This window comes from Pinus tabuliformis, chromosome 8, assembly GCF_031772625.1.
Source record: "Pinus tabuliformis cultivar Carrire ecotype Pingquan chromosome 8, CPIR1, whole genome shotgun sequence".
Taxonomy (NCBI): Eukaryota; Viridiplantae; Streptophyta; class Pinopsida; order Pinales; family Pinaceae; genus Pinus; species Pinus tabuliformis.
In genome coordinates this window covers 632,682,238-632,754,326 of record NC_142294.1, presented here as the reverse complement: position 1 = coordinate 632,754,326, position 72,089 = coordinate 632,682,238, and the positions used below count along the sequence as shown (strand labels likewise).

Here is a 72,089-nt window from a genome sequence, read left to right as displayed (position 1 = left end):
TACAAAATTTACAAAAAAAAAATACCACATCTGGATTCCTTGCGAAAAAAATACCAAAATTAAAAAAAAAATCGGTTGAATCAGAGTCCGGATGAGGGAGATATCGCTGATTTAAAATCAGCAATGTTGTAGATTTTTTTCTGACGACAATTGTTAGACGAAGAATCTCCTATACTTTTTTTCAGTTTTTATGTAGAATTTCAAAACAATGATTACAGACCTGACTTCCTCTCGAAAAATCACCCAATTTCAAAAACAAAATGGGTCGAATCGAAGTTCGGATGTGGGAGATATCGCTGATTTAAAATCAACTATTTTTTCAGAACTTTTGTGATGGTGGAACAGTTGCAGTGCGAATCTAAGATTTCAAAGTGTCCAGATAAGGATTTCCAACACATGGGAAGATGGAGAATGATCCTTCTGTTTCCAAAAACAGGTTATAATAAATATTATGAGTTATATTGACTGAGTTATGTCCATTTTAATTATGGAGCAACATTTGGAGTGGGTTCCTGTTGGAGACGTGCCCTCCCACCCCACTTTAGTAGGCACTTGCTTCACATTCATCAGTTTCATCATCACAACATTTGAATTGGGTTATTTGGAGACGTGTCGTCCCACCCCGGGTGAAGTAGGCACTTGCTAATTCATTAACAACCAACATCATGGTTATGGGTCAATTGCACAAAGTTCATGTCATCGAAGTCCATTCGCTATGCTGCACACTGTTAGTATCCCAGTTGGTCACAAGCATTACAGGGTATCTCTATCCTCGAATATTCATTTTTCATGGTTATGAGTCATGCACAAACCCACACTTCATTGAAGTCCATTTGCTAAGCTGCACATTGTCAATATCACAATTGGTCACAAGCATTACAGGGTATCTCTGTCCTTGAATATTTGTTCATCATGGTTATGGGTCATCCAAAAGCCCACATTTCATTGAAGTCCATTTGCTAGGCCGCACACTGTCAGTATCACAATTGGTCACAAGCATTACAAGGTATCTCTATCCTTGGATCTTCGTTCATCATGGTTATGTGTTAACCACATAAAACCCTTCTCTTTAGTGATTCTTCATATTCAACAAAGGCTTCGCAGGAGGGAACTTCACACAATGGGGACCATTCCTTCTTAAGGAGGGAGGAATGATTCGAATGGAAAATGGCATCAACCGATGGTATTCATCCACCCATGGCATTTACGCATAGTATTGTAAGTGGAATCCACCCATGGTATTCATTCGCTCAAGGTATTTTCCCACGGTATTGTGACATCCACCCATGGTATTCATTCACCCATGGAATTGTGACAGCCACCCATGGTATTCATTCACCCATGGAATTGACCCGTGGTATTGTAACTTAAAAATACCATAAGTAACAAGTTGCATTTTGTAAAAGGACAGATGGTCTGCCACAATGTAGCCTTTATAGTTATTATTGGTTTTAATAAAAAGTTTCTTTGTGGTTTTATTTGATGTGTGTTCTGTCATTTTCTTTCTAGCATTGCAATTCTTCAGATCTTTGGGGCCTCCCTCATAAGATCCATTTCAATCTTTTAGACCTTGGGGGGCTCGCCCCAAGATCTAATCATTGACTAATCTAAGAATGTTGTGAGAGGCAAAGTGGAAGATGTTGTGTAACAAGGAGTAATCTCTTTGTCATAAATTCCAAAGTTACAATCATGGAGTTTAATGATATTCTATTACTCATACTCAGGTTAATATTGTAAATGGCTCAATTAAAGTAGTGGACGAAAGGGAATTCACTTAATGTAGGGGAAAAGTGGAGATTCAACATTGCCTTGAGTGACTCTTATTATAGATTATTGTTATATGAGGAAATCACTTTACCTCCAATATTTATAGATTTCCATTTAATTAATTTGTTTTATTAGTTATGCATGAAATGTGTAATTAAAGTTTTTAGAGCAAAAAGTTTGTGTATAAAGCAATTTTTTGAAAGTGACAAGGAATTGAAAATATGAATAAAAATTTGTTTTAAATCTTATTTTCTTCTCTTATGGTTTCATATGTTTTTATTATTTATTTTTTATTTAATTTATGCTATTGATTTTTATTTATCAAAATAAAAAACATTTAATTTTATAAAAGTTTACAAACCAAATTAAGATTATATACACCCATATATTTCTATGAATTCTAATTAATTATAAGCATTTGGTAAGAGAATATGCAATTTGTTATGAGAAGTAAATTTGATTATTAAATTAGATACCCTCCCAACTATAATTTATTTTTAATAAGATTTTTTTAATAAAGAAACTTTGATAGTAAGAATATTCTTTTTTAATATTGTAATTCACTTGTTTCTAATCTCTTTCATAGATGAAGTGATTTGATAAAATTTCACAATAATATATTTTAAATTTTATGTCACTTTATATCGATGATAACGATTTAAATATTTACTTATAATAATGTATTTTAAATTTATAATTTTTGTGTATTAATGAAACTGATTTAGATAATCATTCTCAATAATAACTATTAAATTTGTGTAAGAATTTGAAATTTATGATGTTTAATTTTTTTAATAATTTTTGGGTTATAAGACTTTTCAATTTGTTCACATTATAAAACTTTCTTTAACATTTGTAATACATATTTAAAATTCCAATTATATTTGTAATGCATATTTAAAATTCCAATTATAGTTTATTATGGTAATACATATTTAAAATTCCAATTATATTTGTAATGCGTATTTAAAATTCCAATTATAATATATTAAAATGAAAAATTATGATTTTAATAGATTGATCATTATAAATAATGACTTAAGCACATCCATATCAATAACCTGCACAAGTTGATACCAGTAGTCTATAAGTGAAAACGTGAAATATCTATGCCTGCACCAATAATGATTATGATCACCACAACCCTTACACTAATGTTTCTACTGCACATGACACAACAGGATATGGGAAACAACAAAAGGAACCAAACAATTTTTGGAAATGGAATGGCCACTATAGCAATGCAGGTGTATAAGAAAAAGTAACATGTGGTAGCATAGCAACTCCTTTTGCAATGATATAAATATTATTTAATTATAATTATCTTTGTGTAAGCTCACTCGTTATTTTACTTCATTAATGTTTATTATTTCAAGTTTATAAGATAAATAGTCTAATAAGTTTAAGTTTTTATTGGTTTATATTTTAAAATTGGTTCATATCATGGCCATACTTTACCAACATAGCAAGATTTCCTATTTAGTATTCAAAATTTATACTAAAATAAATATATGTATTATATATTGCATGAAAAATAATACAATTTGAGAAGAAATAAAATTTCATATAATTAAACACAATTTTTATAAATAAAATTTTTATATTTAGAAAATTATTATATATATATATATATTTTTAAATATCATCTTCAATTTATTGTATAAGTATTTTTGGTCATTCTTCCAACTAAACAAATTGTTATTTTTACAGGTTTACATTGTCATTAATAGATCATGAACTACATAATTAACTTAAAGCCACCCTAAAAAATTATCACTAAATTAATTGAATGTTATTTTTTAATGTTAATCACTTATCACTAAATTAATTAAGAGATTAGTTAAACACATTTTTCCCAAATAATTACACATTATTCTTTAACCACCTAATTATAACCGCCTAATTATTACACATTTTTTTAGTTGAAATTTATATTAGAAATATCACCTCATTTGTGACCTTTCATTTTATTATCAATATAGTCCAGTCTCATTATCAGTATAGTCAAATCTCATCACTGATTTGAATACTAACTGCATTAAGATGTATTTTCACAACTACAAAGGAATTTGAACCTGATGTATAGTTTCCTTCCAACCTTGTTATTTGTAATATTGTGATTTATAATTATTTATTATTATTTATCTTTGGGATTATTTCATACGAATTATTTATATCTTTTATGTTGTTATTAGAGTTCTAATGAATTTCTTTATTGTTTTGTTAAAAGGTGATGTAGGAGAATCCGGGCACCTTTCATCAAAATCAGAATTCAACGCTGTGAAAGAGGAAACGTGGAGAATCTTTGTAAACCGAGGTAAATTCTGATTAAACAAAACTAAATTGATGGAATTGATAAGGCATGATTGAATATAATTATCTACCATGTATGCGAATAGAGAGATTTAGGGGTTTGATTGAGTGATTTTAGGCGATTTATAGAGGAAATCATGGATCTTAGATGATGCATGCTTTTGTAATTTTCTATATAAAGAGTCTATGTTGTGTGATAGAGAGAGAGAGAGAGAAGACACAATGTAGTCAGAGGGGCAATTTGTGAGTTCAGGCTGTGATGCCTTAGCCTGTAATCGAGCTCTGTATGAGTTCAAGCCGTGATGCCTTAGCCTGTAATTGAGCTATGTATGTATATGAAATATACGTGTTATTGTATATCTATGTGTTATCTGAGTTTTGTGTGTCTGTGTCTTTATATATACATTCTTTCCTGTAAAATTGTTAAATATGTGTGTACGAGTGTAAAGGACGAAGTTGTTATGAACTTTGCCTTAAACACCGTATGGAAGAGTTAAATGTGTGTTGAACGCGAATTCCATCAATAAGCGAACAATAACCGTTGGATTAGAGAACTGATCAACGAAGGAGAAGAGTTCCAATCGCAACTAGAGTCGATTGATCAACACAATGAGAACGGTCAGATCATCTAGATCAATGGGTAATATTGGCAGAACAGATCTAACGGTCGTCGCGTGGCAACAGGAATTGAAGTCTAACTCTAAAAACAGACCCGAGAAAATCATTAAAACAAGTTTAAGGTCCAGAAAGATCAAAGCATCTGTTTAATGGCGATTGGATGCATATCGCATGCCAACAAGTGCAGTCATTAATTCCAAAAACGAATGCAATAAGGTTTTATACAACGGGTTTAAAACCTCGTTGAGTTCCGACCATTGAGACCATTCGTTGGATGAGTGATCGGACGGAAATCACGCTTGAAAGTGCACGCAAGTTAACATTTCTGGTGCACACGATATGTTATCAAAGAGGCTTTAACTTTATTTGGGTTCCAGTCTTAAACATCAAAGTCATGCCGACATTGCTCAATAAAGTTATATTGGGGTTGTGGGTTTTTTTTTGGTTGTAATTAACCAGTGTGCTTGCTTCCAATGTATACGTAGACCCATAACTGAAAGGTCCAGTGTCGTAAATTATATAAAATGCAGCTTTGCTCTATTAAAACAACTTTGTTGTCATAAAAAAAAAATGAATGAAAAATTAAAAAACGAAAATCATTACACTAAAAACCATTTATAATAAGTTTTTTGAGCGATATATTTAAAATGAAATTATGTCTAAAATATTTAAAACTAGCATGTGCACCAGATGTTGCAAAGAAAACGCCGTAAGGCATAAAGTGCAGAAATCCATTATCCCTGTAGTGTGTGCATTATTCAACAAGGTGGATCTCTCTAAATTTGTTGCAAACATTTGTGTTGTTGCATTGCTAATTTATTTAGAATCTACTACTACCTCCTCTTCTTGGAATATTAAATTTCTTATCACCCCATGATGACAATCCCTCTAATTATTGGCATCACAATTTTTTCCACTTTAGTGGCTTTACCTTCAACCTAAAGAAACATGAATTTGAGTCACTCAATTAAAAAGAAATTGCTAAATTGCTATTTATCAGGTTTTCAGTAAAAACAATTAATAACTCATATTTACAACACTTTAAATATTTACAACCTTTTAAGTCTTGTATTTATAACTCATATTTATAACCCTTTAAAATGAAACTAACTATCTATATTTTATTAATAATAAAAAGAATCTTCTTTATAAAACTGACACTCACATGCTACTCCTATATATTTATCTTATATTTAATATTCAGTGTCCATCAATTGAAAAGAGAATATGTAGGCATAACTTTTCTATACACAAATCTACTAAAAATATATTCCTTACAAATTTCATGGTCCGGCTTGTGCCATGTACAATTAAATTTGTCATGTTTCCTATCATGTATGTAGTCAAACCCAAATTATATAACATGTAGACGATTTCAAATATCATTTCTCTCGTATTTTCAGCATGCGGGTATCCATATCCAAAAATGGTCAGAATCATAATGGAAAAATAGATTGCAGTAATATAGAGAATCCAAAGGCTTTGTTTCATAAAATATGGAAATGCAGCACCAATCCATGTCCTACTTGGATCATGATATCTAGCAGCAAGCAGATATGAAAGGCATCCAGTATAGTGAACTGCAAAATGAAATTATTGATGTTAACTTACACAAACAAGCTTAAAACAACATGTCCAGAAATAGTTGAGTCGGATATTCTTCTCTGGTCTTGAGAATCGAGTACTGATCTGGAGTGTTGAGAACAGGGCACTGAAATAATTGAGTTGGAAGCATTTTTTCTTGGAAAGTTTCGTGCCTAAAATCTCCCAAGTATTGGAAGAGTCAAAGTATTTGATACCAATGATTAAAATTTGATATGAATAGCATTTCCTCTTTTTCCTAATTAACAATGTTGTTCTCATTCTGGAGGCGATCAAAAAATACCTGTGTATTTCTCAAAAGAAAACCCTCTTTCAAACTATATTGTTGTGTCTTCTCCAAATCAAAATCTTCTTTCAAACTAGATTGCTTAGCAGAATCAAGAAAAGATAGTAACATGTTTGAATTAAGAACAAATAATAGTTGTCCACTCAAAACTACCCATTCCTTTGAAGTCCAAGTTCAAAACTATTTGGTCCTTTGAAGTCCAACAGAACATGGAAGATATGACCATAACCCCTTCCTCCCTCCAAGTTACTAAGAACACTGCCACAGGTGCCACAACCCATTAGAATCATAAGAAATAAGCACTTTATCTACCTCAAATCCAAAGGCATTTGATGGGAGCAAGCAAATACCCATCCTTGGGAGCAAGCTATCCAGTCGATGCAAATTTTGAACACAATGCATAACTTAGATCCGATAGTATTTGAAGCATATCCTTAACAGAATGTAGTTCAACAAATGCGAACTTCAATATGAACATGTTGCAAACTTGTCAAAAATATAGTACAGGGGGGCAAGATCCAAGAATCTTCTTTAGTCAGGCAAATAAGCTACCATATTTACTGCACTTTATACTGCTTGCAATTGCACGACTTCCTTAGTTGACATGGTTGTATGAACTGGTTGCAAACTTGTCAATAACATAATACAGCGGGAAAAGAACCAAGACTCTTCTTTAATCATGCAAATAAGCTACCATATTTTCTGCACTTTATATTGTTTGCAATTACATGACTTCCCTAGCTGACATGGTTTTCAGAGTTTCTTTCCTGAGAATCATCAATCCATATCAGATGCATTCACAATCAAAGCCCCTTGCGAATTTGGGTATAGAATTTGTGCCATCTACCCTTAAACCTAAATTTATGTGTTACCAATAATAAAAATATACGCATGAACTAACCCCTCGGGGATCGTTTTTCCAAGCAATACTTTGCAGGGAAACCTATTGGATGCTTGTCCACTTTGGTGGATAGTGTCCCTAGTGAGCCTTACCCAGGAGGAACTGAATAATACGCCTGTGGGCATGAAATTAGCCAAGTGCCCAGCAACATCTCCAACAACTAGTTCAATTAATCCCTGGCGTTCTATCAAAAAATCCTAATCTCCCAGGGATAAACCATTTGGGGTAGAAAAACTAAGCCATCAAACATCTCATTCACCATATTTTTCTTGGATATACAATGGATCCAATGATCCAATATAGCATCATCCATAATCATCCACTTAGCCTTCACTTCCCTTTCGTCATGAGTTGTCAACTGCTATAGATCTATAACCAGAGTCACAATATCCTTGAGATTATTCTCTTCTAGTACAAATGTAACCCTCACCTTTCACCATAATAAATTTGAGGCACCATCCAATCTGTCTTCACACCTGAGGCTAGCTGCACAAACTCCCTAATCTAAAAAATAGTTTGAATTTCTTTTGATAGACTGATTGCTATTCCTTTCTCCATCCAATCTGTCCTCACACCTGAGGTTGTCTGCACAAACTCCCAAATCTAAAAAATAATTTGAATTCCTCTGATTTCTATACCTTTCTCCCTACGTTGCAAATTCCTAAGAATCACAATCACATAAATAACTTTGATACCATGTTGAAATTGGATTGAGGAAATAGGCGGTTCAGTTTTGTTTTACTGTGGGTATTTTTTATAACCTCTTGACTACAAAATGGTTTTAAAATATGTTGCAATTCTTTCAATTGGCTAAAGAGAATGCTCACCATTCTTCATGTATATTGTAAGTAATTTAATTGCATTTTTTCACAATACGTATGAGCAGAGATAAGTATCTCCATTCCCTTTGTTATAGTTTTCTATAATAAATTAGGAAAATAAAACTCTATGCTCAATTATATTGAGATATTTGTGTGATCATATAAAATTCATGTTAAGAGTACCAAGAAGACCGATGCATCCATATGAGTCCACCTGTTCTGGACTCTATTCTCTAACATGAAATCTAGAATCTCTTCTCTATACATACTCGTTAAATACGTGTAGCGGAATTTTCCCATTTTCCCTAAGATCATGAATTGCAATGTAGTAGAATTTGCTCATTTTTTCTAAGATCATGAATTGCAATGCGACACTCAAGGTGCAGGCATCAACAAACTGTTGATACAAAACCTCATGCTACTCTACGAGTCTAGTTAAGATTGTTAGCTGGAAACTCAAGTTGGATAACCATGCACATACTTATATATAAGCAATCAAGGATCTTGGATTTATAAATTAGTTTTAACTAGTTTAGATATTCATACCTCTGTAGATCCTCCAAATGCAGAATTGTGGGGGTGTAGGATATTGCAACCTTATGGATGGACGGGATTTGTCAAATCCTTTGGCCTAAGAAAATCAAATATAGTTTGAACTATTGAATTCTCCAATAGGTTTAGATCAGCTAGCCTTATCCCATAAAAATATCTGGATGCAGCCTAGGGCTCCTGTAGAAATCACTGGAACTTGATGGTTCATTCAATAAATCCTAATGAAAATAAACATGTGCATAAAATCTACTTCGTAATAAAATTGAAACACTCTTTGACTTATCATTTATTTTTGAATGCAACATTGATTATGAGCATTATGAATTGTAATGCTGGGACTGCCCAAGAGTCTGGAATGTAGAAGGAGACAAGTTTACAGTAAAGAAACCAACTGACTTAGTTTTGTGATTTCAAAGTAATGTATGTGCTACTAATGCCTGGGGTAAAACAAACAAGTCATTTGGAATGAGACATGTCATTTCTGTACTTCAAATTTTCCAATGTGACTAAAACATATAGTGAAACAAATGGTTGTTCCAAATTTATTTGTAAATGAAATGCAAACATTCTAATATTCATGCTTATTATGTAATGAATCTCCTAACAAGAAGATACTAAGAGCATGAATAATCACTTTCCTTTAAAAAAAATTAGCTTGCCTGCTCTATTTTACCCTTGTCTTTGTCTGCTAGTATGTCCTGCAAAATGAAACAAAATTTCAATGTTATTCTAGCGCCACATCAACATTTACAACTCTTTGTTGCAGTTCTTTGTTTGAAGACACATTCAGCAAAAGAAATAAAGTGAACCACCTAAAATTTCTGAAATTTTGGACTCTGTAACGTTTAGAAAGATACCTACCACAGCACCAGACACTAACACATAAAAATCTGTGGGTGCTTCATTCATTAAAATGACATCTTCCTTTGGGGGGAAGTAATTTGCCTTCATCTCTAAAACCTTCCAAGCATCAAGCGACTATTAGGTTATTTTTTCCTCAAAGTTGTTGTATTGAAGCCCACTAGCAAAGACAAAAAATAGGGTCTCTTACCATAATTGGACAATACTTACCAGCTGGAAAAGAAAATCATGTGACACTCCTTGGAAAAGTTGATATGTTTGTTGTGAATAGCTTTTGCTAGCTTCCATTACAATATCTGAAGTTATTGGACAATCCTAACTCATAAATTAATCAACAAACAACATGCAAAGTGGGAGACATAGATGGCAAGGTATTTTTCTCAGGCACAAAACTGGACAATCATAAACCCCAGGAGAGAAATGGTATGTTTAAAAGTCATGATGCAAAACTGAAACACCAGCTACATTGATCTGGAGTTTTGAAGTGTGGCATTGTAGGAAGAATTTGTGTCGAGGAGACATTCATGAAAAAATTGCAAGTGTGCTTGATATTGCAAGTTGAATGCCAAAATTGCAGTACTTCAGTTCTAATCTATGATAAGATTTGTGCCAAGAATCCATGATAGACACAATAGGAACCCCCTCTAGCATGGCAATTAAACATGTGATATTCAAGGTTGTGAAGAGTACTGTGATTGTAGAAAATGTATGGAAAACCGTGGAAAAATGGATAAAGAAGCTAGAGTGGGAAGGTACTGCATGCATGTCTATTGACCTGCTAATAGGAGAAGAGAACAATTCATGTGCTATGGATTCCTAGAGTAGCTTGGAGGTGAGATTTTGAGGATAATTCTGAATAAAAGGGACACCAAGGAAGCTGGAATTGCAGAACTCCCAAAGTAGTTAATCTAAGGTTTTGATACTAACTGATATTAGTACAGTCAACAACAATGCAAAATACTTACAAATGTGAAAAAAAGAATGTGAGTTATAAAAGAATATCGTTGTAACTATGCATGATGTACACTCTATATTGTATTAGGTATTTATGAAAGCACAAAATTGGTGGAGAGTGATCATCTTTGGCCAAGATTCTCAAGGTCACAAAATAAAAATTATAGAGTTAGGTGAGTGATCATTGTTGACCAAGTCGTACATGATATATTCACAATGAGGTGGGCGGGATACAAAATATAAAAATCCATTTCTATACATATTTGGTTTAAGTACACTGGGAATTAGTGACCAAGTCTCATCAGTACCTCCTTCTCTTTCCATTCAGGATTGCCTCCAACAATAAGTTAAACATAGTGGAGATTAAGTTAAAAAATAACGGCATATGTGTGTCATGGATGTTACTAAAAATTATCCATAACAAAACTTAACAACTTCTGGTTCAAAGGGCAGGAATTCTTTAGTCTCATTCACCTTAATTTAACTAACACTCGGAAGTGTGAATTGGCTGTAACAACTCCACACATTTTCAGAGTCATGGGGAGATGTTTTATGTTGATCAATTTTTCCTGTGATTGCAGTCATAAAGTTGGTGAAAAAATAGATACGGGAGTTGAAGGTACATCTTTTTGAAATGACTATGTATTAGTTGAAGGTACAGTCGAGGTGTGTCCATAGTTAGTGCAATTGCCTTAAAACCAACCCTCTCCGCTCTTCTAACAAGTTGTGCAACAACATTCCTATTCTTGTAAACCTGCCAATAATGACATCTAAATTTTAACACCACTCATACATCCACATGTAGTAAACCCAACGCAATATAACTGATCTTACCATTGGTTTAGGAGTCTATAATACAATTAGATGAATATGAACTCAATTACATCTCATAAAACATGGGAAGACAATCATATGGGTGGAAATGATAAACTTACATAAAGTTGAAAAAAGCGAATTCCTGGTCCAGTTGAAGCAACCTCTTCAACACTTGATGTAGCCCATGAAGAAAGCATCTACAACAAATATGTCCAAGCATCAATTTTTATCAACACAACAAAATATTTCAAAATCCAAAATCATTATAATATCTTAAATCCTTAATAGCTAGAAGGAAATTAAAACATTGAGAAGATCGATCCCACAAAGAGAAGACCGATGCCCAAACATTAAACATTGATGTCAATTTCTTAAACATGAGAGAAGGCATCTTGTAAGCAATTAAATAATATAAGGTGCAATAGAAGTATGGTTTGGACCTTAAAGATACTCACATTTGCAAAAGCCCTGCTCAACTTCTATAGCAAGTTAACAAGTGCGTGACTTTGAACAAGCTGCTTTCCAACACTATAAAAACCTTTGGTGGATGCTGTTACAGTCACCAACTTTCCATTGCAAAGCTTCACCTTAGGGGAAATGGCATGAGAAATATAAGAAATCTACAGAAGAAACAATTCAGTTCCTAGACATTATGGAGGTGAAGCTCAAAACTAGTGCAAGATTGGATAAGAAGTGCTCACGTCTATAGAAATTTGCAAAAGCCCTGCTCAACTGCTGTAGCAGGTTGACAAGTTCATGACTTTGAACAAGCTGCTTTCCAACACTATAAAAACCTTTGGTGGATGCTGTTACAATCACCAACTTTCCGTTGCAAAGCTTCACCTGTATATTAGGGGAAATGGCATGACAAATATAAGAAATCTACAGAAGAAACAATTCAGGTCCTAGCCATTATGGAGGTGAAGCTCAAAATTAGTGCAGGATTGGATAAGAAGCGCTCACGTCTATAGAAAAAAATCTCCAGGACGTTTGTCTTCAACAAATTTCTTTGTGGACTTCCTTATGACTATACATCCCAATGTCATTAGTCACTAAAATACTATTCGTAATTCACTTTTTTTTCCCTTCAAAGTTCTAACTCATAAGCTCCAAAGAAAATCAACAAATTAGATTTGGCAATGTGCACATTGTTTGCCATGCTTCACAGTTCAAAATTTTCTGGAATCTTTGCATTACAATCAAATAAAGAACCATAGTTTGATGGCTTGAAGAGTACATGGAAAATCTTTCAACATCATATCCATATTTGTATGGGATATATGCATTCTCGTAATATTTCTATTATACACAAGATTGAAAACTACTACTTTCAAATTATAAAAAATTGCAGGGAACGGTATACTAACATTGGATAGGAGGCAAGAGATGTGAGAACGAGAAGAATTCATAGAACTGGCCAATTTTAGAGGGAGGACACATTCCTGTCATATCCCCTTTATCTGTGGCCTCTTTGGCAGCAGCCATAGCTGCAATGGCCTCAGATTTCCCCTCTTTCGAGGATTTCTTTCTTCCTTCACCCTTAGAAGAATGTTGGTTTGAGTTCTCCTCTCCATCATTTTCTTTTTCACTAGCCTCAACCTTACCTTCAACTTTTTGAAAGGTCTCTGGTTTATTGTCTTTTCCATCCTTGTTTGTTTCTTTTCTTTCTTTATTGCTAGGTAAGATTTCTTTAGAGCAACATCGTTGTTTTGTTCAGCCACATTCTCTGTCATTGAGTGAGCTGATTCTTTTCCACCTCCCTGCCTAGACCGAGGTTCCCCTTGCTTTCCTAAAGAACCAAAGCATGTTGTACAGGCAACAATGTCCAGTAATCTTCTAATGTGTGCAACTACATGCTCTTCAGTGTAGTCCTCTGCAAAGGAAAAATAAATGAAAATCATATATAGAGTATTATGCAAACTTTGAGTATAAACAATGCATATTCTTCTTTGCATATATATTTGAAGCACGTATGCAAGTAGAAATTCAGTTTAGATCACTTCAAAAAACAAGAGAACAATTTTCTAATATTATGATTTAACATTAATTCTGACCCCTTTTCAAGATAAAAGCATTTATATTTTAAAGAAAGGCAAGAAAAAATTTCTAGCTATCTCCCCTGACTTGTTCAGATGGGGGAGCAGAGTTATTGGTTACCTTCTACAATAGTAAGGGCACAGGGCTTCAAGGTTGCAACATCTGATGAATCCCTCAACCTGTTGCCATGAACCTGGTATAATTCAAGTTTTTACCAAGTCATGGATACTTCAAGAAAACTAAGATGGCCAATGTTGCCATGGTCACACTTAAGCTTTACAAACTATTAATAGAACCAGTTTCACTGTACATGGCTATTTCTATCTTGACACGAACACCTGTGTTGTTATTGCAAGTAGGGTCATACCACATGATATCTTGAACAGAACCAGTCAATTGCAATCCACCAGCCTGTCAAACAATCCCATTATTTAATGAGCTTCTGAACTACTGATTTTCTTACCTCATGGGATAAAGAATAGTTGGTCAGATGGCATGTCTCCACATTCACAGCTAATAATCGACATAAATCAAGAATACGGTCTGTGGAAATTCCCTGTTTCCATAAAACAAACATATATTAAAATCTACTGTCGAACCAAACATAACTATCCATAGGTCTGGATGCTGCAAGATTGGATTATATTCATCATAATTCTTAAAGCTGGATCGAACATCTATGACAAGACTTATGTTACCACCTACCGTCATAAGCACTGGTTAATATTTTTTATGAGATAGCGTACCTTTAAAATAACTTGAGAATCATCTGGAGTGTTCATTGTGACGTCTAGCACAGTAGGTAGGACTGCAAGCAACAAATGATACCATATAGTCATTTGTTGCCACCATAACAATTTCTTATTTTTAAAAGCAAACGGAGACCTCATATTTGTATTGATATAAAAGTACTAAGATCAGATGAACTTGTGAATAGCCAAGAAGCTTCCCATAGCTGGTCTTTGCCTTTTCAACCAATTAATCACATCGAGATCAAAGAGAACAACCACCGAAACACAATGATAGGGCATCGGAGAGTAACCACAACACGGCCCATGTGATGCCATAGCCAAAATAATTGGAAAAATGATACAGAGTATTTCTTGGAAAAGGATACGAAGTATTTCTTGAAGATGTAAATCATAATATGACTCATCACAAATAATTTTTCTGAGATTCAGAAGGTTACAAGCAAAGGCAGGAACTCAACCCCAAGATTTCTTCGGGTGCTTCTCTATCCATTTTCATTCTATTCAAACACAATACTGAAGAATTATTTGAAATATCCCTCTACCAGGACTATTACAAACCTTTCAACTCAATGATCTGTCAATTTGACCTGCAACATATGATGACAGTCCAGAATCCGATGTCTGCAAGAAAAAACCAACTTAAGGAAGAATTCTGGACCTTGAATATAGGAAGAACTAAAAACAGCATCCTTCTATTTAAAGAACTCATAAAATGGAACACATACCTTCTCCATTTTCCCAAGATCCAAACCTTCGAAATTCTTTAAGGTAAGATATGGAGGCAATGCGAATCTACATTTTTGACAAAGAAAAATCAATAGAAGTCAAAAACAATTATGGATCCAAAATTGAATCTCAACACAGAGGTGTGCCTTACTGTCTAGCATGTATGAGTGGATATCACAATGAGACTTTTCAGAACATTAGATACCTCAGTGTCAGACAAGGGATGAACAAAGAGGAATCCCAGATAAAATGGAGACTCTCGACCTATTTTAAGTTTGATGCATTATAGGTGCTAAATGCTTTTTCTAACCCTAGCGTCGCTTCTGATCCTAAAAGAATTCCACAATGTTCTGATTTTTATTGAGAGCTAGATTGTTATCAACTAACCTTGGTGGCATTTCATATTATAGTGAATTTTCATTTGCTATTATTCCAAATAGTCTGCAGGCTTATTCAGAAGTATCCCACTGGCTTGGTAATTGCTCAAGTCCCTAAAAGTGAAGGCATCACTAGTGAGGCTGATTTCTCCATGCCTTTTAGAATGATCATGTATGAAACTGTAGACCTTGAAAGTCTTTTCTATATTTTCTGAAGGATACAAACACCAGGAATAAGAAAATGAAGGAAAGTGAAAGTTGCAGATTTTTTTTGGCAGAAGCATCATAGATGTGAACGAAGGTTGTTACATCAAAGAACTAAAGAGTGATTATACAAGATCCCCATCTCTACATAAGCAAGGAGAGATAGAATATAGAGTTTGGTTCCAACTTCAAGAAATATAACTTTGAAAGTGAAAACGAGAAGTTTAGGAATAGGAATCAACTTTCTGTGAGGTGTCAAATTATTTGGGATTCTTTGAGTTTGTCAACAAATCTAAAATAGAATTAATTTTCACTACCTATTTCTAATGTCAAACTCCCTCTGCCCAAGTCGAGGTGTGCACAGTCAGTGCAATTGCCTTAAAACTAGCCCTCTCCGCTCTTCTAACAAGTTGTGCAACAACATTCCTATTCTTGTAAACCTGCCAGCAATGACATCTAAATTTTAGCACCACTCATACATCCACATTTAGTAAACCCAACGCAGTATAACTGATCTTACCATTGGTTTAGGAGCCTATAATACAATTGGATGGATATGAACTCAATTACATCTCGAAAACATGGGAAGACAATCATATGGGTGGAAATGATAAACTTACATAAAGTTGAAAAAAGCGAATGCCTGGTCCAGTTGAAGCAACCTCTTCAACACTTGATGTAGCCCATGAAGAAAGCGTCTACAACAAATATGTCCAAGCCTCAATTTTTATCAATGCAACAACCTATGTCAAAATCCAAAATCATTATAATTTCTTAAATCCTTAATAGCTAGAAGGAAATTAAAACATTGAGAAGATAGATCCCACAAAGAGAAGACCGATGCCCAAACCATTATAGTTCCAACAGCTCTTGCAGTAGCATACTCTCCTGTAAAAGATGATGTATTCACTTTCAGAAAATATATGCATCAAAATAGGATGTTAACTTTAATACAATAATCTAATGCATACCTTTGGGATGAGCCATCTTTTGCATGGCAGTTGGAGCAATCATAATAGGCATTGATATCTTGAATCCCAACACAGTGGTACTCAGATCCACCTTTGTTACATCAACCAATATACGGGGACGGAACCTCATACATAAAACATCAACCAAAATATTTGTAATAATGTCAATTCCCCTGATGCTTGTAATGAAAGAAGTGCCATAATGTTCAAAAGTTTGGCCCAAGACAGGGTGACTAAAATTGAAAATTAGAGCTATTCAGTGTTTATCTAATCTGATTGCAGTCATTTGATATTCGGATTTTCATTTATTTGATGATGAATGACTATTCTAGATATAATATTTTAAAAGTAAAAATGGAAATTGTAAGAGATCATTTCTTTGGATTGGAGCAATTCCATTTGCTTGCATAGTAAGAAAGATCCAGACTTGTAAATCCAAGAAAACAGGGGAAGTTTTCTCTATTTTATTTATTATTTTGATATTATATGGATAGATCTTGCTGTGTCAGGTTTCAGTCATAGTGCACAGCATCACTGGTAAATCTGGATTGCACATTACGTTTACTCTACCTTATTATTTATGCACATCAACCATCTTTCTGCAGAACATTCAGTTATATGTGGCAGTGTTCTTTCTCTTCATAGTTTTTGTTTAATCATAAAAACACTACCAATCCAAGAAGAAACAGAATTTGTTTCTATCAAAACGATGGAAATTGTAAGAGATCATTTCTTTGGATTGTAGCAATTCCATTTGCTTGCATAGTAGGAAAGATCGAGACTTGTAAATCCAAGAAAACAGGGGAATTTTTCTCTATTTTATTTATTATTTTGATATTATATGGATAGATCTTGCTGTGTCAGGTTTTAGTCACAGTGCACAGCATCGTTGGTAAATCTGGATTGCACAGTACGTTTACTCTACCCATGAAACACAAAAGGTAGAACAGAATTGGCGTACTCCATATTATCTAGCTTGGGGACTACCTAGATTTCTGAATAGCTAGGTTTTCTTGCTTCCTTGAAGCACCCCATCAATCTTGAAGAAAAGAGTATGAAAATTGTATTTATTATTTTGATATTATATGGATAGATCTTGCTGTGTCAGGTTTCAGTCACAGTGCACAGCATCGTTGGTAAATCTGGATTGCACAGTACGTTTACTCTGCCTTATTATTTATGCGCGTCAACCATCTTTCTGAAAAACATTCAGTTGCATGTGGCCGTGTTCTCTTCGCAGTTTTTGTTTAATCGTAAAAACACTACCAATCCAAGAAGAAACAGAATTTGTTTCTATCAAAACAATGGAAATTGTAAGAGATCATTTCTTTGGATTGTAGCAATTCCATTTGCTTGCATAGTAGGAAAGATCCAGACTTGTAAATCCAAGAAAACAGGGGAAGTTTTCTCTATTTTATTTATTATTTTAATATTATATGGATAGATCTTTCTGTGTCAGGTTTCAGTCACAGTGCACAGCATCGTTGGTAAATGTGGATTGCACAGTACGTTTACTCTACCTTATTATTTATGCGCATCAACCATCTTTCTGCGGAACATTCAGTTGCATGTGGCAGTGTTCTCTTCACAGTTTTTGTTTAATCGTAAAAACACTACCAATCCAAGAAGAAACAAAATTTGTTTCTATCAAAACGATTGAAGAGTTGTGAGTATTTGACTCCACTTCTAAGTCAACAATCAAGAAAAATTATTGATATATCTTGGAATGGAATGAGCAGATAACAAATAGACATGCCAAAGTTTCAATCATTTCTAAGGATGTTGACAACATTTGCAAGGTGCTATCCCATAACTCTAGGGCTTTCATGAAGTGGTTAGCACTAGAATATAATCCAGAGGATCTTCACTGAGTAGTGATATTAGCAGCCAACACAGGGTTATAGCTTGCCCATGAAACACAAAAGGTAGAACAAAATTGGTATACTCCATATTATCTAGCTTGGGGACTACCTAGATTTCTGAATAGCTAGGTTTTCTTGCTTCCTTGAAGCACCCCATCAATCTTGAAGAAAATAGTATGAAAATAGTATTTATTATTTTGATATTATATGGATAGATCTTGCTCTGTCAGGTTTCAGTCACAGTGCACAACATCGTTGGTAAAACTGGATTGCACAGTACGCTTACTCTGCCTTATTATTTATGCGCATCAACCATCTTTCTGCAGAACATTCAGTTACATGTGGCAGTGTTCTCTTCAGAGTTTTTGTTTAATCGTGAAAGAACTACCAATCCAAGAAACAGAATTTGTTTCTATCAAAACAATGGAAATTTTAAGAGATCATTTCTTTGGATTGTAGCAATTCCATTTGCTTGCATAATAGGAAAGATCCAGACTTGTAAATCCAAGAAAACAGGGGAAGTTTTCTCTATTTTATTTATTATTTTGACATTATATGGATAGATCTTTCTGTGTCAGGTTTCAGTCACAGTGCACAACATCGTTGGTAAATCTGGATTGCACAGTACGTTTACTCTGCCTTATTATTTATGTGCATCAACCATCTTTCTGCAGAACATTCAGTTGCATGTGGCATTATTCTCTTCACAGTTTTTGTTTAATCATAAAAACACTACCAATCCAAGAAGAAACAGAATTTGTTTCTATCAAAACGATTGAAGAGCTGTGAGTATTTCACTCCACTTCTAAGTCAACAATCAAGAAAAATTATTGATATATCTTGGAATGGAATGAGCAGATAACGAATAGACATGCCAAAGTTTCAATCATTTCTAAGGATGTTGGAAACATTTGCAAGGTGCTATCCCATAACTCTAGGGCTTTCATGAAGTGGTTAGCACTAGAATATAATCCAGAGGATCTTCACTGAGTAGTGATCTTAGCAGCCAACACAGGGTTATAGCTTGCCCATGAAACACAAAAGGTAGAACAGAATTGGCGTACTCCATATTATCTAGCTTGGGGACTACCTAGATTTCTGAATAGCTAGGTTTTCTTGCTTCCTTGAAGCACCCCATCAATCTTGAAGAAAATAGTATGAAAATTGTTTGTACGAGGAGCCCGCCAGTCCTCTTCTCTAAATTTTCATCTATAGTCCAAAAAACCAAGAAAGGAAGACATAAAAAGATTGGGTATAAATTTACCTTATCTAGATGAGATTGAATCACTGCGCACGCCTGCGTATTCGAAAATTGACGCAGCTACCATTTCAGGTCTAAGTTTAACCTGAGATTTCAATAAGAGTTGCGTATAAACAGAGCTAATTGCATTTGATGTTTAATCATAAACCCAAAAAATAACAGAAAGACAGGTCAAAGAGATCGTACAAGAATTTAACAGAATTAAGGAGGGCGAGGATACCATTTCAAGTTTCAGTTTAGACAGGGAATTCAATTAGACTTGTATATAAACATCGCTAATTGTATGAAATTAAAAAATCCTTGATACTCTGAGACAAACTAAAATGGAAATACATACCCTGATGCCGAGCAACCATTCTGTAACAGATCGCAATTCCTGTAGCCATCCCGCGACAGACCGAAGTCCAGAAGTGGACCTGTGACAGTCCAAAGCATCTAGTGGTGATAATCCAAGCCCTTTTAAGGCTGAGCAAGACCTCCTGTAATCATCTCATGGGTCCTGGACAACATTTGCAAGGTGCTATCCTATAACTCTAGGGCTTTCATGAAGTGGTTAGCACTAGAATATAATCCAGAGAATCTTCACTGAGTAGTGATCTTAGCAGCCAACACAGCATTATAGCTTGCCCATGAAACACAAAAGGTAGAACAAAATTGGCGTACTCCATATTATCTAGCTTGGGGACTACCTAAATTTCTGAATAGCTAGGTTTTCTTGCTTCCTGGGTCCTGTAGCAGACTGGGTTTGTTCTGAGGGTCAGAATATCATTTTCTACCTTATGATTCATATGAAGGGTTTCCTGAAGTCGATTTCCACAGATCAGGGTCCTGGAATATAGTATCACAGAGCGAGGGCAAGTGCACCTAGAAGTAGCGTAGCGTCGAGCAAGGGCAAGCGTCGCTGGGTCGCATCGTATACTGGTATAATCAATTGGATGGCTAAGATTATTTTCATCGTCTAACACTTAAATCAAAGGCTCAGAAATGTACACGTAACCCAAGAGGAAAGTTGATTTCAAAAAGGAACGCCTTACGGCGTAAATACGGGTTTTTCAGGGTGCTGAATCCGAATATGCAGTTAAAAAACCATTTTAACTGCAACAAATCATGATTTCATCTCAATTTCTTCTGCCGGATTCCGTCACCGGAATCTCAAAAAGTCGCATTATAGACAACTCCATTTTGTACGACGTAGTCTTTAACGCGACTTTTTGAAAGCCTTTCCGGCGATTTTTTCCGGTGAAAATCCGGCAGTGATTTATTGGAATCCAAGTTTGATAGCTAATTTCTGCACAATGAAACCGTCCCAGGGGTTTTTCAGGGTGCTGAATCCGAATATGCAGTTAAAAAACCATTTTAACTGCAACAAATCATGATTTCATCTCAATTTCTTCCGTCGGATTCCGTCACCGGAATCTCAAAAAGTCGCATTATAGACAACTCCATTTTGTACGACGTAGTCTTTAACGCGACTTTTTGAAAGCCTTTCCGGCAATTTTTTCCGGTGAAAATCCGGCAGTGATTTATTGGAATCCAAGTTTGATAGCTAATTTCTGCACAATGAAACCGTCCCAGGGGTTTTTCAGGGTGCTGAATCCGAATATGCAGTTAAAAAACCATTTTAACTGCAACAAATCATGATTTCATCTCAATTTCTTCCGCCGGATTCTGTCACCGGAATCTCAAAAAGTCGCATTATAGACAACTCCGTACTGGGTGCCAACATTCCATTAAAGAATCTTAGTGTGGAGGAGCAGAGCTCCGACCCTTTGTAGTGGCCATGGGGAATGTCCCTCTTAGATTTGTGAAATACATTGAAAATATACGTTGGAGAGGTCTTTCTGTTTTTTCTGCTTCACTCTCGCTCACATGTTATCTCCTTATATTTTATTGCGGAACCAGATAAGATTAGAAAAAGAAATAAAATGTGTTCTTAGTGCCATAGTTAAATATAGTTAATTACAGGTTAAGTTTTATTTTTTAAATTTTTAATAAAAGTTATAAGTTTGATATTTTAGAGGTTTTTTTATAGTTTTTGTATGGCTAGCCTATTTTCTATGAGTAATGGGGATCCATATGATATTCTCTTGAATTATGGTGGTCAATCACAATAAATCAATTTTTGTGAGGCATAACTTTCGCATACAAATTTTGATTGACTTCTTTCTTGTATCCTAAAAATAACACTTCGTGCTCAAGCGGACAAGTTTTACCCCCAAAAAATGTCACTTAAGATCTCAAAATGACCCCTAAAGGTTTTACACTCCAATTATCCAAACTATGTGCCATTGATAAACCCACTCCTCTAATTTCTTTACTCTAGAAACATTGAGATGGATGACAAAGTATATACATATATAGTTTAGTGTTCTATGAAGAGAAAAATCACTAAGTCTTCCTTAAAAATTTGAAGAATTTCAATCATGAGGATTTTGGTTCATAAATACATCAAAATGTAGACGATGAGGGAGGCATGTGGCTGCCTTAGCCTGCCTACACTTTGAGGTTAAATTTAGAGATATAAGGTGGATGTTCCTTAACTAGGCGTCCCCACAATAGTGCAAAAAAAAGGGAGCATTTAACTTGGATCCCAAAAAAAAATTTCCTACAACAACCATCACATATGAAACATCATAAAATTTCATTGCTTCTTGCAATGTTGCCCACAACACATAGCTATTGTCATTCTCTTTACAAATTTATTCTATAGATAAACATAATAATTCTATTGATGGTGCTATTGATGGTGCTGGACCCGCTAACATTCAGGGGATCTCCCTAGTACGAAGTCCTAACTAGACTCGACACCGTTTGGAGTAGGAGTCCCAACAGTGGGTGGTAATGTAATGCCTTGACCATGATAAAGCGCAGAGATAAGTAAAATAATTTTGGGTGGAAGTAAGTGTGTGACCTTGTGGAGAGTCAAGTGCAATGCATCAAGGTTCTAACACACAGAGGGAAAAAGGAAGTGTGCTCCTTAGAAGCCTATAATATTACGCAACTTGAAAGGAACACACGGGCATAATGACATCACAAGCTAAGAGGTGGAATAGTCCACAAGTTAAAGTGATGGGTTAATCCAACATCACACATCCAACAAGATTCATACAATTTCATGCAAAGTAGTTCATAAGCAAATTCGTAAGTTAAACAACATACGTTACTAAAGCAACCAGAATAGTCCAACTACAATAACAACATATGCATGAAAGCGTGAAACAACATGAATTGCTAAAGCACCCAGAATAGTCTGACTACAATAATAACATATGCATGAAAAACGTGCTAGCTCTGTTATTATTATTATAAGTGAAACTTCCATCCATGCATACACCATTGATGATCACTAGCCCTAATAGTGGAACATTACAGTCAAGAACACCTTCTCCTCCAAAGAAGTATAATCGCTCTATGTTGTGGAGAAGCAAAGGCTCGTCACAATACTCCCAAGCCTTTTCTAAACCTAAGCCCAACCAATAGCATGGTTCCCAAAAGCCCCTTCTATGAGTTATGAGGTTATATTTATAACAAAGTGTGGTGTGACCCTTTACATTCCCCTTTGTAACTCTTTGACTATCCTCTTGTCTCTTCAACTTCTTTACAAATAACTCATTACATAACATGATGACCTTTACCATTCCACTAATGACACTTGGAATTTCACTTACAACATATTTACAGATAATAATATTTTCCACATATGCTCATGGAAAAAAAAAAATATGCTAGAGACAGCCTAACAAGAAAAAACACTATGACTCTGAAGTTTGGGGAAAGACAAACTTGGAAACCTCCACTTGGTTCTTCTCGATCATTTACTAATACCAAGCTTGGTATGATGTGATGATGTCCCCAAATAGCTTGATGATGTCCTTCCCGAGAACGGACTTTTGCCTCCATAGCTTCCGAGAATATGGTCTTGGAACCTGCATCCAAGTCATCCTGAAGCATGTGCAACGTGGTGTTGACCATGACGGGATAACCAATGTACTTTTGCATGTTATGTGCACTCTTCTCCAAGTCATACTTGGTGGCCTCTCACCTTAGCTACTCCATATACCATGGATATCTAGCCAGACTTGGTTCTTGGGTCTAACCACGGTGAGGGAACTGATTGACAGGATCCTGTGCATTCTCACCATAACATCCAAAGCCTTATACAAGCATGCATATGAGTCATGTATGCTGCTGACGAATGGGGCGAGATGCTCATAGTTCTGGATCAACATCCAGAACTTTGCTTTCTCCAGCTCTGCCTATGGCTCAATCTTCTTTGGCAAGTGAAGAGGGGCCTCTTTGTATCACATTGTCCACTCTTGCACATTGGTAATGGCAACATGTATGCTCATGAGAGTTTGAGAAAACTCTTTGCTACGTCGTTCTAAGTCATGCAGAAAGACAATTGCTTTGTGCATGGTGACAAATCCATCATAGAGCTTCCACATGGTTGTCTCAAGTGTTGATACTTTAGCAGGTATCACTTTCCTCATCTCCCCCATTGCGGAAACTGCGCTCTACTCTCGATTTTGTTCTGCCTCGTCTGACAGCTTGCAAGTTCTTTGCAAATTATTCATTATTGATGAACATGAACTTAACATTTGAGATTATGGATCCTATATAGGCCAAGCTGGCATCAACAAGGGAAGTTGGATGTTTTCTTGTATCTGACATAATCACCCTTTCCTTCATGAATGCAGGTGATGTGTGATCATCTGGAAGTTATTCCTATGTGCCTATATAATCTTCTTCTTCAAATCTTCAAATGAAATTTTGTAGACATCCATGACCAAATCATCATCAAGGAGAGCAACTTGTCCTTGCTCACTCGAGACTGGTTTCAATACTGGAGGTGGTGGAGACTGAGAGATGACCTCGGGTGCTATCGGAATAAGGTCAACGTATTTATTTTGTGTCTCCTATTCCATCTCCATATATGTCACTTCAATGCATTGCTCAATCTACTATGCAAGCTCTCGATCCTACACCTAGTCACCGTCTTCCTCAACTACTAGCTTTTCTGACTCCTCAACCTATATGGCCGTTGTTTGCCCCATCATTGTGCCTTACCTTTCTTATTCTTCCTATTTTTTCTTCTCTTCTCTTTCTCTCCTCCTCAACTCCTACTCTTCCTTCAACTTCCTCTCGGTTTCCTGCAACTTTAGTTCTACTTCCTACAACCTTTTCTTTTCTCTCTTCTTTTGCTCTACTCTCTTTATTCGTTGCTCCCTCTTTGCCTTTGCTGCTAAATCTGCTTTCTCTGTGATAGGATCTGGCCTCATCTTGTAGCTTTTATCTACTTTCGGTTCTCGAAAATATTCCTCTTTCCCTTGTCTTGTGTTGGATTGATATTTATTGTTGTTATTGTTGTTTCTTTCTACACTGTTATTTCCTGCAGTGCAACTTTTCAACTTGTGGGTATACTTAATGGCTTGTGGATCTTGGAGTCATTGTAACAATACCTTTAAGGGTCTTCGTCTTTCCATTGAAATGTCCCGTGGATCCATGGATAATACACCTTCACACAATGGTTCTTGAAAATACTGTGGGGATCATACGGATTAAAGTATTTGGTTCCAAACTTGAACTTCAATATCTCCTTAGCTTCAACATTTGATATTTCAAGCTCTTAATCTCGTCTAATTTGAGCCGCAAAGGAAGAGTGGGCCATGGTGCTTTCTTCTTCCTATGAAATCCCATTGATAACCCCGTGGAGAGATGATATGAGACCTCTTACATGACCAACTTTTCCATGGCATAATTTGGTAGAATATTCGAAGTCTTTTCTCTGCCAAACACTTTGATGAAGATGCGATCGGGTGAGGCATACAAATATTCAATGTTAAGTATCGCCTACATCGCTTCTCGGGACATGCAAAGTGGATCCTACTCAAAGATCAACTTGTAGAACGGGATGATGAAATGTTCAGTCAACCTTGTGAATATTCCTTGGTAGTCGCAGTCAGAAATAAACTTGCATAAATTTTGATGGAAGTCTCTTTCAGTTTTCATGTCCATTTGATGTCAGGAAACTACTGGTGGGTACAAATTTCATCCATTAAGCGTGAAAACATGTAGAATCTCACTTGCTCATTGTTGGGCAGACTCTGGACGTTATTCATGTGGATTTTCAACTGATCAGCAAATAAGTCTGACAATTTGAATGACCTTCCATCATTCACCAACTGGTTTAGTACAACTACCCAAACTTCAGGAAGGTCCATGTGCCCATATATTTGGCATGCAAATATGATCAAGAGTTGATAAGCCTTCCTGAGAGACTTTGTCTTGTAAACATGATTGGGTGTATGTCTGAACATTGATCTCTTTCACCCAATGCTTGACTATATCTCTCATGTTCACCTGGCTGTGGGTGGCATAGAAAAGTTTGTCCATGTGCCTCACCAGCTGAGGTAAATTGTACATCTATTGAAACTTCTCCACCCTAAGGGTGGAAATATATATCTCGCTGGTACTGCTCAATCTCATAGTCTCTGGATCTGTGTGTGACATAATCCATCTCATATTGTTCGCACATGGGAATGCGGGGTACCTGCATGTAACCTTGTATAAGCCTAATTGTTCGATACAAATATATATACATGTTGGTCCTATAAGTCTTCCTTGAAGTCCTCTACAAAAGTATCCTTGATTTGCTGCCATGTCAACTTTGTGCCCTTCTCAATGAATAACTGAGTGTCTGCATAAAATGGTAATTTAACTGGCATCTACTCAATTTATTCCCCAATAATTCTCTTGAAATTTGCTTTAGTAGAGCTCTCTTAGAGGCCATGTTAATTGTAACTACTAGAGAGATTCTCAACAACTGATGTACTTGGAGATAGGGAGGACACTCATGGTAGCAAAATGTAAGCTTAAAACCAAAAGAAACTCCAATACAAGGGAAAGTAAGATGTCCATGTTGGTAGCAAGGATTTGACAATTGCGGAAAGTCAAAGAAGGTGCATGAGCGGTTGTAACACACGGAGGGTGAGGTGAGTGCACCCCTTCAAAACCTGTGATAGCATAGAGATAATAAGGGAACACACGAGCAAAGATGCATCACAACATTGAAGGAAAGTTAGCTAGAAATCCAAAGTGATGTTTAAACCAACAACACATTTCATTAAGATTCATACATACATATACAGAAAATAGTTACACATGCATGCATAAGCAAACAAATACATATATCATTTAGAGTAAACAAGATAGTTGGAGTACAATACGACATATGCATGAAACATGTTGGCTCTGTTATATTAAGAAGTGTAAGTTCCACTCATACAATACATCCATGACCAACCACTAGATACGACAATAGAATGTCACAGTCATTGCCGTGTGCTCCTCAAAAGAGATGTACTAGCTTTTCTCAGTGGAGAAGCCAAGGCTCGTTACAATATTGTCCAAGCTTTCTATAATATACTTGTATTGGAAGCTTGGCTAACCAAAATCCTTTACAATGAGTTATGACGTTCTATTTATAGCAAAGGGTGGGGTGACCCTTGACATCCCCCTTTATGACCGTTTGTCTATGCTCATGACTCTTCAAGTACTCTATGACTGTTACATTCAATTATCGACACTTGAAATTCCACTTGACAAGACATTACATACAATCTACACATGTACCCATGTGAGGCAAAATGGCTTGAGCAAGCCATGCAAGACATCACTAACACTCAGACCATTGTGGTGAGACCAACTCTTTGACATCCTTGCGATGGTCTAAGGTGGCGAACTGATGCCAAGCTTGGTCATCTATGATGGTGTTTATGCGCTCAATGGTGACATCCTGCTCAAAGTGAACTCTTTCCTTTGTTGCATCCAACTACACTGATATGACCCTTCCATCCAATTCATTTGATAGCATGTGTATCATCATCTTGAGTCTCGTTGGACCAGCAACATAATAATGCATAATGTCTATGTTTATGGTTATGTGTTATGCTCTCGCATTTTTTATTTTTTGTGTTTTAGAATTCGTATGCAGGTAATTTCTGTAGGGGGTTAAAACATACACAGGAGTGGAGCACATGGCATGTTTTAGAGCTATAAATGCCTATTTTGCTTCATCATTCCAGAGGAATGAATTTTTCTTGACAAGGTGAGTGACAGGTCTAGCTAGACAAATTTGCGATAGTAGCCGGTGAGACCCAAGAATCCCCTCAAACTCTTCAAGGTATTTGGTTGGGGCCAATCCTGCATTACCTGGATCTTTTTGGGATCCACCCTGACCCCTTCACGACCCACAATGTGGTGCAAGTACTCGACTTCTTTCATGCCAAAAGAGCACTTGGACAATTTGACAAATAATTTATGCTTCCCGAGCAATTGCAACAGTAGGTCTACATGCTAGAGATGTTTTTCCCAGGTGAGGCTCTAGATGAGAATGTCATCAAAGAAAACAAGGACAATTTTTCTGAGATATGGTTTGAGCAGGTGATTCATGAGGCTCTGGAAAGTGGATGGGGCATTATAGAGACCAAATGGCATGACCAGGAATTCATAACGGCCTTCATGAGTACGGAAAGCAGTCTTTGAAATGTCTACTTCTTTCATGCGAATTTGGTGATAGCCCAAGCAAAGGTCTAGCTAAGTAAAGAATTGATCCCGATTCAGTTCATCCAACAAATCATCAACAACCGAGATGGGGAATTTATCTTTGATCGTCAGCTTCTTGAGGGCCCTGAAGTTTGGACACATACGCCATTCCCCATATTTCTTGAGCACCATGACCACAGGCGATGAATAAGGATTAATGCTAGGATGAATGCCAACGGATTCCATGAGTTCCTTGGTGATTTTTTCAATTTCATTCTTTCTGGACGAAAGGGTCTCTATATGGGCGCACATTCGGTGGTTGTGCCCCTTGGACCAAAGTAATGCTATGATCATGTTCCCCTCTCGATGGTGGAAGCTCATGAGCTTTGTTAAAGGCTTGCAGATCACTATTTAAGACCTGTTGCATCTCAGGATGAATATGAAGAGTAGGGGGCTCAAAGGCATGAATGTAATTAAATTGGCCGATAACTCCATCGTGGCCCTATTTTAATAACTTTTCCATACGATGCAAGCTGATGATAGAAGTAGTACCTCCTTGGAGTACGCGAAGGGTATGTGTGTGGTCATTCTGCTTAAAGATCATATATAACTCCTGGAAATACATTGTAATTGGGCCGAGTGTGTGGAGACATTCAACACGCAAGAAAATGTCACACCCACCCATGTTTATGGCAAACATGTTAGTCTTTAGGTGGTAATATCCCATGTGAAATTTGATATTTTCACAGCGGTCGTCACATTTCATTGTCCCCCCATTAGCAATTTGTACCTAGAAATTAGAGACTGCTCTGACAAAACAATGCACATCTTTTGCGACTCTATAATGGATAAACTTATGCATGCTACCACTATCAATCAAGACTACTACAGGGTGATGTTTAATGAAACCTATGATTTTGATAGTTTGGGGAGAAGAAATGCCTACCAAACCATGGAGTGAGATAAATGGTTCTTCTGGTGTAGCTGGGAGCTCATTGTCCTGCTGGTTGTCCTTATCTTCCTCCTCTGGTCCCTCAAACAATGGGGCTTCCTTAGATGAACTGTGATCAGTAGCATCAATTTGAAAGAATTTGGGTTACTTGCATTTATGCCCTGGGGAGTATTTGTCATCACAGTAGTAACACAATCCTTTCTTTCTTCTTTTCACCATTTCTACTGGTGATATCTTCTAGACCTTAAGTGTTTGGGTAGTGCCTGGAGCCTGGGTGGGGCATCCCTTGGCTATGAAATTTGGACGAGGAGACTGGGCCGCTAACTCGCATTCCACTTCGTGAGCCGTTGTGCAAGCTTCCAACCATGTGGGTGGGTGTTGCATCCGGACGTGAGCTTGGATGGCATCTTTGAGGCCACTGATAAAACATTCCAAGTAGGGTTCATCTTCCAGACCTCTTGTACAAAAGGCTAATTTCTCAAAGGCTATAATATAGTCATGTACTATGCCTATATGTGTGAGCTTAATAAGACGACCCAAAAAAATGGATTCACGTTCAAAGCATTCACAAAGGGATTTTGAGAACACGTGCCACGTAATTTGCCTTGCATAGCATTTTTGATGCCACTGCCACCATTTCCATCTTTCTTGGTCCAAGTAAAGGCCTCCCACACGTAGCTTAGTCTCATCATCTCTAATGTGATTCAGTGTGAAATATTGGTCTATTTGTGATAGCCATATTGCCGAATTAGAGCCATCAAATTTGTACATGTCCAGCTTGGGTGGTCGAGGGTGGGAATGTTGGTGGTTTCCATGGAAGTGAAGAGAATGACTAGATTCTCCTTCATCGTCTTCATGAAAAGCATATGGCTTTGATTGTACTGCCGACTTGCCCTTTTTGAATGTGTTGTTCAATGTCTGGATCTTCCTAAATAATTAATCCAACCTGTTTTGAATCGATTCCATCTTCTCATTGGCCATAGCTTGAGCTCTGGTTTCTACCATACACAGATCTAGTTCACTTGTCATCACTATGAAAAAATTTGGGACCGCCTGAAAATTGAAGCTGACAAGTGAATGGTACCACCTCGCTCAACTCGTCATCCTGATTCTTATGGGCTAAGTCTCTTATAAGCGTCCTAGGAAGGATTCTTATGGGAAAGCAGTTTTACTCCCCGCTTATCAATACTGCAGCAGCCAATTCCCATAAAATTTAATCCTGCCCTATGTCTTGTGAGAATCACCTGAAGGTATAGGAGCCACAAGCATCCCTGCACAAATGGTCAGATTTGTCTACGAAACCCTCAACTGCAGAGTGTGAGTAGGAATGCGGTAGGGACCGAACCCCCACTACTAGATTTGAATGATATTTTGGTGGATCTAATTGTTGCGGTAGCTCAGCACCCAACCTACTAGATCTAATCTGGCAAAGAAGATGATGGGCAATCTTCAAAGAGACAAGGGAAATATTGTCTCAAGAGGTGTCAGGTGCTACAGATCGCAATATACATAAGGGTCCAATAGTAGTACTCGGCCCAATCTTTTAGGGCACTAACTAAGGAGGATCAACCGTACCCTTAGCCATACTACCCGACTACCCTATCGTATGCACAATTAATCTCCCCGTGTGTTGTTCTCGGTGTAATGTAGTAGCAAGACGACCAACGGTTTATATACGACAAGGTTTTGGGTGAGCCTATGGGACTTCCGATATACCTAGAGGGTACATGGAAGAGAGTCTATGCGCGGTTATGTATAATGCACAACTACTCGAAGGGTTACCCACAGGGGTTACAAGGGAGTCCAACACGCGTGACCACCTCTTATATTTCGTGCGTGCATGCCTCCCCAAATCTACAAGTTTATGTGCTCAATGACAGATCCCCTGGTTTAAAGACGCCAAAACACATAGCTAGCCAAAAAAAAAAATCTGCTACAAATGGTGATACCACCGACCCTAGAAAGTGCTCTAATACCACTTATTATGCTCTTGACCTGTGGGAAGATGCCAAAATACTAAATTTGTGAAGAAATATAACCCAGAACACAAAACAAAATGAGAAATAACAGCATGTATTTTATTATTTAGAGATGAAAGCAATGTTCACTTGCCTCTTCGAGGGGGCAACCTCTGTTAGAGCAGGGCTCGATTACAGAATAAGACAATGCTCCTCAACGGGAAGTCTCTATCCTTTATATAGGATTCATACATGCAATACCATGGGTCAATACCATGGTTCTATTAATACCATCTATCTAATACCATGGCCCAGTTGCAACTAACTATGGTCCCTTTCTTTAAATGCGGGTAAACCAATTACAATTATTAATATGGGATTTATTGACTCTTTAACTAGCTATAACTATGACTCAACCCTATTACATAAATAAGGGGGTTAGGGTTGGACCCTAACATTATCTTTATATCCTTTTCTATGAACGACTTGATGTCTTCATAGGGAGGAAAGATCATAGACACTTGCTTGGCTACAACCCCCATTGTGCTCTCAACGATGTCCTTTGATTATTCTCTCTTGAAGTCCATTGTACTTGTGTTGCTAAGAGAAAGAAGAACACCTGTGATTCCTTAAGACATAACAACACTCATGGAAAGCAATCTGTCAGTCGAAAACCAAAACAAACTTGAGGACTGACTTGCAATATACCTGTGTGATTGATCTGGAAGGTTGTGCAATTTCCAACGGGAGGTCGGGAGACTGGCTACCAAAACTATGCAAGGCACAGATCAGGATGTCGGGAGACTGACTGACTGCTGGAACTATGTAATGCATAGTCCATCCTGGCCTACTAAGGATTGAAACCGCGCAATGCACAATTTTAGTCAACAGTGACATGCAACCAGCAATCTGCATTGCAAAGTTTCTGGGGTTAGCAAGACACTTCCTCCAAGAATTGCACAATGCAAGCCTAGAGGTCATTTTTGGGCCAGAATTACGTAATTCCTAGAGGGAAGTTAGAACCTTTGCTTCTAGAAACGTGTAGTGCTAGCCGGCCAAGACACGGTCCAGGCCAAGGCAGCTCAAGTCGGACGACAGGCGACTAAAAATATGAAAAGTCTGAATGCATGATGAGATGCGTGCAAACTAGAGTGAATGATCATATATACAAACATCAAGTGCATGATTCATAAAACAGGAAAGCATGCATGTGTGTGAAGTGAGTCGCTGCAACAGTGACCATTCGTGCAAAAACAATGTCATGTGTGCGACAATAGTGAGATGCGAACGAAAAATGAAATTGTGCTTCTAAAAGCTAATATACATCAAAATGACAGAAAACGCTCATTGAAATCAAGCATAAAATACTCACATGAAGCGAAACACAAAAAGCGATAGAAATGTAGCGCAAGACATGAAAAGCGGGCTTACCCCGAAAAAACTATGTTGAATGTGCTGATTGTTGGGTGCAGGAATTGCGGTTAGGCAGACTCCAACACTTAATTTTCAAACTGAGGGTTTCATAAACTTAGAGACGAAGGAGAGGAAATGCCAAAAATGATATGAACTTTTCCAAACTCTATTCCTACTTCCTTAATTGCAATCTTGTAGAATAAAAAGGAAAAACATCACCTGGTAATTTACACCAAAGGTATTCTAGTGTTGGAATATGAAATAAAGTACTTTTATAGGAAAATAAATGAAAGGAATTCTCAAACCTCTTGCAAACAATCTTTGATTAGTGAAAATGTAAGCCTATGTTTTTCTTTAGTATAGTTGTGTGCCAGGTTAATAATTGGACCCTTGATGATATATGACTCCTTATTGTTTTGTCTCCCTGCAACTAAGCTATTATTCCTATACTTCTACAATGTTCTTCCACTAGTACTAGAACATATCTTAGGTGTTGGAAGTGTATTTTACACCTCTACTAAAGATTTATGTCTTCATGCAAGAGATCTAAGCTTCAAGGCTAGATCACCTTGTTCCTGTATTAGGAGATCAATTCTTGTACTTTGAGAGAGGTTCCTACACGAAGTTTTCCAATCCTTCTTTCGAGAAAACAAAGAATGTGTTAACTAGGAAAAATAAATTGCAAAGGTGAACAAAACATCAAAATAAATTTATCAAACCAAAAGATGCTTCAACCAATCTTAATGTCGAGAACAAGAATTAATTTCCAAAGTCAAAGCACACTCTTCTTTAATTAAGGAACTTCTGGACGTAATATAAAACATCATTTAGTTATGATAGCATGCTTCAATCCTATAATAGTTATCTACACAACTTGATTTGCACTCATAACCTTATTAACTCAGAAATATTCACTTATAATTACGCATAAGTATGCTATTTCCTAAACAATGTAAAGTGCAGGCACAGACCAATGTGTCACAACAACATTCAGTTTCTGATTATCAAAAGTACATTTAATTCAAAATATCAAGAACACTTTGGAATGAAAATCACGCTTTTTAGAATCGCACTAAGACTCATCAAATACATATAATAATCAAAGACAATTACTATAATGAACCAGAGGAATCAATCTACGAGACTGTAAATGCATTAGTGCAGGAATGTGTGCTTGCACAATCCAGGAAGAAAATGAGATTAAACTTCAAAGAAGGAAATCATAAGATTAAACTTCAATCGAGCATGCACACCACGAATCCGTCACACTGTAATGAAATCAGATTTAAACTTTGCAGAAGAATAAAAGAAACATCTATTTACTTCACACTTTGCATTAAAAGAAATTAACACACCTTAATCAAAAAAGAAGAACATGAGGGAGAACAAGCTGGGTTGGTTGGGCCCTAGCCAACCATCTCATTCCTTGTCTAGGAAATTTAAAGATTCAGCTCTTTAATCAACGCATCAACACAAAATTACAACGCAAGATTAATAAATCATGGTGTAGTTCCTTTCTATTAATAATCAACAAATATACATCATGAGTTTGAATCTAGCCCAGAATGAGGGCGATACTAGCAAAATTACAAAAGAACAAAATCACAGTATCCTTGCTATAGCTATCGCTCGCTACCATTTTCTATTTGAGTCCTATATTTTATACATTCATTCAGGCCTACAGTCGTAACCAAATTACCTCAAGTGTTCCAATTTGAGCTTTTCAGCTATAACAAAATAACAATAACACTTCATACTAAGCCTTTTGGCTATAAATAAACGTTATTCTAGTTATTCAAACAACGACCCAATCTCCACCATATCCTGGAATTTCCTCTCCGCTCCGAGTCCAACTTGAGTTTACCATTCTAGAACAGGGTGTTTCATGGAGTGGTGAGCTGTCACGATAGTTAAAGATTTGCCAACGGTGCAGGAATTCTACCTGCACTCTACCATGCTAATGAAATGATCAATTCATTGTCTATCAAATACTTTTAGGAAGAGAATTATTAGTTTCAAATAGTTAAAGGTATAAAATATATGAGAATGATTAATTAAGAACATTCATAACCCTTAAACATGAAACATAAATCTAGTGCAGGAAAAGACACAATTCTTGGACTAATGTAGGAATAGGGAGGTTTGCAAGGTTAAAACAGAGGTCTAAGGTTATGGTTTTGAAGGGAAAAAGGGTTAAAAAATGAAGCAATTTATCCTACCAACATCCTCCCCTCCTTAAGTGGTTTTGGGTCCTCACACAACCTTTACCTACCACAAAAAAACCAAAACATAAGGGCCTCCCTTTAATTCTGAACTTCTATATTCATTCCTTCTTTCATTATCTTTTCCTTCTTCCTTCGAACCTTTTTATCTTTCTTGGTCACCTTCTTAAGACGTTCATAACACTTCAAAGCCCGATATTTCCATATCTTAACTTATCTTTTATGTTCCTTCACCTCCCCTACCAACTCTACATTTTCTCGTTTCTGCATTGTACTCTACTCTTTCATGGCTTGGTTTAACACCTCTAGGCCATAAGCATGTTTCTTGAGTTCTTCTATCCAACTGTTCAGACAGAGGGTGGATTTCTCCACTCTCAATTCCTCAGGCGGAGACTTTTCGTCATACGATTCCATACACGTGCCATCATAATCAAGGTCAAAGTTATCTTGCCCACCTTTCAATTCCTACATTCTAATATCATCAAGGGTTTCAACACCCGAAATCTCAATGTTACTAAGGGTCTCAGTACTTTGCATTTCTACTTTATCAAGGTTTTTATTACCCTGTCCATTCAATTGACCAAGGGTTTCATTACCTTACTTCTCAGAGTTATTAAGGGCTTCAATACCCTGCTTATCTATCTCACTAGGGGTTTCAATACCCTGCTTTTCCAAATTGTTGAGGGCTTCTGCACCCTGCTCATTCATCACACCAAGTGTATCAGTACCCTTCTATTTAAAATCATTGAGGGTTTCAACACCCTGCTCATTCATCGCACCAAGGGTTTCAGTACCCTGCTCCTCAAAATTATTGAGGGTTTCAGTACCCTGCTCGTTGATCGCACCAAGGGTTTCAGTACCCTGCTCGTTGATCGCACCAAGGGTTTCAGTACCCTGCTCTTCAAAATTATTGAGGGTCTTAGTACCTTGTGCCCTGTCATCCATCTGACCCTCTGTTGGGTCCTTACTTGTACTCAACATCACTTTTCTTTTCTTCGTTCTGCAAAAGAGGACCAAAAAGGGTGTGTCGTCTTCCTTCTCAACATAGTCACCATTAACCACTGTATGAGTTGCTCCCTCAGCGAGAATAGAAATATTATATTTACCTGGTGAAGTAGGTGGTGAGTCATCGAACAACATCGGAGAGGTAATCTGAACATGACCAGCCTTTGAGGAGGCATTTCTTTGCCTGGACGACCTCCTGGTCTCATTAGGGCGCGAGGTCATCATTTCTGATTTCTCATCCTTGGATGCACTCCTCTTCTGAGCCGACTTCAACATTTCTGCACTCTTCTTTTGAGCCAACTTTTCTGCACTCTTGCTTTGAGTTGAATTTTCTACAATATTCTTTTGAGCCGACTTTTCTGCACTCTTCTTTTGAGCCAACTTCTATACGCTCTGCCCCTGAAACTCCTTCAAGAATTCCTCCCAAGTCATATCTTTAGCTTCTAGTTCTTTCTTAATTAAGATTGTGATCAACTCGTGGTTATATAATTTGTATGAGGCCTGAATCGATTTTCCCTTCTGAACCCCTTTCACCATCTTTTCTTAACTAATAAGAAAATAATACAGGAAATTGATGAGATTACTGGAGTCAAAGTGCAAGAGTAGGTGTATGTGGTAGAGGAAAGTTAGTGAGTAGCGACCTTTGCAAGTAATGAACTTATGCAACATATATAGGAGATCCTTCCACTTCCTGATCATAGCATTCTGTTGGAGGCCATTCTTCCAGTCCACCTTCTACTTCGGGTTGACCATGAACCGACACCATTGTTTCTTTTCTAACTTCTCCTTCTTCAACCATTTCTCCCCCACTGCTGGTAACCCTATAGCCTGAGATATGGGTTCTTTCATCACTGCAAATTCTAATGAACCAAACTTGGCTCGACTCCCATTGAAGGTCCGGGAAAATGCTATTTCCACAACTAAGTCAAGCTCATCGATCTTCTACAGGAACAGGAGGAACCTGAATTCCAACAACAGTGCAAGACTATTCCTGTACTCAGTTGTTTGTTCCATCTCTTGTATGGATTATCGCTCAATCCTTACAGGTGCCATGTCTGTTCAAATTCACCCACTCTCTATCTCAAGCTCTAAAAAGATATTACAACAAAAAGAACTCAAATGGTGATTGAGCTACGCATCCATCGTTATATCAACAATTTCCAAAAAGATCGTGCTTCATTATTAAAATTACATGGATGTGAATGTGAATTGGTGCAAGTACAGGTAAGCGATGATGCTTAGGAGAGGCGAAGGTTTAGACAATAATTTCACATAACGAACATGCAAGGTCAAATATGGGGTGAGGCCATGATTATTAGGTGATGTGTTTTCCAAGGGATGGTAAGTATTGAATTTTGGGAAAATCTTACATCTCCGTATTAATCCATGATTTCACATAATGTGTACTTAGTACTCATTGAAAATATAAGATTTCATAACCTAAAATATCCTTGTACTTAAAAAATTTCTTCCTAATTTAGTAAATGATGAAAGAAAGTGTTAAACATAATATAAATTGAATTTCATAATCTGCAGGTGGTACAGTTACTCTCCCTGTACAAAGGTTCATGCAAAAATATAAGCTTTGACACACATTTTTGCACCAGGTATTCCTGCACTGAAACTTGTGTTTTTTTTAATTGGCAACGATCAGCAGTGAGGATTCCTGTATTGAATGTGCCTGTACTAAATGTGCTTGCACTAACCATTCCTGCACCAACCATGCTACACTTAGACATGATTGCACTACCCATGCCTACACCAAATCTTCTTGCACTCGAACACACATTCCTACACCAGGGATATTTGTAGCATAATAGGAACCAAAAGAAAATTTTGATAGAATACAATTCATATACTAGATTAAAATATTTGCTAAATATACAAAGGAGATTTTATTCGCCATTCTTTGGTGTTAACATATGCATTTCGAACTGATTTGTAATTTCACATTAGGTCCTACAATCAATCCATAAGGCAAAAAAGAAGTTGGAAAAGGGTAAATTTTTAGAATGGGAAGAAAATTACAATAGGAAATTGAAGAGTGAAACCACCAAGAGGGATAAATCGAAAAAGGGATTTTGGGGAAAATTTTTCAAGGGAAAAGAGGGAAATACAAAATTGGATAGGGAAACTTCTTTGAAGAAAGGGATGGTTAACTTTTTGGGATAAAAAGAAGAAAATAAGGGGTTTTTTTCTTCGAAAATGGGAATAGAAAAAAGGCAAAATTTCACTTGATATCTTCTTGCACAGTTCCGATCCATAAAATAAATGCATCCCGAATTGAGTGTTTCTTAAATAAAAATTTCCGTGCTAGTTATCCTAAAATTCGATATGGGCCTGGTTCTTGTACTTGAACCTACTTCTTTTTAGTGACAGTTAACACATCTAAAGGTCAAGCAACATTCCCATTTTATTAGAACTGATCTTCCTGCCAATACACTGGTTTTGAGGTTGATCCTTCTATAATCATGTTAGTAAAACTGATTTTCACAATCACAGGGAATTTTTATTTTTATTTTTAATTATTTATATAATTTTTTGGATATTTTTTAAATTTGATTTCAAGAGAGAAGAAATCAAATTACAATAAGCTGGCATAGCCACCTACTCACTGAAGTTCAAACTACTGCTGCACTTGCTACATGAAGTCTTCCTTTGTGATGGGTTGAAAATGTACTTTAAGCCTATGCCCATTCACAAGGAAAACAGAACCTCGCCCATCAATGGTTTTGAATTCTATAATCCCATTATCGAAGACTTGAATCACCTCATAGGGTCCCGTCCAATGAGCATGGAACTTCCCTTTAAAATGTTTAAATCTAGATTTATAGAGAAGTACCCAATCACCTAGTTGGAACTGTTTCTTCGTGATAAACTTGTCATTCCACATCTTGCATTGCTGCTACACCATAATATTATGTTGAGCAACACTCCTTCAAAATTCATCCAACTTGTTTAGCTGTAATAGACACTGATGCTGTGCCTCTCAGAGATCTACACCCAACTTAATTGCAGTCATGAAGTCTTTATCTGAAATTCAATCAGAAAAAGGACTTGCTTTCCATACACTAGTTCATATGGTGTATGCCCCGCATTGTTCCTCCAAGTGATTTAATAAGCCCATAAGTCTTTAGGCAACCGACTAGCCCAATCCTTCCTGTGCATGTTCACTATTTTGGTGAGGATCGATTTGATCACCTTATTTATGGATTCCACATGGTCATTTTCTTACGGGTGGTACGGTGTAGATTTCCTGTGCCGAATATTATATTGATTCATGACTTCTTGTACCAAGTTAGAAACAAACTATGGTCCATTGTCAGAAACAATTTCTTTAGGAACACCAAATCTAGTAAAAATCTCATTAAACAAAAAATCGACAACAACTTTTTCAGTGGCAAAAGAAACATCTTTAGCCTCTACAAATTTAGTAACAACACCAGTACAAACCAAGATATGTTTTTTATTTAAAGATGTGGGATTTATGTGTCCTACAAAATCAATAGCCCATTTTTCAAAGGGCCCAATCATGACTTAAGGACACAAAGGAATTTCATTGGCTTGAACAGGCTGACCCATTCATTGACGACTATCACAACACCTAACATATTGTTTGCATCTTTAAACAAACAAGCCCAAAAATAGCCAGTGTGTAAAATCTTATATTCAGTTCATTTGTCAACAAAGTGGTCCCCGCAAGGTTCATCATGGGCAGATTTTAAAATATGAAACATTTCTTCCTCCCTTACACATCTACGAATAGCAAAATCTGGTCCACCGTAAAAGAGGTCTCCATGTATCCAAGAATATGAAGCACTTTTCTGAATAATATTCTACATTTCATGAGCGGATAAGTGAGGTGGTGTATTTTGGTGACTAAATAGTAGCTATGTCAGCAAACCATGGAGATTTTGCTGACAAAGAAAAGAGATGCTCGTTAGGGAAATCATCATCAACAAGAATTGCTTCGCCAATATTGTCTAACCTGGAAAGATAATCAGCTACAACATTATACTTTCCTGGTCTATGAATAATTGTAACATTGAATTTTGCTAATAGAAGTAACCACCTCGTCAATCTACTGCTAGTTAAAGGTTTATTCATTAAATATCTTATAGCAGAATGATCAGTATGCACATAAACTTCATATCCTATAATGTAATGTCTGAAATTATTAATAGAAAAAATAACGGCTAAAATTTCTTTCTCAGTCACTGTATAGTTAAATTCGGCAAGTGACAAATTTTTACTGATGTAGTAAATAGCATAGGATTGTTTATTCTCTTCTTGTCCTAAGGCTGCGCCAATAGAAGTTTCTGAAGCATCGGAGAAAATATGAAATGGCAGGGACCAGTTTGGTCCTCTCAAAACTGGTGCCTGTACTAATTTTTCCTTCAATGTTTCAAACGAATGTTGGCAAGCTGTGGACCAGGTGAATTAACTATCCTTAGCTAGCAAATGAAAAATGGGGGTAGCAATCTATGAAAATTTTTCAATGAATCTCCGATAATAACCAACATGTCCCAAAAAATCTATCAATTCCCTTTGAGTTTTGGGTGCAGGCAGACGAATAATGACTTCAATTTTAGCTGGATCTAACTAAATACCTTTGTCAGAGATCAAATGACCAAGAACCACTCCTACTTTTCACATTAACCTACATTTTTTATCACTCAAAGAAAGATGGGCCTCTTAGCAACGTGAAATCACTTTTTCTAAATTTTTAAGAGCTTCATCAAATGAGTTACCAAACACATAAAAAGCATCCATATAAATCTCAACACATTCAAGATCAGCAAAAACAATTAACACATCCCTTTGAAAGGTAGCGGGTGCATTACACAACAAAAAAGGAAGCACTTGACAGGAAAATGTACCCTAGGGGCATGTAAAGGTGGTTTTGTCTTGATCTGAGGGTGTGATTTGGATTTGGTTATATCCATTGAAGCCATCTAAAAGTGAAAAGTATTTTTTACCGACAAGGGTATCTAGCAACTGATCTATGAAAGGATGGGGAAAGTAATCCTTGAAAGTGTCTTTGTTTGATTCTCAATAATCAATACAAATACGCCATCTCCCATCTTTCTTAGGGGCTATCACTAATGGAGAGACCCACTGGCTGTTAGAAATGGGGTAGATGAAATTAGCATCTAATAGTTTTTGTAATTCTTCCTTAAAAATATATCTTAGTGCGAGATTCATTCATCTATGGGTTTGTCGAACAGGTCGGGCTCCCTCTTTGATATAGATATGATGAGTGCAATTCTCAGGAGGAATGCCTTTCATGTCTTCATAAATCCAAGCGAATGCATCCAAATGATATCACAACAAGGTAAAAAGTTGCTCCTACTGAGATGAATCTAGGTATGAACTAACGTGCAAGGATTTTCCTGGACTAATTTCAAAAGAGTCGTCTCGGGTTCAAGAGTACAGGAAGATGATGCCAAAGTATGGGATAAGTGTTATCGAGAAAACTAGTGTCCATTCAGAGCTGCTAGTCCCGCTAAGACGGGTAACTATCTTAGAAACAAACAATATAAAGTCACTTGTGTTTTCCTTTATGAGAGATAGATGAGAGAGAAGCAGAAAGTACCAACCTCAGTCTTTTGCTAGTCTCCTTGTTTGTTTCCTCTCTCCCTTGATAGAGCTTTTGCCACTCCTTTCTCACTTGTCCCGCTTCAAATAACACCTATAGAGTCAAAGCAGCAAAATTCCATCAAAGCATAGAGATCTATAACCATAAACAATATAGGACCAGATGTACATTAACCATACAAATTTATACAGAAATACAAGATTCAGAGATATACAAGTATATGAAGGAAAACTCAAATAGCTTTATTGAAGAGAGGATTACAACCAAGTTGTCTAATCCAATGCCATCCTCCTAGTATGAAAACCCTCTTCACCTCATGAAAAGCTAGATCACCCAACAAGACTGTTTCACAGAGAAACCAGCAACACTTCCTTACAAAATACAAAATTCCAGCCTCTGGGTCTCTAGGATGAGGGATCCATATATATATATTTGCAGGTGGGTGAGTTAGCTTCTGGGATTTTGATTAGTATCATTTCACTGATAGTTCTTGGTTCCACTTGGAGATTTCATGATCTCTTACTCATCCCTGGGCGAATTTAGAGAAGAAAGTGTCATATGAGCAGTTTCTAGAAGATTCTCTGGGTTTCCACCTAACAAATGGCCTCTGGAATTTTTTTTCTCTCGCTCATCGCACCTTATAGAAGGGATTTTTAGTATGCATCGCACCCTTTGTCTGTTACAAGTGAGATGCATCGCACCCTCAGCATGGAGGAGTCAGTATGGTCCAGTTTTGACCAGTTCTGAGTAGTTTTTTCAGGGAGAACTTTTGGGAAATGATGTAATCAGTTGACCTTATTCCTTTAGGGTATGAAGCAACGATTTTAGGGGCTTAGAAGCCCTTTTTTTATGGACATATGTGATTGGGGTTGCAGTGCCCAAATATTTCTATAACAGTTGCCCCCTAAAGCATGAGGTCGTAAATCTTCTGATGTCGGGTGAAATGCTTTATCATGACGATCTGAGGTTTTTTGAACTGGAAGGTGACCTGTAATAAGATACAATACAATACATTATCTTCATAACATTTTCATGATCTAGCTAAGGTGACCATTCCCATGCTCAACTTTATACATTCATTTTCATGTACATAGGACAGACAACCGTCTGTGTGGCAGACTGATGATTCTGGTAGAGCCATCATCCCTTGGCTTGGATGATTATCTGTGCAGCTATGATGTACATTTTATGTCTTTATTTTCCTAAATATATCGCAACTCGGATGGATGAAACTAGATCCGCGGTCTTCAAACTCGTTCAATCTTTGCCTAAGGTACAAGTCGATCCATGTGAAAAGATGCTTTGGTGTCAAACATGGAAAGACACCACTTGATTACCAGCCAATGATGTAAGCTATTAATAAGCACGAGAGGAATCACCGATAATGATAATGACCCTCAAGGTACTGCAGTACAATTTACGTGGTGTGAATACATGATTCTATGTCAAACGCCACGCAAAATCTTTCGGTCAACGACCATTGATGTAAACCTGTCATCGGAAGTGAGAAACTTGCCATTTAGGCATGCAAGCTCCAAAGCACTGAAAGGGTTGTTCCTAAGTCAACTTCTTGGATAATGAGCTGATGTCGACAAGAAGCTACCCGCTATAGGAGGGCCTTAATGAATCCCACATCTATGACATGGAATGGAGCAAATGATTTTGTGGAGGTGAAAACAATCTAATGATACAAGTTTTAGGGTGGCGGTCATGAAAGAATGGAGCGTGAAGGTATTGTAGTGTATGAGGTGTTAGCTGGGTTGGTGAATTCTCTGAGCGAATTCTCTTGAACATATCGGCGACACTGAAATTGATGGTACAGAGGCCCAATGGTGATATGACCAGTGAAAAGAATAACCCAACCCGACTCAATCATGGTGATGGAGTGAAAGTGTCATGTTCAAGAGCGACCTGCTACCAATGAATTTCTTCAAGTTTTCTTCCCAATTTTCCCCAGTCATTGCTGACCAGTACCTCTTTATTTTGGTCAAGCTTGAGGAGGATAACATATGCTTGTTCTATAATTTTCCCTTCGGGCAAACCTGTCACTATATTTTAGCGAGCCTAGCGACAGTGAAACTCGCTCTTGTCTGTAATGCACAAGTTTGTCGCTATTGTTTTAACGAGTTCAATGACAAAGATAACTAGGTCCTTTTCAGTTTTAGAGAGTCTAAAAAGAGATAGAAAGGAAACTCCAGAAATCCTTTTTCGTAGTATAATCCCTTAAGTCCGAAAAAATATAAAATAATACGAAAGGGATGACTTTTCTGATCACTTTAACGGGTCAAAAAGACAAGCGCTCAATCTTTTTATGTAATGACCCCTTAGGTCCAAAAAGCTTAAAATGTAGAGGAGGGATGGCACTTCCAATCACTTTAACGAGCTGGAGAGGCCAATCGCTCAGTAATCCTTTTATATTTTACGAGTCTAAAAAGAGCTTAAAAGAGACTCGTCTTTTAGGAACGAGTGATGTTTTCAGGTAGCAGCTGGTTCCAGGTAAGGTTTGAAATTTTTCAATCACGGCAATGAAATGAAGGTGGCTAACAAAATCACTCGTCCCAGCTGTTCCTCAAAACGGGGAACATATGCTCATATATAGGTTTATTTTTTAACGAGCTTGAACTTCGCAGAAACATTGCTCGTGCCAGTCATATAATAAGGATGTCTCTCATTAGCAGGTTCATTTTTTAGGGATCTTTCCCCATGCACAACTTTGCTCTAGAGCCTTTTGTATGCAATCTAGGAACGACCAACTACTGTCCTAGGAGTTAGAGAACTACTGAGGCTAGGTAGGATAGCTTCCCGATGGGAAACCTTTCCTTTACTTCGTTGGTGCCATTTGGCCCTTGCAAAGGTGAATGGTTGATCAGACCAATCACGTAACTTAAGCAGTTGAAGTTAGTAAGAAACTACGAGGTTAGAGTTACGCTGGTCACTTTTCACTTGCGTGCGAAAGGTTTGCATGCCCCCAGGTATAAAGAGAAGTAGAGTTTCCAGGTTACCATTTGGAAGTTCTTGCATTAAAGCAAGTTTGTTTCGTCCGCAGTTGCACACAAAACACTTCCTTGGCTCTGTCCATCGAAATAGACAAAGGGGAATGGTGGGAGCTTCCACTCACATAACATTTGACGGGGGAATCCTTTTCTAGTCTAATCCCATTTTCCTAAACGGATGGGTGTGTCAGACTAGTCATATATCCTATGTAGAAACCTACCTTATACCTGGGGTTTTCCTACCGAAGCAGACCAGGGCGCATACCCCTTGGGTTTAGTCACATTCACCGAATTACTCGCGCTCATTAGGTGGATGGACTGGAGGTTGATGAGACATTCCTTGTGAAAAAAGACCATTTAGGGATGGAATTTGACTAGTAGCCATGTTTGAACCAGGGAATGAAAGCTGGTCAATGAGCTGGACCATTCTTCCTTCATATGGGAAACACATCACTCGAAAGAGTGAGGAAACAATAGCTCCCATGCTGTAAATGTAGTCACGCCCAAGGAGTAGGTTGTAATCTAGATGCCCTTGGACTACCATCACGTTTAGATGAATGGTTTCCTTCTCAAAGTTATAGGCAAATTTGGAAGGATCCCTAATGATCGACTAGTTCCTTTGTTGAAGCCTGACAAATTTTGAATCTCAGGCAGAAGTGATGGTGGGCCAAGTGCTTTCCAAGAAGTTGAGGAAAGGATACTCATGGAATCCCCTTCATCTACGATAGTACCAGCCATGATCATTCTGTAATCTTGTACTATGATTTGGAATGGTACATTGGATGGTAGGCGGGATCTCTCTAGTAGATTCCAATCGAAGGAAACGACTAGATTGCTTGGAGGAGGGACCGAATAAATGACCGGATAAATCTTTGATGAAATTCCTTCCCGCGGTAAAGGAACGGGTAGAATGCCCCCATGTTCATCGGATTCTATGTTAACAAAAAGAATTTGACCGGTGTCATTCTCATTCTCTTTGGTGACTGTATCATCTAAACATGGACCTTCTGAAGAAAGGATTGGGTCGACTGCCGTCTTGACCTGTTGACTTTGGTCCAACGTGGACTCAGAGGGTTTATCTTAAATGATAGGTGCTTCAACTGACAACAAATGTTTGTCAATTGTATTTTCAACTAGCAATGGACTCGGCAAGAGTTTCTTGTATCCAAGAGGAAGTCACTGTAGTGAAGCAGGACGGTTATCCATGACTCTTTTAGCTTCATCTAGAAAAGGACAAAAGTGAAGGGCATGATTGCCTTCACATAGTCTACAAGGAAATTTAGATCTTCCTTTCTATCCATTGACTTCGTTTTCACTAGTTGATGGTGTGCTCTCAACATGATCGTCAGAGGTTGAAGACACCAGATTGTGCAAGAGGGGAGATCAGTCCCTTAAGATCCGCGGGATTCAAGGACAATCTCGATGATAGTAGTCTCCTTTGAAAATGACACATGTAGATTTAGGTTTGGATGGTGCAGTGTGTGGATTTTCACTAGACGATGCATGGTTGCCCCCTTTCACCATTGGATTCTTCTTCTTCTTCTCATTCCCTTTCTTCTTCTTCTCAGTTACTTGGTTTTTACTATTACTAGCTTCACCAAGCGAAGAGGAAGAAGGAGAAGGAGAAACAAGCGAAGTAGAAGGTGGGGGAGCAACTTTAGTATCATTTGGTTACTGATTTGATTGTTGAGGAATTACGGTGTTTTGAACGATAGAGGTCGAGAAAAGCCATACTGGCAGGCAAATTGCGAGTCCTAGAAGTGACAATGTAGCCATGTGTGGAGCACCAACATCTCCCCAAGAAGAGAAAGGACTAGGATTCCCCCCAAGGGGAAATCTTTGATTGGTGGACTCCATTTTCTCAACCTAAGACCAACGAGGGAACAGTGATGTTATTCCAATTAAAACAAATTTTATGACACTTTGACACAACTTGCTTTTTCAATTTTTAAGAGTCGAGAAAAAGCTAAAGTTGACTCAAGTCGCCTTCGATTTTTAATGAACCTTAAGTGACAAGTGCTCAGATGGACCTTTTCTTTTAAGGAGTCTTAAAAGGTACGAAAGTGACTACTCTGGAAATCTAGACAGAGGGATTACCAAACCAATCGCAAAACTATAGAATACTTTTTACGTATGGCTGTCAATCTTCCTGAATGTTGTGTTTAGTGCATTGCGATCAATAGGGCAGTAGACATGGCTTCCTAAGGATAAAGGATATAGCCTATTGTGGTCTCCCAATATATACTCGACGGTACGTGGGAGCAAAATTCTGTACTGGAACTTGTCGTATCAAGGAGGAGGAATCACCCAACCTACGATGAAAACGATATTTACTAGGTTTTACGACGCCGGAATACATCTCTAGCCTAGACTTCTAGATGTTGTGCGTTAGGTTCCAAAGCATTTTTATGTTCATTAAGGTTTATTTTACAATTGATCTTTCTTAAGAAGTTTGTCTTTAAGGCTCACTGTGTGATGTAGATATACAATTCTTAAATATGCAATCTAAGATGATAAACAGTGGTTTACTTTCTTTTAGCAATGAAAATCCTAGCTACTAAAGAAAGAGAAGTAAAATTCTTTCAACATAGAGCAGAGAGCACACACTAAGATGCACTCTCCTAAATCAATTTCCGCATGCAGTCTTAATGCAAATGCACATGCATGCATTTGTTTTTTCAGTTTCCTTAATATGAGAATGACAAAAACAAAACTAAGTACAGATCTGAACCATCTTTCCTCAAAGCGACACTTGAGCAATTTCTTTTCAAAAACGAAAGGAAGATTTAGATGACACTTTCAATTTCGACTTGAAAACTAATTTTGACACTTCAAAGAATTGATGATTCAAATCAAATACAATGGAAAAAGTGTAATCAACTTTCTAAAAGAGGAATACTTTACGACACTCTTTTCTTTGACTGAAAACGACACTTGTGACACTTTCAAATCAGAAGACGACAATTCGATTAAGCTACTGTTTGCAAAGGAGAACTGTAAATGATGAAAAATACATAAAAAAAACATTCACAATTATTTATCAATGGAGGCTAAATAATGCAAAGGAAGAGAGTTTCAACAGTGATATACTGATCATAGACAGCAAAGCTACTAAATAGAGCTGAAAACAATGAAGAAAAAACCAAAATCTGGAGGCAGAAATAGTCTCATTCAATCATTGCACCTGTAACACAGGGAAACAGGGATGCATCTCACCTGCAACACACGGGAGGTGCAATGCATCCACGTTTCCAGTGAGAGACAGTGCAATGGTCTAGAGATGAGATTGAGCTTGGTTTTCACTCACAGTTTTGTTTATTATTTTGATATTATATGGATAGATCTTACTGTGTCAGGTTTTAGTCACAGGTGTGAGATCAAGACATATACTCATCTATTTTGGGAATTTTTTCATGTGTTTGCATGGTATTACGAAGAAATGCCTGGCATCGATCCTAGAATTGTGGTGCATGAAATACCAATGTATCTGCACGCGATGCCCGTTCACCAACAGCTTCGCCCAGTGCACCCTAGGAAGGTCGCTACTATTAAGGGTGAAGTCAAAAAGATTCTCAAAGCTAGGTTCATTTTCCCCATCCCCCTTACAGATTAGGTTTCCAACATTGTCCCGATGACTAAAAAACAAGTCACTATCCCCGTTTGCATGGATTATCGAGATCTTAATCGTGCTTGTCTTAAAGACAACTATCCTGCTCCCTTTATTGATCAAATTATTGATGAATGTGATGGGAATGAGATATTTTCCTTTATGGATGGTTTTTCTAGTTATAACCAGATTAATATTGCACTAGCCGACCAAGAGAAGACAACCTTTATTTTCCCATGGGGTATTTTCGCATACAAGAAGCTCTCGTTCGGCCTCAAAAATTCTGGAGCCACATTTCAATGGGAAATATCCTATGCATTTCATGATATTCGCAACATTGTCCAGCCTTACTTCGATGACCTTCCTGCCCATTCTCGTAACCACCAAGATCACCCAGACAATCTTCAGTGGATTTTTCTAAGCTGCAAACACTATAACATTCGGTTAAATCCACACAAATGTGTTTTCTGTGTGGAATCAGGATGACTCATTAGCTTCATAGTTTCCATGGACGGTATTTTCCTGGATCCACTAAAAGTCAAGACCATTGTAAATTTACCCCCCTCCATCTTCATTGCACCAACTCTAGAGCCTGCAAGGAAAGGCCAACTTTCTCTGTCATTTTATACCCAACTATGTCGGGCGAGCTACAGGATTTACCTGATTGCTCAAACAAGGAACACCATTTGCATGGGATGAGGTGGCCCAAAAATATTTTGATGATCTTAATGTTGTCCTCATAAATGCTCCTATGTTGCATCCACCGGACTATTATCGAGATTACTTCCTTTACCCAGCCACAGCCCCTAGCGCCATTGCTATAGTGTTGGTTCAAGATGACGACGAAGGTAGAGAACATGTGATCTACTACCTCAATCAGAATCTCTTCGTCATCGAAATACATTATGCACATGTCAAGAAGTTGGCTTTGGCTTCTGTTCAGGCTATTCAACATTTTCGACACTATATTCTTTTACGTGTGACTACAGTGGTTTCTCAATGCAACCCTATGACCTATATCCTGACACGTCAGTTGCTATGGGGTAGGTATTCTAAATGGATCTTTTTCTTGCAAGAATTTGATTTGGTCTTCACTACAACAAAATATAAGAAGTCACTTGTTTTTGCTGAAATGACTTGCTCCCTTCCCTCCAAACATCTCCCTACTGGTGCAGATGAACAACTTCCAGATGAGACCATTTCCCTAATCAGCACCCTTGATCCATGGTATGCTGATATCATCACGTATCTCTAAACCTCCATGTTCAGTCCGCGTTGACCAAGGATGATCGTCGAAGGATTCAGCATCATTCCCAACCCTACTATATTATTGGTGATACTTTATACCATGTCGACGTTGATTATATTCTTCGCCGATGCCTCACGATTGAGGAAGCTGAAGGAGATCTCAATTATTGCCACTCTAGGGCATGTGGTGGTCATATGTCTGGTTACGCTACAACTCAGAAAATCATTCACGCTGGTTATTTCTAGCCGTATATCTTCAAAGACTGCATTCTTACTGTCCACAAGTGTCATGAATGCCAAATTTACCAACACAAGATGAGCACCCCACCCGCTCACCTACATCCTGTCATTACCGTTGGTCCCTTTGCCAAATGGGGCATCAATTATATGACATGTAATCCTCGTTCGGCTAGGGGGCATGTCTATATTATCGTCGTTGTGGATTATTTTACCAAATGGGCTTAAGTGATGCCTACATATTCTGCATATGGTAAGACAGTGGCTCAATTCCTTTTTAACCATGTTATTTCTAGGTTCGGCGTACCCCAAGTCATTGTCACAGACCATGGCTCCCATTTTAGAGATTACAAGATGGCAGAACTAACATCTGCATTGGCCTTGTGCCACGATCGCTTGACCCCATATTACCCCCAGGCGAATAGCCAAGTTGAAGTCGTGAATAAGGTTTTGGTCACCATGCTTCAGTGTACTATTGGGATGCACAAATCAAATTGGCATCTCATGCTTTTTTCAGCTATGTGGGCCTATCGAAGTTGAACCAAAGATGCAACTAGTTGCACACCTTTCTAGCTAGTCTATTGTATGGAAGCAATATTGCAGATCGAATGTGAGATTCCTTTGCTCAAGTTAGCTGTTGAACTCCTCCTCGGAACATCACCTCAAGAGGAACTCCTCTTATATTTAGAACGATTGGATGAATCTCGCCGTCTCGCTGCCTTGGTCATTGAAGCACAAAAGAAATGGGTCAAATCCCATTTCGATTAGTCTATCTCCCCTCGCACTTTCTTGGATGGTGATTTGGTCCTACTATACGACCAAACTAACTATAAGCTAGGGGCAGGCATGCTCGGACCTATGTGGCATGGGCCCTCTATTGTAAAACATGTTTTGCAGAAAGGAGCCTATGAGCTTATTGATTATGAAGGAAATCCTCTCAATAAGCCTCGAAACGAGTTTTACCTAAAAGAGTACTATGCTTAGGTCATATTGCATGGTTACTTATGTACATTAGTGTGTGATTCATTTTTGTACAACGTGGTTTTATGTGACAGTTTTCAAACATATTTCCTGTTTACTATGGTTTTCTTGCTTTGCAGATGTCTACAACTCCTCACATTGGTTTCGTCGATGCTACTTACCGAAGTACTCAGAACCCATCATCCGTGGCATGGGCTATCTATAACCTTAATGGTGATTTGATTTACCTTCAAGGTATCTTCCCAGGTCGTAAAACCAATAACATTGTTGAGTATAGTGCGGTCATCGAACTGTTGTCAGAAGCCATCACCCTAGGCATCAGGGAATTGGCTTTCAACCTAGATTCATAGCTTGTCATCCTTCAACTCAACAGGAAATATTCTGTCAAGAACCCTCAAATATTATGAATGTATCTCCCTATCCGTCTATTGGAAACACATTTTGATTATATTACATATCATCATATTACTAGACGCATGAATACATTGACAAATTCATTAGCTAATTACGTGTTAGATAGACATTTACGAAACATGTAAAAGATAAGACAAACCATTTGTACCATAATAGATAGGAAAATACAACATATATATATATATATATATATATATATATATATATATATATATATATATATATATATATATATATATATATATATATATATATATATATATATATATATATCTATATATATATATATATATATATATATATATATATATATATATATATATATATATATATATATATATATATATATATATATATATATATATATATATATATATATATATATATATATATATATATATAAGAGAACGTTTCATACATCAGGACCCAAAAAATAATATGTGTGTCTATAATCACATCGGCGGCTCGCAGGCCTCGTACATTCGTGGCACACAGGCATAAAAAAATATGTAAGTACTAGACCTAGGAACTACTCAGCATGGTGGTCATGGTATCATGAGACAACTCGTGCAACATGACTTAGTAGTCGACGGATTCGATCTGAGACTCCCACTGTGTGCCTCTAGTACCATCGAGGCATGTCTCCTATCTGAGCATACTCCGAGATACCATGAGTCAACCCCTCGAGGTTCCTCGCGATATCCTCCTCTTTATCACTCCGATCTTGATAAGGGGCAACGGCATCAATAGGACGAGGGACATGCCTGGCTATCAGGTACATCCCGGCTAGCCGCTCTAGTCCAACATCTACATAGACAAGAGAAATGTTATGAGCATGCATATACCAAAAAAAATTAAAAAATCTCAAAAATCAAAAATTTGATCTTTTACCTTCGTCATCAAGGTCCTCTCCAATTGGTAAGGGAATATTTGGGTCTCCACAAAAATCAATGCCACTGTATGGCCAATCCTCCACGACAACCTTCTATCGTCATAGCCATGAGAGGAATGTAAATTGGTATGACATATGCTGACCCCCAGTGATCCTGGGCATCAAACAACTCCAGCGATCCATCCATAAATCACGTGGCGCAGGACGATCAACCTCAGTCAACTAATACTGGAATAGTGGTACTTGTTCAAGGAAAAAGGTCACAAGTACTGATCCGAAGCCAAATTGCTTCAGATTCCCTACCTTAGCCTTGGACAATTAGCGATTGATGTTCATCTTCATGGCCTCTGCCCAATTGAAGATCGTATGAGTTGTGCAATCAATAGCATAAAGGATATTCAACTTTTTAGTCTCATGTTTCGCCTGGGACCCCACCATTCTGTTGATAGTCAATAGAAGAACCCTCAGTGTCAAATCCCAGACACTAGAAATCTCTATCTTCCCACTCTTGTATTTCAAGGTCTCAAGACAATGTTCGACATGCAGGGATGATATGCTTGCCCCAACCGGACGTGACCCATACAAGTTCATTGGCTCACCTCTGCGAGACAGTCCAGTGATGAAGTAGATATCTGAAGTTGTCAACTCCAACTCCTAGTCCCCAATGACAAAAGCCTTGTGATTAATGTCCCAAAGGCTTATTAAGTATTCAACCAGCTTGGGCTGGGCCCGCATCCCTGGTGTAAGGAAAAGTTTGAGGAGCCTGTAAGCCCTCAAAGCCTCCAAGCAATTTGGATCATTCAACACCTAGGTGTCAACATCTTCGTGTTCTCTTTCCTTCCAATCCACCATTTTCGGCAATTTCTCTCCTGCAAAAGCCATTTATTTAAGTCAATGATCAATTTTGACACATAAAATTCAAGCTTTAATGGTCAGTTTTTGGGGAAGGATGGTTTTTCCCTATCCATGGTACAAGCGCCCCTGTTTTAGAAATAATTGCACCAGTTAGCATAGATGGTTATGCAAATCCCCTCTGTTGACATGATCCCATTCTCGGAAATCGAGTCAATCGAGGGCGAAAAAATTTCTCAAAAACCTACCTAAAAATCCGAAAAAAAATGGTAAAAAATAGAAATGAATGGCACGAAAATGGAGCACAGTGCTTCGGTTGTTGCCGGGAACTAACGACTCATCGATTGACCTCCCAGATCTTCGGCAATCTGCTCCAGAAAAACTAGGGCAAAAGTGGGTAAAAAGTCTTCACTGCAAAGGTAAAATGGTAAATGGTAAAAATATATTTACTTTTCCCCTTTTTATTCATTTTTTTCATGAAAATATCAGGTTTTTTAAGTGTTTTTGACCTATTTTTCCTCAAGGACTCGATAATACACTTTACTTTTGCAGTGACAGGTGATGGATGTTCGACGATGACGATGAGTCATATTTCAGCTCTTTTCTCGACTCATTAAACTCATATGAAAATATTGTGGAGTATTTTTCCCTTTTTGACTCGTTAAAGAGAATAAAAATGGGGGGTCCGCTTTCATCTCTTTTCCGACCCTTTAAAAGTGAAAATATGGTTGAGCCATTATCATTTCAAACTCATTAATGGATGTGAAACATCGTGCGCCCAGTATAAGTTTACCCCTTTTTCGAGTTGGGAGGCACTATTTACGAAAAAGGTAATCCTTGGCTGAAATGGTCAAGAAGTTCTCTCAAGTATTGTTTTCTACCTTTTCAGGCTCGAGAGACACAAACATACGAAAATGGACCATCTGGAGTTTTATTTTATGTGTCTTTTTCAAACTCTCTAAACATGAAAAATATACTGAGTTACACTTTGTCGGATTCATAAAACTATCAAACAACATTGGATTTGTTGCGATGACAAACATGAGCTTCTCCTTCCTAAGGCTCGTTAAACTTACTAGGTCGGATTCGTCCGAAGGATGAACTTACAGTGTAAGCATATGCTATCCCCTTCAAGCTTGTGATTAAAAAATAATTAGGGTACCTTCCAGAAATGGTGGGGGAAAATTTGGAAATTTATCAATCGTGTCAGCAGCTCACTCTTGAAATTGGCACTCTTTGCTTCATGTCGGGTTGGGACATTCTCCTTTGTATCATTGACCTTCCTGGGTTTGGGCCATTCATTTTTGCCTTCCATTTGATCTCTGCCATGTCATCATGACCACCAATCCCATAGATCCAAAAGCTGCCAAACTTCCAGTTGTGTCATTGATATGTTCAAGAGTTGTCCTTCTGCAGTTACACTTATCTTTGGTTCTCTGTATCATCCAAAATCATTTTGCATCCTCTCGACTCACATCGATGATGTGGGATTCATTATAGCCCTCCTTCAACATGATCTCTTTCTATCGACTTCAACTCACCACCCAGGAAGTTGACCGAGAAACTCCCTTCCAATACCTTAGAGCTTGCATGCCTCAATGGAAAGTTCTTCGCACTCAATGACAAGTTCACATCATTGGCTTTCGATTGAGTGACTTCATGGGTGTTCGACTCCAGTTCCCGTATTCACATTCTGTGAATTGTGCTAATAGTACCATGAGGGCCATTGTCATTATTGGTGGTTTCTCTCACGCTTGTTAACAATTTACATAATTGACTTGTAATTAAGCGACTTTATAGCATGTTCGACGTCAACACATCTATTCACATGTTAGGATCTGTACCTTGATCAGGTCATGTTGGAGTGCAAGACCCTAGACTTAGATCACAAAACGTCCAGGTTTCCAAGTGGTGTGACATGGTTATGGTGATATGCATGTCTCTTTCAGATGGTTGGCTGCAACCAAACCATGAGTTATCATATGTGATCCTTCTCATTATTGGATGGTTGCGAACATACCTTGGTTTCATTATGATCCTCTTTGACGGATGGTTGCGCCAATACCTGGATCCATTTACATGATCATTCTCTAGATGGCTACATCCATGCCACAATTCATGTATAATTTGACAAAGATCTTAGTTTATGTATATGTATATGTAATTTCTTTCAGGTTTTCTAATAGCAAATCATTTCCCTGCACTGATTTATAAAGCATTTCATCCATCACTCCAGTTCGGCCTTCACGCTTTAGGGGGCATCTATTACACAACATTTTGTCAATGTCCCTGTACTCCCTGTTTCTTGATCCTGGAGGACCTCTACAGTGAGCTCCATATGCTTTTCCTTCATGGAGAAACTCCGATTATGTCCCTCTTCATGAGAAAATCATTTCGTTTTTCACCATTTCCCTTGAAACTTTTGTTTTTCCCAGTTTACAAGGCCAGCGCTAATGACCTTTGTCTCCCCCATGCTGATGTGTAGAGATTAGCACTATTCCCCACATTGATCGGTGTGACTGACCTATGTCCCAGTCGTGACCCATTGTTTCTCTACACCAACAAAACTTCTCAGTGCTCACAGACTTCGTCAATGCATCTACAACATTCTTTGAAGTGTCCACCTTTACCAACAACACCTTTTTTTCCTCAACCATATCCCTCACAAAGTGATACTGAACATTAATGTGCTTTGTTTTTGAATGATAAGTAGGGTTCTTTGCCAATAAAATTCCACTTTGGCTGTCACAGTCTATTCTTATAGCTCGCTCTACCAACCTCATACTTGAACACAATCTCTGCAACCAAACTTCTTCCTTGCTTGCATGAGTGACTACCATGTATTCTTCCTATGTAGTTGAAATTGCCACTACAGACCGTTTCTTGCTCATCCAACTGACTGCACCTCCAAATAGGTTAAACACACACCCACTTGTAGATCTTCTTTGATCTAGATCTCCAACCCAGTCTACATCAACAAATCCATGGATGTCCAAAACTTTGTCCAATCCTAGTCTTTCTTGGTAGAAAAAACCATAATCACTAGTGCTACGCAAATACCTAAAAATTGGCTTCACTTATGTCCAATGCTCCTTTTCTGGTTTTAACATAAACTTGATCAATACTCCCACTGCATGTGCAATGTATGGTCTAGTACAGACCATTGCATACATCAGGCTACTTACTGCGCTTGCATATGGAACACGTGACATGTCCTCTTCCTCTTCTTGTGTCTTGGGACATTGTTTAGCAGATAGCTTCACAGCTACAGGAATAAGAACATTCACTGGTTTACTATCATGCATATTAAACCTCTGCAGTATTGTCTCGACATACTTCCTCTGGTTTAAGCAGAGCTTCCTCTTTGCCCGATCTCATTTAATTTCCATGCCCAAAATATATTTTGCAGCACTGAGATCCTTCATGTCGAATTTGGAGGACAATTGGGTCTTCAAATCCTGGATAATTTCTTTGTCATTTCCAATCAGCAACATATCATCCACATACAAGACTAGATAAATAACATGGTCACCAATTAATTTAAAATACACACAAGGATATGCTATGCTTCTGGTGAAGCCAAGTCTCTATCTATATGTATCAAATTTCTTATACCACATCCTTGGTGACTATTTTAAACCATATAGAGAATTTTTTAGCCTTCATACCAATTCTTTCTTACCCTTCATCGAAAAAACTTTAGGTTGCTTCATGTAGATCTCTTCTTCAAGATCCCCATGAAGAAATGATGTTTTCACATCCATCTATTCCACCTCAAAATCAAAAGCAACAACAACAAATAAAAGTAATCTAATAGAAGCTACCTTGGCAAGAGGAGAAAAAATATCACCAAAATCAATTCCTGACACCTAGGAATAACCTTTTGCTACCAATCAAGCTTTGTATTTCTCCACCTTGCCTTCTGCATTCATCTTCTTCTTAAACAACCATTTTCTTCCAATGGGTTTCCTTACACTCGACAACTCCACCAAATCCCAAGCCTCTTTTTTGTCTAAAGATTCCATTTCATCAACCGTGGCATCTTTCCAAAATTTTCCATCCTCTGAATCTACTGCCTCCCTGACAATTTTGGGATCATCATCAGTAATAGACAAAGAAAATTTTGAACAAAAATAAGATGGAATATACATTTCTGGTTGCCTTCTTTCTCGAACTAATCTTCTCACAGCTGGGGTTTGTGGCTCTTTATCTTCTAATTCTTATTCTAGTGTAGAGTTTGATTCTTCCTTCTTTAGCTGAAACTCTATCTTCTCAAGTTCCTTTAGGTAGGACTTCATGTTTAATAACATATTTCACATTTCTAAACACCACATCTTGATTGAACAAAACCTTCCTTGTTTTTGGGTTCCAAAGCTTATAACCTTTTAAACCATCCTTATACCCAATAAATATGCACCTTTCAAATTTACTATCCAACTTAGTTATTTTCTCCTTTGAAACATGTACATATGAATCACAACCAAATACCCTCAGATGTGAAAGTGATGGTTTCTTACCATTCCATACCTCATGTGGAGACTTATCCTCCAATGCTGATGAAGGTGATCTATTAACCAGGTAACATGCAGTATCCACCGCCTCTGCCCAAAATTATTGTCTTAACCTGACAGCACTAAGCATGCTTCTTTCCTTTTCCATAAACGTCATGTTCATTCTTTCTGCAACTTCATTTTGATGAGGTGTGTATGGATTAGTCTTCTGTCATGTTATACCACACTTATTACATAGCTCTTCAAATTCCTTCTTGCAGAACTCTCCACCATTATCGATCCTCGGCACCTTTACCTTCTTTTCTGTCTGTTTTTCCACTAGAGCCTTAAATTCTTTAAACCTGTCAAAGACTTTAGATTTATTCCTTAGGAAATATATCCATGTATTCCTTGAGAAGAAATCTATAAATAATACATAGTACATAGACTTACTCATTGATGGAACCTACACAGGTCCAAACACATCACTATGCACAAACTTTAATATCCCTTTCACCCTCTTAGCACTAGAGGGGAAACTCATACGATTCGGCTTCCCATATGCACAATGTTCATAGAAATTGACATCTAGAGAGAAATTAGACACAACTTCTACCATACCATTACCATGAAGTATTCGAAGGCCCTTCTCTCCAATATGTCCAAGCCTTTGATGCCATAGCATGGTCTTTTCTCCAGAGACCACTAAATTTTCTGCTTCACTTTCAGGAACCACAAAACTATTTCACCCACCAATAAAAGTATACCCAGAAGCTTGTGAATGGTTCCAATATGAACTCCCCGTATCAATACCACCATTCCCCGAACCTTCTTACAAGTATCTTTCTCGAACACTATTTTTACACCTGCATCATCCATCTTGATTACATAAATAAGATTTCTGCTCAATGCAAGAATATGCAGAACACCTGAAAGTGTTCTAATCCTTCCACCTTGCAACCTCATCTTGACTTTTCTACGTCTAATTATTCTAGCCTTCCTATCATCCCCTAAGAAAACATCACCACCATAATATTTATCATACTCACATAACCACTCCCTATGGGGAGTGAAGTGAAAGGATGCACATGAGTAAATAACCCATGCCTCATGATCTACATGTGTACTTGAAGAAGAAGCCAAGTACACATCCCCACCTTTAGATGAGGTGGTTTTTGCCTCTACATAAGGAGCATCATCAGATCCCTTTCCTTTCTTAGGAGATTTAAACCAAATATCCTTTTGAAGCACCCTTCCTTTCTGCATTTCTAGCACACCTTTATAGGTTTTCCTGGAGATTTAGATCTCCCACTCGAGGACTTATTTTTGTTTCTATTCTGGGACTATCCTCATACAGACAAGGCATCTCCATTCTAGCCCTCCAGTTTTTTTCATCTCATCTCCTCCGATAGCAAGGATGAGACTATTTCATCAAACTTCAAGGTAGTTGTATTGCTAGCTATTGCAACAACCATACTATCCCACGAATCTAGTAGAGAACACAACAAACTGATGCACTTATCTTCATCTGAAATTTTAATATCAACAAATAACAATTGACTTACCATAGTATTAAATGCGTTCAAATTCTTTGTCACTAAGTCTCCATCCTTCATCCTCAGGTTATACAACTTTTTCTATAGGAACAGTTTGTTCACCAGAGACTTAGATTGGTACAAAGTCCCTACCTTGTCCCACAAAGCCTTCACCATATCTTCCCCTGATACATTCAACAATACCAAATCTGAGATACACAGTCGTATTGTGCTATTTACTTTCCGATCCAACTTCAACGAGTTTTCATCTCACATTTTCGTTGGTTTAGTACCTGGATCTACCACGATCCAATGTTCTTTATCCACCAGTAGATCCTCCATCTTGAGTTTCCACAACTCAAAACTCTAACCATTAAATTTCTCGATATCTATATTTCCACTTCTTTCCATCTTCTTTCATCGCAAGAATCGATCCTACAAATCTCCCACTAAACAGGGTCTAACACAGGCCTGAGCAAAAACCCTCAACTGAGCGAAGGCATACCCTTGAAGCTAAAACAACTCTCGTACCAAATGTAGGTTTTAACCCTGTACCAAAATTACCTGCAAACAAATTATTAAAAATAGAAAATATATAATGGCGAGAAACACAAAACAAATACACATAAATTTTACCCTGGATCCCAAAATTGGGACTACCAGATTGATTTTTCATTATATTCCTTTCATTGTTACAACACATATATATATACATTCTGAAGCATTCATAAACCCCAATCCATTAAGCCCGGATTAGAACATAACCATAGTTCCCTTGACTGGATCTACAAGATATCATGGACAAAAAACCATCATGCCCAAAACCATGTGCAAAAACCATGCACAAACCATAGGTAGGTCCGCATGTGAGGTTAGTCATGGAAAGAATATAACACACACCCAACATTTTTGTTAAGAAATTTTAAAAGTTTAATTTAGGAGTGAGTTTTGATTTTTTTTACAAATAAGTTGGAGAAGTTATTTTCTAACATAAGTTTAGTTTTTAGTTCCTTTATATTGTGGAGAAGGGGAAATGATTCACATTCCATGACTCTTGTTTGTCATAGTTTTTTTCTTTTTTGGGAATAAAGAGAAGGAGTGTCTAGAAGCTCCGAAGGGAGAGGAATAGAGGAACTCGTTATTTCTATGTGTAACTATAATTTTGAAGTTGCAGACCCGCCTGTACTTACCAATATGTGTGAATTAGAAGGTATTTTTGTGTGAATGGCGTAAATGAACAACAAATCGCACTATGAGTTTGTATGGTTTGAGATTAAATCAAAACCCTATGATTAAACCAAATATATTTGTTCTTATGAACTAATATTAATTGCATTTTTATTCCTGTGTGTTTGATCATTTTGAGAGCATGTAACTTGTTGAATCGATTTACATTAATAATTTGTACATTATGGCTGCAGTCGTTGTGTGATTTTTTCATTTATATTTTGTATTGTTGTTGTATCAGTTTCAAATACCGTGGAATAATTCTCATTCCTTTTTGGAATAGTGAATGAGTGGATTTTTTCTAGCAAATTGAACGCTAGTAAACTGAAATAGAGTACCATATTTTGAATATGGTCAAAACCTCGGTTAGATTGGTTTTTTCACTGTCCAGTTTGAACTAATGTTGCAAACTTCGGTAAATAAAGGCAAAGTAAATTGTTTACTATATTGAGTAGCAAGTCAAGGACATTGAGAGTTGGATTGGGAAAGAGCTAAGTCGATTCATCTTCCCCAAAATCATTGTATAGAAATTTGACAGCGTGCTGCTAAATCATTTTGTAGCAAACAACATTACCAAATCATTATGTAGATACTACACAATTAATTAGAAAATGGACGCTACCAAATCATTTCATAGCGATTGTTGAAAAAAAAAAAAAAATTATTGGAGGATTGGCGGTTTGGTGCAAGGGGGTCGCAGGTTCAAACCCCTCGGACCTAAATCGTATGAAATTTTTTAATTGAAAACAAAACGGTTTTTTGGTCGACGCCACCTGTCTGCCAAGTTTGGAGTTTGGGGTTTTGCTGGCCCGCCAACCCATTACCACTTTCCTTTGCCAAACTAAACCGTGACCACCAACTTGTCTTTGAATCCACCAAAAATAGTCTAGACTGCCAACTTATCCCCTGCTAGTCACCCTGCCATATTTGACCAAGGTTGATCGACCAACCACATGGTGCCACATGGCACCTTGTGATTAGGTCATGTGGCACACCGTGATTGGGCCACTTATTATGCCCAGTCATGCACATGTATCATGTCTTAGTTAGCGCAGAAGATTTCATACTCGTTGATAGAGATTCCATGTGGTGGCTTGTGGGAGTGCCAGGTGGCAGTTTGTGGGGCCTACCTACACAAAAATTTTACTATTTGACAACAATTTTAGATGGTTATAACTTTCACAAACGGTGTAGGATTGACATGTCATTCACGCCATTGGATTCAGAGTGATGAGATCTTTGATTTGAGCTAGGTTTCAGTGAGATTTGAGGACTTTGTAATTTTGGCCTTTTGGGACAGTCTTGGATTAGTTGACCTCATCCTTGCTTGGGGGAAGTATATGCAATGGATGGGTGGAAAGTTTCTCTATCAACAATTGATTTCCTTAGACCAATTTGTTTTAAAGGTAAGTGTTCCATCTCTTTAATGAAATGTTATATAATTCTGTTGATTAAGCTTGTTTGTTGTTTATGTATGAAATTGCATACATAATTGTTGCAAATGTTTTTTTAAATTTGGAATTCCCATATGGTTTATTTCCTCGAGACATACGTTATGCATTTAAAGTTGGATTGTGATGGGCACATCTAATTCAATTCATTTATGCATATTCAATGGCTACATGTTAGATGCCAATATGAAGTAGGGTTTTTAAATAAACCATCAAACTTTTTGATTTTGAATGTTGTTCAAATCCTTTGACCAAATTTAAGTCCTTTTGTTGATGTTCAAAGTGTTCAAGGATCGTAAGCCCCCATATGCTGAAATTTGAAGTATTTACTTGGAATAAGGCTATCGATCTTTGCTTGTTATGGGTTAATTTCATTATTTAATCCAATTGGGTGATACTTTGAAATTGGTTGATGAGTTTTTTCGAAGTCGGCTTGATGGCCTTGTTCTATTTTTCAAAGCAGCTTGACTTCACATCTTCAAAAGAGGCCTAATGAATAGGGCCAAGCTTTTCAAAGTGTTCAGTGGGCAATTTTTTGAAATGACTCAACATCCTATTTCCTTGTATTGGGTATATATTTTCAAAGCACCCACCAGTCAATCTTTTGAAATGGCCTAATGATCTATTTCTTCACATTGTGTGGATGTTTTGAAAGAACATAATAGATAATATTTCAAAATGGCTCAATGGTCTAATTCCTCACATTGAGCAAGACAACACTGAATAATCAATCTTTTGAAATGGTTTGATGGCATATTTCCTTGCATTACATGGATCTTAACAAATGCCCTAATGGGATTTTTATAAATGGCCTAATGGTGTATTTCCTTACATTAGGTAGATAATTCAAAAACACCTATTAGGAAATCATTCAAAATTACACAATGACCTATTTTCTTACATCAAGGAAATGTTTTGGAGGCATTGAATGGGTGATCCTTCTGAATGACCCAATGGCCTATTTCCTTTGTATCATGTCAAACTTTTGAAAGGGCTATAATTCAAGAAAATGATTGATTGTTTTCTGCTGTTAAAGTGATTCCTTTAAATGGCCTTAATGGAAACACAAAAAGGGTGGTGTACAAGGTCTTCTATCTAAACAAAGAGGATTAGTTCAAATGTGAATGAATTCACAACCTTCATTGGAAAAAAACAAACATTGTACCCCTCCTGAAGTGTGGTGATAGAGGGAGATAGTTACATGGAAACCTTAATGTATTCATTGTTATTATGGTGAAGAAAATACTAAACTAATTTTTAATTATGCCAATTTTTTAAATTTTATATAATCATTATAGAATATATTTAAAATGGTTATATACTAAGATTGAATTAATTTTAATAAAACTAATATAATTCATTTATTTTTGAAAGGTTGTTGGATCTACTTTAGGTGGTTGAAATATAGTTTGTTATCCTCTCCATTGTAGTATAGATCTTATGATACCAATATTTAGATGATGGACTCAGTAACTTACTTGAACCTTTGAAGTAGATGCTAAGGCGATAGCTTCCTCACATCAATATGAGATATACACGGACTTACGCGACCCTTTCGCTTCTCCAACGTGCTTTACAATCTCAACCTCTCGAGATGATATTGGAACAAACTGTCCTTAGACAGGCGGCCCAGCAGGCTTCAATATTAATTCAAGCAAAATGTTACATACCAAGTTAAGCCTCAAGATTAGAGCTTGCTAGTCTTTGGTCTTTGAGAGCTCAGAATACACACACACACTCACACACTCGATGATCTAAACTATCTACAACACACTCATTTATAAGACATATGAGAATTATTGAGGGTCCTTGTCTGACATTACTTAGTCATGACGGTGTCTACCCAATATTCTCGAGTACAAAATAAAGCAAACTCACTCACCAAAAGAAGAGGCACTACCAAGGTCCTTTTGGACTTCGGTCACTATCATAATTTGATGCGAATTCAGAATTTGGCGGAGTCCTTTGTCTTTCCCAAGATGATGTAAGCCACGATAAGTAATCTTTTTCCCAAGTGGGGTCATTCTGTTCCTGAGCATCTTGATACATATCTACGAACACGGTTTCTTTTTCCTCGGATGCTTTTTCTTTACCTTTTGAGATGGACATAACTATTGAAGATTCCTCTTTGAGTGGTGCTCGTGATGATTGTCCTGTGTCAAACTTTACAGTATCTGTCGTGACTCGTAGATTCTTTTGCGAAAAGAGATAATCATCTTTGTTCCATTTGTTAACATATGCAAATGGATCAATTTCAATATTAAGAAAAGAATCTTTTTTACTTTTCCGAAAGTCGGGCAAGGACTGAACTGACAACTCCACTCCATCTAATAATTCCCATTTGAAGATCTGGAACATACTGACTGATTGTTCAATGGCTGCCTGTACCCAAAGTTTGCAATGATGACTGATATTCCCTCTTTCTTGCCAATTAACTTCAAACATCATGGATGAGCATACCCGATTGGATAACAATAGATTAATAAGGCATACTACATCATCAGACCAATTCCCTGAAGAAATAATAATTGTGATTAGGGTTTTTTGATTGATTATCATCCTCATTACTCCATATCTGCCTTACATAGGTTCTAAAGTTTTGATTAATGAGACTTTCTCTGATAGTTTCAAAGTATGAAACTCTCTAAGCCAGCTTGAAATTTTCTTAATTTCTTCTGCATTAGTAGCAAGAGTAGCTTCACCCATACTATCAGATCCATAGACTTGTGAAAAAAGATTAGGAATTATAGGATTTCTAAATTCCATGCTTTGATAATCCCATGGTGATGAAAAGGTTCTCAAATATTGAAGTGTTCTTTCAACACACTGGGAGGCTCTAACTTGAACCTTCTTCTGACATCGACCATCCTCGAATTCCCAATCAGCAAAAGGGGCAAACAATTCGTATTGTGGGAAGGAATCAGTACCTGCAAAGTTTTCATCATTTCGTTGTAGAAAAACAGCTTCTAATTCTTCAAATAAATCAAGGATTCTTAAAGATTTTAAGAATCTTTCAACTTGTTCATGCATATTTATTTCTTCCAGATCTAACATCTTTGCAGTAACATAAACAACGACAAAAAAATCAACTCCACCAATAATTTGATAATAATTCATAATTTTTAACACCCTGATCATGTCATTTGTATACTGCCTGGTCCAAGAATCATCCAGAGATTTAAAATACAATTTTACCTTCATATTTGGTAGAGGATAAACCTTTACCAATTCTTCATCCAGATTTAGAAAAGCACCCACATTTTTATGTTGCCATGCTTGGCACCTTTGGATCCATTGGTTTCTTCTCAATCTTAAACCAACAATCTTTTTAATTTCTTGAACCACATCACCTAGAACAAAATCAAGAAGGCGAAATCTTTGAACAAATGTTTCAAAACTGTCATCAGCAGGGGTCTTACCAGGAAGATGGAAAATATCATTTCTGTGAACATGAACCTTATTCATTTCTCTAGTAAGTGCATCAGCTAAAACATTAGAATTACCAGGAACCCATTCAACTTCAAAGTCATACATTTGAAACCACATTTTCCATGCTAAAAGTCTTCCACGCGCCAGTTGCTTTGAGATCTTTGCTGTCAAAAAATACTTGAAATTCATAGAATCAGTTCTGATTAGAAACTTGGCGGGGGCTAGATAGATTTCAAACTTTTGAATACCATTAAAGATGGCGAGGGTTTCTTTTTCTGCAGGAAAATAATTTTTCTGGTGTTTTAAGAATTCACCAGAAGCATAAGCACAAAGGACTTCTTCAATCTTTTCTCCTTCTCCCTTTCTTTCAAAAAGGACTGCTGCCCAAAAATTATCAGAGGCATCAGTCTGTAAAATAAGAAAACCATTTCCTGGGGGTTTGAGTTCCGGAAGATGCTGACATTCTGCTTTAAGTAGCTGAACTGCTTTGGTAGCTGCAGATGACCAACCAGAATGAAGATGTTGACGAATAGGAGCAGTTTTTTCAGAAAGTCTAGGAATATACTTATGTACATAATTCAAAATTCCTAGAAAGCGTTGAATCATCTTCACATCTTTCAATTGATCAGGAAATTTAGAGAGTTTAGTTAACACATGTGGCTGCATCTGAATTTTTCCTTGACTAACATGAATTCCAAGAAAATCTATGCTATCTTGAAAAAGACACATCTTCTTTTCTGACAAAACAAGACCATGAGTTCTTGCTTCTTCAAGAAACACTTGTAGATGTTTTAGATGTGTTTCAAGATCCGGGCTATGTACAAGAATATCATCAATATATACAACAATAAAATCATATTTACCGAAGATATGATCCATTCTTCTTTGAAAGAACGCAGGAGCATTCTTTAATCCAAATGGAACAACTCTCCATTGAAAGAAACCGGCAGGACAAGTGAAAGCAGTTTTATGGCGATCTTCTTCCTTGATCTGAATCTGATAATAACCAGATTTCATATCAAACTTACTAAAGATCTTACTATTCTGAATCTTCTGCATTATTGTTTCTTGACGAGGCAGAGGATAGTTAAAACTTTTAGTGATCGCATTCAGTGGTTTATAATTAATAATCATCCTATCTTTTCCTCTGACTATTTCAGAATGATTCCGAACCAGGAATGCAGAACAAGAGTAGTGAGAACCACTTTGTTCTATAAGTTGAAGATCTAGCAATTCTTCAATCTGCTTTCTGATTTCTTTTTCTTCAGCTGGAGTGCAGGGTATTAACTTTCCAGTTACCCCATTGTCATGTAAAGTAATAATTTCTTGTTGAGGGCTCTCAACACTCCAGAATGCTTTAGGATTCTCAGAACAACATTTCAGCAATTCTTCATATAAACTTAATTGTTCTTGAGACCAGTCAGGATTTCTATTGGCTTTCTGTGTAGGCTGTTGTTTTTCTTCATAGATCTGCAAAACTTCTTTCCAGTCATGGGATTCATTCTTTGATTTTCTGATACCTATTTTCTTTTGGCTCTGTTCTTTTCTTGCTTCAGAGTTTGCCATAACTAGTCTTGGGACTGCTATTGCCTTTTTCTTAATGTTACAGATAATTTTATCTTCACTGATAGTCACAGGCAATACTAAATTAATAAATGGCATTCCTAAGAACAGACTTGCAGAGGCATCATAATGTTGTAATGCAGATATTTTCATAATACCCCCCCCAATTTTTAAAGAAACATTATCTACGTAATGGGTGAGATTTACTGAACCACCAATGGTTTCAGACACCAGAATATGCTGTAAAGGTTTCCATAAACCTTTAAACAAAGATGGACGAGCAAGATTATTAGAATCACCTGTGTCTATGAAAGCATCAACAGATATCCATTCTCCCTTTACCTGGACTTCAACTGGTATATACAGGAGATTGTTAGACTTGACAATCTTTTTAGGAAAAGAATTTTCTTCAGCAAGAGAAATGGTATTGACAGGCAGTGATGATGAAGATGACGCAACCGTTTTTGGGTATGGACAAAAAAAATTCAATGCATGTTGTGGAGGCAAGGAATCTAAAACGGGAGTTGAATTCTTAGAGTCTTTTGTGGTCACAGTATCGACTGAGGAGTCATCTGAAGATTCTTCTGTATAATCTTCTAAACCATATTCATCACTATAATGAAGCTCTTGATCACTAGGTTCACTTTCCCATGCATTATAACAAAGATTCATTTTTTGACTAACATCAGGAATGGATTCATTATCAGACAAGGAAGCATCTGTCAAAATATATACATCGGACACTTCATCTTGAGAATCAACGACTGACCAATTATCTACAAAATCTTCAAACTCTATACAAGCTTTTAACTTATTGGATGAACTCTTTGGACATTTACGAGCAAAATGACCTTCTTGCTTACAGATAAAGCAAGCATTGTCTCTTTTGGGCTGCTTTCTCTTTTTCAGATATTTAAATTTTCTGAATGGTCGCCTTGGATTTGCAACACGCTTTGGTCTGTATTTTCCATACTTTTTAGATCTTCTCTTCTTAAAAGGAGTCCATGGAAGTACAGAACGACATACATTCAGATTTGGAGAAACATCATGGATTTGTTTTTGCCAACATAAATATTTGACCTTTTCCTGACATCTGAATAAAAGATCTATCCAATAGGTTTGTTCTATCTTTTTGCCCTGGATTTCAAGATCTTTCATTATCATATCACCTAAATTTCCTGGCAACTTAGACAAGAAGGAAATCTTTTGAGTAGAATCATTGGTAAGATTTGCTTTATAAACCTTTGACATATAGTCATTACCAAAATGATCTAGATCCTTTAAATCTTTTAATTCCATTCTTGTTAAGTCTGTAATAATCTGTTTTTTCTCATCTACAGGTTCAGGAACAAATTGTGTCAGCAGTGAAACTTCCAATGTAGCTAAACCAGACATTGCAACATTTCTCCTTTCTTCTTCTGTTCCACCTATCCACCAATCATACACAATACTGGCCATTCTTTTCTCGGCTAGAAGAAAGATAGAATAGTTATCCAATTTGGAAACAACTTGCATCTGGTATAAAGCTCCAATCCAAACTCTAATGGATTCTGATGGATTTTTAAACCTATCTAGATCTAAAACATATCCAGATGAATTAGTAGGAAATAAATCTTCTTCTACCCTTAGGTATTTGGCTTCGGTAAACACATTTGCCTTTTGGAGAGATGGCATGATAAAAGATGGAAACAGGGTAGCAGCATTTTCAAGAGTGGCTAAATCACTTTTGTTTTTATGGACTTGCACAGATTTGGGATTTCTAATTTATGTCCAACTTGACTACTTGATTCAGCAATATTGTCATCTTGAGATTCACTGGTATCCCAACTTTGAGGAATTTCCATGGTTTTAGAAAATTTTGGAGGCTGGGATTCTTTCTTCTTCTTTTCTCTCTGTCTCTTTTCTTTATCCTCTCTTTTCTGTTTGTCTGCTTGTTGTTCATCATGCAATAGTTTGAGATTGGCTAGGATTAACTCACTCTGGCAACCTAAATCATCAAGTACTTCCTCAGTGTGTGCACACCATGTTGTCAGATAATTACCAATCTGGTAAATTTGATCCAGATCATTAGGATTTTGTGCATTGTGTTCTATGAGAGGAGCACAGTCAGCTCTTGTGGCTGGTTGCTTGGATGACGAAGAGGTTGTACAAAACTTGGTTCGAGGAGGCCACTTGCCACCTTTAACAAAACGATGATTGGCATACTGCCATTCTTCAACAGGAGGAAAATAACCTATCCTATGCATTTTATTTACAGGTAAAAAAGGTTTTGACTCAGGTATATACAACTCAGTAGAAGACAACTGAGGTTCAAAAGATTTTTCTTCTTCAACTGTGGACAAAAGAGAACTGCTTGAAGGGACATCATTTGGAGCAATCGGAAAAACATATCGACGAGGTCTGGTTATTGGTCTGGGTACCTTTGGCTTGGCAGGAATCAACTTTACTTGACCATTGTCTATTGATACCCTTTTAAGCTTAGACTCAGGTTTTCTTTCATCAGCAATTGATTTATATTGGAAATACCAATTATTCGGCAATTCAGAAGGATCATATAACACACCTTCGACCTGTGCATTTGATAAACCAACTGTAACACAGTCTTTTAAAACAGGTTGTTTCAACTTGGGATGTGCAGTGTTGGTTAATTGAAATGAAGCTTGGACAATTGCAGAGAGGTATTCACTATCTTCAGCCATATCAAGACCTTGGACTCCAGTCAATAGTTTCCAGCAATCTTTCAGATGTGCATCATTTAAGCTAATGGAGTAGTCAAGGAAGATGGTTCCATACTGGCATCCAGTAGACAGATTCCCCATAATGGTTCCTATTCTTGCACTATCATAGGTTTTATGACGGGTGTCGAACAATTCAGCAATACAAGGAGTATTTATACCATGACGAAACAGAGGTGCAAGACCTATCCTTATCCCCCCAAAATGAAGATAAGAGTACTTCTTTTCCTTGACATACTGACGGAATTTCTTTATCTCATCATCAGAGAATAAATTCAAAGCAAGAATTTGAACAGCAGGGCCTGAAATCTTAATAGTAACCTTGACTTCTTTTAAAAAGGATTTTCTTTTCAGAACAAAAGATATCGGAAGTTTATACACATCGGTTGCATGCAATGCAGGAGGATTCCAATTTGCAGGAGTTTCAACTACTTCATGATTTTCAGTATTATCTATTTCAGATTCATGAGAGCGAGAAGACACTTCAGTGATTACTTTTCGATCAATAGTAGAGAATGAGCGTAAGAGATTTGCCATGTTTTACAAACTAAACCAGAGATTGAATAAAGAAGTGTTTATCTACTCAGCACAATGTAGGACAAAGATGCTTTTTGAACGTTGCCTAGCTTACTTTAGACTCTGTCTGTAGTTTATAAACTCAGGACTAGAACATGGCTTTGGTAGTGCGTCTTCTTTTGGTGAGTGCATTTGCTTTATTTTGTACTCGAGAATATTGGGTAGACACCGTCATGACTAAGTAATGTCAGACAAGGACCCTCAATAATTCTCATATGTCTTATAAATGCGTGTGTTGTAGATAGTTTAAATCATCGAGTGTGTGAGTGTGTGTGTGTATTCTGAGCTCTCAAAGACCAGAGACTAGCAAGCTCTAATCTTGAGGCTTAACTTGGTATGTAACATTTTTCTTGAATTAATATTGAAGTCTGCTGGGCTGCCTGTCTGAGGACAGTTTGTTCCAATTACTTGAGGTGAAGGATGAGGTGAGAAATTACATATGTTTAGTTTTGTTTTTTTAATAGAATTTAATTTTGTTAAATGTTTTTCAGTAAATGCTATATATTAAACTAATTATATTTTACAAAATTGTTTATTTATATTTATCCATATAAATATAAGTATTAGTGTAAAAGAGATCAAGAGTAAATTTAACTAGTCATCATCAATATTGTTGTCTATTTGGTTAATTAGTTGTAGATGTTTGGTTTGCAAGTACAACAATCTACATAAATGAGAAATATCATTCATGAAAATCTTGTTCTTGCTCATTTAATATTTGATGCCATCTATAAATATCACTATTATTTATAGGATATCATCAATATTAGATTTGAAAATTGTATATATTATTCATTCAATTAATTACTTACATATTTATATATATGAGTAAGCAACTCAAATATGTATTAAGGATTTTGAATATTTAAAATAGAAAATAAATTTTAAAAAAATTAACAAATATATAATAAATTAATATTAAAAATATATATATACTAAAATTGAAATTTATTAAAAGAATAAATAATTGAAATATAAATTGAAGGATTTAAAATAGAAAATTAAAAAATATATGAAAAATTAATTATTATTTCTTATACCAATAATATTTAAATAACTAAAATATATGATCCAAAAATTTATATTAATCTAATAATATATAAATTAAATAATAATAATTAAATTAAATTTATTAATGAAAATTATTTAAAAAACAAAATTTATATTTATGCGTTGTATTTAAGAAAAAATAAATATTAAAAAAATCACTATAAATTCGAATGTTATATGCACCGTAAACTCGAATGTTGTCATGGCTTAACATATTTTACTACACATGATGTAAAATGTAGAGCATTCTGTACATTGTGTAATTCATTTTGCCTGTGATTACAGCTCTAGGAAGATTAATGACACAGCGCTCTTTGTCGGGTGTGGCGAGGACCGTGGCCATCTGATCTTAAGAAGTTCTCTTATATTATACAACTCGCTGCAGCTTTATTCATTACTGTTTTCGCCGCCTTCTTCGATGAAGCCATTTCCCAGTCGATGGCGCAAGGACTCGACTACTCCAGCAACCCATTGCAGTTTTGAACAGTGAGACACATAAAGCTTCACCAGCGAGATCAAATGCTGAACATTGGGCGGCATCTGTAAATTGGAACATCCAGACAAGTGAAGCTCCTCCATCGAGCTCAAATGCCGAAAATTGGGCAGCATCTGTAAATTGGAACACCCAGACAAGTTAAGCCATTTGAGTCTCGTTAAGTTCCCGACTGAGTCTGGGAGACCCTGCAGGCTGGTGCAGTTTTCCAAGTTGAGCCTCTGGAGGCCCGTCAGCTGCCCCACCGAGTCTGGGAGCCCCTGAAGGCTGGAGCACCCGTCCAAGTAGAGTTCCTGGAGGCCCGTCAGCTGCCCCACCCAGTCTGGGAGCCCCTGCAGGCTGGAGCACCCGTCCAAGTCGAGTCCCTGGAGGCTCGTCAGCTGCCCCACCGAGTCTGGGAGCCCCTGCAGGCTGGAGCACCCTTGCAAGTAGAGTCCCTGGAGGCCCGTCAGCTGCCCCACCGAGTCTGGGAGCCCCTGCAGACTGGAGCACCCGTGCAAGTAGAGTCCCTGGAGGCCCGTCAGCTGCCCCACCGAGTCTGGGAGCACCAACCCAAGTAGAGTCCCTGGAGGCTCGTCAGCTGCCCCACCGAGTCTGGGAGCCCCTGCAAGCTGGAGCACCCGCCCAAGTAGAGTCCCTGGAGGCCTGTCAACTGCCCCACCGAGTCTGGGAGCCCCTGCAGGCTGGAGCACCAGCCCAAGGAGAGTCCCTGGAGGCCCGTCAGCTGCCCCACCGAGTCTGGGAGCCCCTGCAGGCTGGAGCACCAGCGCAAGGAGAGTTCCTGGAGGCCGTCAGCTGCCCCACCGAGTCTGGGAGCCCCTGCAGGCTGGAGCACCTGTCCAAGTAGAGTTCCTGGAGGCCCGTCAGCTGCCCCACCGAGTCTGGGAGCCCCTGCAGGCTGGAGCACCGCCAAGTAGAGAGTTCTGGAGGCCCATCAGCTGC

At 37.3% G+C, this 72,089-nt stretch overlaps 1 protein-coding gene and 1 pseudogene across 1 annotated transcript; both read right to left on the bottom strand.

Moving 5' to 3' along the window:
• Positions 1 to 12,498: 12,498 nt before the first annotated feature.
• Positions 12,499 to 14,418, bottom strand: LOC149237100 (protein REDUCED CHLOROPLAST COVERAGE 1-like). Its single transcript, XM_089369145.1, has 5 exons — positions 14,275 to 14,418; positions 13,992 to 14,084; positions 13,649 to 13,721; positions 12,859 to 13,364; positions 12,499 to 12,518 (listed from the first exon to the last, which is right to left on the bottom strand). Exons 1-4 carry the CDS (start codon positions 14,416 to 14,418, stop codon positions 12,937 to 12,939), a joined length of 738 nt encoding a protein of 245 aa, XP_089225271.1. The 3' UTR covers positions 12,499 to 12,518; positions 12,859 to 12,936.
• Positions 14,419 to 14,841: 423 nt separating this feature from the next.
• Positions 14,842 to 36,051, bottom strand: LOC149237099 (glycolate oxidase-like; annotated as a pseudogene).
• Positions 36,052 to 72,089: the final 36,038 nt, after the last annotated feature.

What these genes read in the sequence shown, in the direction of transcription:
- LOC149237100 (XM_089369145.1), bottom strand. Translation starts at nt 14,418, where the DNA reads ATGAGGTCTCCGTTTGCTTTTAAAAATAAGAAATTGTTATGGTGGCAA. An exon ending in ATTCTCAAGTTATTTTAAAG is followed by an intron (nt 14,085 to 14,274) that starts GTACGCTATCTC and finishes TTATGGAAACAG; the next exon opens with GGAATTTCCACAGACCGTAT. An exon ending in ACTATTCTTTATCCCATGAG is followed by an intron (nt 13,722 to 13,991) that starts GTAAGAAAATCA and finishes GAATTATACCAG; the next exon opens with GTTCATGGCAACAGGTTGAG.